Consider the following 65,306-nt stretch of genomic DNA (forward strand, 5'->3'; position numbering starts at 1 on the left):
GGTGAGCAGGGAGGAAAGTGTGCAATAATGGAAATCCAGGCTAGCTCTGGTGGCCTGGTGGCGGGGGGCTGCGCTGCAGTCTCGGAGGTGCATGGTTCGAATCCACCGGATGCTCTGCTGGAGGAGGGGGAGCAGTCTCCTCCTGTACCGGTCGGATCTGGTTTGATGGTGCACACGAAAAATAATGAAATTTTTTAAAAAGTTAAAAAAAATAATGGAAATCCAAAGTCTCTGTAAGCTTTCATTAAAAATAATTTAAAAAAATGTTGTACAAAATCAAAGCAAGTTTAAGAACCCAAGCTGAAATAGGTGTACATCAGTATTGTAGGCTTTCACATAGTTACTCAATCTGCTGAGCAAACAGTTTGAAAGTTGGACTTTATGAAGAAGGATGTGTCAGCAGGATTGGAAGAAACCTCACTAACCTGCAATATGCAGATGACACGTGAGCTTGCTTGCTGACAGAGCACATGAAGCATTTACGGATATAGATCAAAGACTAGAATCTTCAGTAAGGATGACACCTCAACATAAAAACACAAAGCAGTCCTCACAACTCGACCCACATGATAAACGACATCATGATAAATGGAGAAAAGATTGTGGCGGGTTTAATTTTACTTGGATCCACAATCCACACTCATAGAAGCAGCGGTCAAAAGATCAAATGACACACTGGCCCAGGCAAATCTGCTGCCAAAAAATCTCTTTCAAGTGCTAAAGAGCAAGGATGTCACTTTGAAGACTAAGGTGCGCCAGCCTCAAGCCATGGTATTTTTCAATTTCTTCATATTCACGTGGAAGTTGGACAATGAATAAAGGAGAGTGGAACAGAATTGAAGCCTTTGAATTACAGTGCTGGCCAAAGGATATTAAATCGACCACGGGCGGCCAGAAAAACAAGTAACTCTGCCTTGGAAGAAGGGTAGGCAGAATGCTTCTTAAAAGAGAGAATGAGGAGCCATCTGAGGTCCTTTGGAGGTCAGAATCAGGGGGTCCTCAGTCCCCTGAAGGAGGACATCAAGTTTGATAGAGGTTCAAGGAGACGAACTGGCAGTGGTTACCACTATGGGCTCAAACATAGCAACGGATTACTGCCGATGGCCAGGACCGGGCACTGTGCGCTGTGCTGCTTCGTTCTGTTGTTCAGGGTTGCTATGAATGAGGGCGCCTAACAACAATCTTTAGGAAGCAACAAGCCTCCAAAGTGAGCTTGAACTAGCAGACTTTCAGTTTAGCAGTTGCGCGGATTTTCTTCCAGCAATAATCTTTATTAGTCGCCGGTCCCAGATCCACCACCCCTGATGTTCCCTCGTGTTTTATGCAGTCTTGTTCCCTAGTGTCATCCGTAAACAGCCAGTCCTCACGGAGTCCTGCGGACAGCCAGGCACCCAGCCGGCCCGCCGGCTCCCACGCCCGGCTCGGGTTCCCAGGCCCCCCCCCCCTTTCCCTCGCAGTGGCCCAGAGACCCAGTTTGCGGCGGCAAAACATTGGTCTCCTGGCAACAGGCCCCGCCCCGGCTCGGCGCCCGGGCCCGCGGCCACGAGGGGGCAGGGCGGGCGCTGGCAGCCGGGCCGACCGCGCGCCCAGCCAGGCCCGCCGCCCTGCGCGAACTTGGCCTTCGCCGCCTGCGAGGGCGCGGGCATCCCGAGCAACAGGGAAACACAGAGAACCAGCGCCCGGGGCGAGAAACCTGGACATGCTCGCGGAAGCTGAAGCCGAGCTGGAGAGTTTAGGGGACTCCGAAACAGAGGGAGATCAGGAGACAAAACCAGCCTTCTGGAGGCCCAGAAGTGAACAGAGACAGTGAAATTAAACACACACAAACTCGAGTCCCTGGGGACAGCCCTGCCGGCATAATCATCCACCTTCATCGATGTAGGGGGCCTCTCCCTGACACAGGGACTTCCCCCTCCTGATTCTCAGTTTCCGTATCTGTAAAATGGGGGCATTCTTACTAGCTGTCACGGAGTGGGCTCTGATTCACAGCAAACCCTGTCTGTGTAACAGCAGAAAGAAATCTTGCTTAGCGTCACAGTCTTGAACCCAGTGCTGCAGTCACTGTGTGTCCATCTCGTTCTTCCTTAGCTTTTTTGCGTTTCGGCCTGTTGTGATAATCAGTGATTTTGGACACCCGGAACTCATGGGTTAAATGGCCTTTTTTTAAAAAAACTTTAATTAATTTAAATGAAAGTTCACAGAGACTTACGGTTCCCAGTCATTCATTTTTGCGTGGGTTATATGGTTTTATTCACCGCACAGATATTTATTGAGATCTACCACATGTTAGGTACTGTGCTAAGTCCAGGGCCAACAGCAGCAAACAAGACCCCCATTTCTTTCCTGAAGTTAACACCTGAAGGTGGGAGAGAGGCAATAAATATAAAACCCACACCTTTTCAATCTATATGCAGAACAGATCATTTGGAAGGCTGAGTGTAGCATCAGGATTGGAGGAAGAGGACTTAACAACCTGCAATATGCAGGTAACACAACCTTGCTTGCAGAAAATGAGGAAGACCTGAAGCGCTTGCTGTAAAAGGTCAAGGACTGCAATTTTTAGTATTGATTGACACTCAACATCAAGAAGACAAAGATTCTCACCACTAGGTCAATTGGCAGCACCATGAGAGATGGAGAAGAGACTGAGGTTGTTAGCAATTTTAGCTTGCTTGGTTCCACAATCAGCACTCTTAGCACCAGCAGTCAAGAAATCAAAAGATGAATTGCTCTGGGGAAGGCTGCTTTCAGGAACCTCTCAAAAGTGTTGAAGAACAACAATATCAGTCTGGAGACTAAGGTACACCTGACTCAGACCATGGTCTTCACAATTACTTACTATGCATCAGAGAGCTGGACAATGACAAAAAATGACAAGAAGACTTTGTTTGAGCTGTGGTGCTGGAGAAGAGTACTGAACATGACACCAGGGACTGCCAGGAGAACAAACAGGTTTATCCTGGAGAGGGTGAAACCAGTTTGCTCCCTGGAGGCAAGGTTTTTTGAAGCTCTGTCTCACATTCTTTCCTATCTTGTGCTGTCCAAAGTATGCCAGAAGAAACTTCAGAATCCTTGCCTCCAGGGAGCAGCCGGGTCTCACCCTCTCTAGGATGAGGAAAACTCTTGATGATATGGATAGATTCAGTGACTAGGGTATTGAGGGTAGGGTGTATCAGAGACAGTAAGATTGGCACAGGATAAAGCAGTTCAGGGCTGTTGTACATAGGGTCGCTATGAGTCGCAGGGGACTCGAAGGCACATAACAACAAACAACAACTCCTCACATACTTTGGGCATGCGTCCAGGAGGGACCAGTCCTTGGAGAGGGACATCATGATTAGAGTGGTGTAGGGACAGCCCAGGAGAGGAAGATCCTGGATGAGATGGATTGATAAAGTAACTGGGATAATGGAGGTAGGTGTGTTGGAGACTGACTGCCCAGGATAGAGCAGAGTTCAGAGCTGTTGTATACAGGGTTTCATGAGTTGCAGGCAACTCAATGGCACATAGCAACAACAACTGCATGGAGTCCTATCACTCACAGTGACCCTACAAGACAAAACAGAACCACCCCTAGGGTTTCCCAAGGCTGAAATCTGTGCCACAACAGGCTGCCTTCTCTTGCTTGGGGAAGAGCTGGTGGATTCCAACCTCTGAGCTTTGGGTATTAAGCCTGATGCTTAATGCAGTGTTCCACAAGTGCTCCTGAAATAAACCTAAATGGACACATTTAGCAAGTTACACATATGTGGAAGGAGTTGGGGTGCCACAAAATGGTTGCGAGTTGGCCTACAATTGAAAGGTTGGCAGTTTGACTCCATCCACAGGCACCTTAGAAGAAAGACCTGGTGATCTACTTCAGAAAATCTCAGCCGCTGGGGCATCAGTTCAAACTCATGGAGACTCCAGGTTGGGCTTCTGAGGTTCTACATCTTTTTTTTAATTGACACTTTTTGAAAAAAACAAAAACAACACTATGATATGAGTGAAAGTTTACAAGCTAATTGGCGTTCCATTCAACCATTCCTATTTTTTGTTAATAATTAATGATAATACCCATAATGTAACCACACTCTTCCCACTTCCTCCTTGTGATTCTCCTTTCCATTAACCCGTCTATCCTGCCTTTTTTGCTTTATCCTAGGGCAAATCCCACCCTTTTGACCATATATGTTGGTTGCTCTAAGGAGTGAGTGTCTCCCTATTGTTACTGGTCTCCTTACACACACACACACACACACACACACACACACACACACACGTACATGCACACGCTCATTGATTGTAATGGAGTCAGAACTAACTCATTACTGACCCTTCAGTGAGTTTTCAGATGCTATAAATCAGAAGGGAAGAAACTGCCCTTCTTTCTCCCTCAGAGTAGTTTGTAGATTCAAATTGTCCACCTTTGGATTGGCTGCACAACTTCCTACTCACTAAGCCATCAGAACTCCCCCTTTTAGGCCTTTCTATTGTTTGGCTGAAAGTTCTGGGTTTGGAGGAGAAGCAATAAGTCTCAAGGTTAGGAGACTGGCCTTATGTTTCTTCCAAGAACAACTGGTGGGTTAGAATATCAACCTTTTAACTAGCAGGCCAACATTTAACTTACAAGGTTACCAAAGCTCCTTTTCTGAACAACCTACAATTGAAAAAAATCCTAGTTCTACTTTGGAATACATGGGTTCTCCAGGATCCAGAATCCTCTTGGCGAGGAACAAGTCTGGTTTGTATAGCACATTGTTGTAGTCAGGTAGGTGCCCAGTTGACACCAACTTGTAGTAATCCTATGATACCAACTTGTAGTGATCCTATGTACAACAGAAGGAAAACTCAGCCATCCCCCAATCTCCGTAGATCTTCATAGCACACTGGAAGAGGAGAGGGGGTGTTGGAAGGGCCACCAGAGAAGACAATTATTTGCACAGCAAATATTGACAGTTGGTAAGGGTGCAGCCGGAAGTTGGTGAGGGTCCAGCCGGAAGTTGGTATGGGTGAAGCTATGCAGATGTCTAGATAAGGGCATCCCAAGCCCAGCAGGAAGAACAAATGCAAAGGTCTCAAGGTGGAAATATGTCTGGCATGTTGGGAGGAACAGAGAGACGGCCCCATGTGGTCGGGCACCGGGAACATGGGGTGGAGTGGCAAGAAATGAGGTCATGGCCAGCTCGGATCTCACAGTTTCTCATAACCAAAACACCAAACCCTCTGCGGTAGGGTTGGGTCTGACTCACAGCAACCCTCTAAGCAGAGCAAATCCATTTGAGGGTTTCTGAGGCTGTAAATCATTATGAGAGCAGACTGCTTCATCTTTTCCCATGTGGAGGGCCTGGTCAGTTCAAACCACCAACTATTCAGTCAGCAGGCCCAACACAAAACCCGCCATGCCACCAGGTGTGTAAGAAGCCCCTGCACAGTGCAAGCAGCTAAGGGCTTGCCTATTAACTTAAAGGTTGCTTGTTTCAACACACACAGGGGTACCTTAGAAGAAAGGCCTGGCAATCTCTTCCCATATGGTCACAGCCTTGAAAACTCTATTAAGCAGTTTTTTACTCTGTACACGTGGAATTGCTGTGAGTCAAAATTGATTTGATGGCAACTGGTTTTTGCTCTTACTTTGGTTGTTCTGTTGTGTCGAATAGGCCGGGTACGTGTTGGGCTGATAAATGAAAGGTCAGAGGTTTGAATCCACTGGCATTAAGAACAACAGGCTCAAAGTCATGTCAGCATCAACAACTAGACTGCTGTGGACTTGGGTTTGAGATTCAGTTGTTGACTCCTTTAATCAGTGAGAGTTTCTGTTCTGTTAATTTGCACCACATAGTAGCTATCATCACCCCTATTTTACAGATGCAGAAACTGAGGCCCAGAGGAGCTAGACCACACAGGTCAATCTGGTTGCCTTTCCCTTAGCACTGCTGTTTCCTGGTCCACCTGCCCAGACAGAAGCCCTTCAGTGTGGGTCCCCAGGACCGCTGAAACGGTATCTTCCTCATCCACACCTAGTGGGTGTTGGAAGTGATAACATGACAGGGATAATGCTGCCTGACAGGTTGGCAAGCCTGCTGTCACTCTACGGGACCAGGACACACGCTCTGAGGCAGGCAGGCACACGCAGTCGCGGTCCGCCCAGCTCAGCCTCCCACAGTAGCCAGAGGTGGGGGCACACCCCGGCACAGCAGTGGCCCTGGCACACCCCAGTGGTGCCTGCAGCAACCTGTTAGACACAGAAACACACACGCACACAGACAGGGGCATGGCCTTCCTGGCTGTGGGGTTGCATTTTCAAGAGATGCTCAGAAAACACCTTTTGTCTCTCTCTTATATCTGTTTCATCTCTATCTCTGCCTCGCTAACTTTCTCTCTCTGACCCCACCTTCACCCCAGCCCTGTTTCTTTCCCTCCTCCACACACACACACAAGTTCCCCTATTCATAGTAAAATGACACTCTCATCCCTGGCCAGGTGTCTCCCTTAATCCGTATCTATTAGGTGACATTAGAAGCTGGCACTGGGACAAGTGAGTGGAGGCCCCGGGGCCAGCAGCCCTGGTGAGCTTTTCTGAGATACCCAGGGAATCGCACAGCCTCTTAGTGATATCCCTTGTCCTTTGAGTAAAACTGACAGTACCCTAAGCCCTTGAACCTTAGGAGGAAGAGAAAGACTTGCCATTGAGGTCGAGGTCAGCTCAAGGTTGACTCCTGACTTAGAGGTCAGACATACCACCTTTCTCCTATTTTTTTACCATCTTGATCCCAACTGTGCCCCTTACCTCCACTCTACCCCCTACTCAAGGCACACTCTATGCATGCTAGGTTGGATAATTCATTGCAGTGACTAAGCAGAACTTACAGACAGTACTTCACTGTGAACTGGTGTATTAAAGAAGTATAACTCTCCTAAAACTCATTGTCATCTGTCAGGGCTGCGGAGTTGCTCTCCTTTCCCAGAACAGACACAGGAACGTTCAAAGAAGCAGCTGCAACTCTGCTTATCTCTGTTAGAGATGCAAAATTATCCACGACCCCCAATCTGCTCTCTTATATTGTACCAAGCAGCTGCGAACATCCTAACTCCCAATTTCCTTGTAAAGCAATATAAAACTCCACTTTAAGTAGCAGCTGGTCTCTACTCTAGAGCCAGGCCTGTCAGTTTCTCCTCAATAAACTGTCTTTTTTTGGCCTGAACTGGGTTCCGTCCTTCCTCGGTGACCTTACACCGTCGAGTTGGCATTGACTCATCACGTACCCTCCATCGGGTCTCTGGGGCTGTACACCACAAGGGAGGAAGGAGACTGCCTGTTTTGCTCACTAGTGGATTTGAAAAGCGGAGAGGCACTGCCTTTGGGCTGCCAGTGCAACTCCCTAAGGAGCTCCATTCAAGCAGGAAGTAAAGGGGTGCGGCTTGGGATCAGGATGAGGAAGCAAGTCTGGAAGGAGAGGAGAATGCGCTCCTTCTTCAGTGTAAGGTGGTTCTCTGTTCCTCTTGGCTGTGCAAGCAAGCAGGCCCTCCCCTCTGCATAACACACCCCATCTCAGCTTAGCAGGCCTCCCGATGGCCTCCTCAGGACAAGGCTCCATCCTGAAAAGTTCCCTGGGTGATCGGACCCCCATCTGCTTGTTTGCACTGGTGCATCCACTTACATTTTTTTTTTAAATTGTGATTTGAGTGAAAGTTGAAAAAGTAAGAGGGTTTGCCATTGCATCATTGGTACACATTTTATTTTAGAACAGTAATTACAATACCTATAATATAACTAATATAAATTAAAAGACATATTGTGATGGGAAAGTCTGCTATTAGGGACCTCTCCAAAGTACTGAAGAGCAAAGGTGTCTCTCTGGAGACTAAGGTGTGTCTGATACAGGCCATGGTCTTTGCAATCACTTGTTATGTGTCAGAGAGTTGGACAATGACTAGGAAGGATAGAAGAATTGATGCCTTTGAGTTGTGGTGCTGGAGAAGAGTATTGAGAGTACCATGGACTGCTAAGAAAACAAACAGATTCATCCTGGAGAGGGTTAAACCAGGTGGCTCCTTGGAGGCAAAGATTCTGAGGCTTTGTCTGACATACTTTGAACATGTTGTAAGGAGGGACCGGTCCTTGGAGAGGGACATCATGCTCAGGAGGGTGGAGGGACAGCGCAGGAGGGGAAGACCCTCTATGAGGTGGATTGATTCAGTGACTGGGGTAATCGGAATGGGGGTATTAGAGACAGTGTGATTGGCACAGGATAGGGCAGAGTTTAGGGCGGTTGTACACAGGGTCGCTATGAGTCGCAAGCAACTCGACGGCACATAACAACAACAACATAATATAACTTCACTTTTTCCGCATCCTCCCTGATTTCCACTGAATTTGGTAGACGAGGAGAGAAGAACAGTGGACCAGAGAGCCGGAAGGTCATGCCAATGCCACACAGCAGTCAGCTGTCAGCCAGGGGCAAGGTGCTGTCCAGAGCCTCCTTGGAAGAGTCCCTTTGGGAGAGAGTCCTAATCCTGCACCAGCCTCACAATCTCTGCTGTGCTCTGGCCCACTGGTGTAGCTTCTGTGCCAGTACATCTCACTGACCGTCCTCTTCTTCCTTACTGACCCCTCCACTTCTCTTAGCATAATGTCCTTTTCTAGCATCAGGCCTTTTTGGTAACATGCCTGGAGTATGTGAGAAGCAGAGAGTGAAAGAATCCGGTTAGAAGAGGCCAAATATTATATGCTGCCACTGAAATAAAATTTAGAGGAGGCAAATATACAGAGACATTTATTAGTGGTCATCAGGGGTGAGAGGAAAGAAGGAAAAAAAGGAGAATTAACCACTTTGGGAACATTGAACTTCCTTTAGATTAAACTAACTCAGCTTATTGCCATGAAGTAGGAACCGACTCATAGCTGGCCCTCCATTGGTCTTCCAGAAAGACTGACTGCTGGTAGACTTGAACTGGAAAATTTTGGTTATGGATAAAAGTGATAAAAAGCATAATGTCACAAAAGTTTACACATGAAGCTTGTTGAAACAGCCAGTGTTGAGTTGCATATATGTGCATCACAGATGGTGAAAACGAGCTAAAGGATCAGGTACTACAAGCCTAAAGGTTCAGAGTTCAAACCCTCTCAGAGGCACCTCGGAAGACAGGCCTAGTGACCTGCTTCCATAATCATCGCAAATCTAGAAAACCCTGTGGAGCAATTCTATCCTGTAACACTTGGGGTGACCATGCATTGGAATCCACTTGAAAGCAACGTTTCGTTCTGTTTAGCACATTTTTAGAAAGGGAAGGAAACATCCAGAAATTGAATGATCTGAAAATGGACAGAAACAGGAAAAAGAAAGAAAATAATTTAGGGGAGCAAAAGTGGCAGAACCAGAGTCAGAAATGGAGAGGTATGGAGCAGAAAGATGTAGGGACCCATAGAGATACATTACAAGCCAGTGATTTCAAGATCTCATCAGCCAGAGATACAAAGAAACTCCCAAGAAGGTGCATTTTCTTTTGAATGAGACAGTAGATTGGATACTCATGGGCCACACTTGACAAACCCTACTTTCTAGAAACAGTTTGGCAACGATGTGCTTACCAAGGTAGGTCCCCTCCCTAGCTCGATATATCGGATACACATTTATATAACCTGCCCTCTCGTGCAGGATCTAGGAGCTTTACATAACCTAGTTCCATGAGTCATGCTCCAGGCACGGGGCACTGACCCGACAAGCCCAGCAAGTGGGGGCCAACCCCTCCCACGTCCCCGCCCAGGAAGCTCTACCTGCAAGTGACCCCGTGAGATGCAAGGCCTCTTGCATGTCACTGAGGTTTAAAGGAGCCAAGTTGTTTCTCCCGGGTCACCCAGGCAGCGGGCAGCAGACCCAGGATTCCGACCGCAGCTTCCTGATCCCAGGCCATCAAGAAAGTGTCCTTTGCGCGCCGCCTTCTGTCACGTGCTCCCTCGCTCCCAGGGGAAGAAAGACAACAAGCCGCGGGAACGCTGCAACAGCCTCCAGGAGGCAATGAGTTGCGGAGACTTTACAAACTGTATCTTGGTTCATCCTAAGCCCAGTGGGGTAGGAGCAGAGCTGATGATTAAATAATTTAATGAAACCGGTTATATTCGGAGTGCTTACTCGGTACTCAGGACTTTAGAGGATTTCTTTGCAGTCATGGCTCTGGAGATGGGTGGATGATGTGATCGCTTCCATTTCACAAAGGAAACAGACTCAGAAAGGAAGTCAAGGGGCAAGGTCACTGAGCGGGTACTAGAACTCCATCTAGCAGGGCCCCATCCGCAGCGTGCCCAAGCACACGTGCAATGAATAGAGCAATGAATCTTTTTTTTTCTCAGCCCCAGAGGATCCAGTACAACCCTCAGCTTTCCGAATCTCCCCAATCCCCGGAGAACGACCCTTTCCTCGCCCTCAGAGTGTTGGTTTCGTGACAAAGTCCAGTCCGCTCAAGTAAAAGGCTCCTGTCCCTTTAAGAGAGCGAACAGTCGGTCCGCGTTGCCCGGCAGCGCCGCGGTCGTTGCCAGGCAACGTCAACAAACGACGCGGCGGCCGTCTCAGTGCGCTCCCCCGACCCCGCCCGCGCAGACGCGCTGACGCGACAGGCTGTGGAACGCCGTCGCCTAGCAACGCGAGGTTGTTTGTCCCCGGCCAGGCGGCGCGGCCGCACAGGACGCAACAGGGACCGGCCCGGGCGGACAGACTAGACTGGCCGCGCGGGAGCCCGCGGGGGTGGGGGGAGAGGGGGCTGCGGTGATGGGGGCGGGGGAGAAGCGGGTCCCCAAATTACCGGTTTCCCTTTAGACAGCCACCACCGTCTGCTTGTCGCCCGCTCCTCCTGTCTGACCAGGGACGCCTCCGCTCGGGGATCTGTCTGTCTGCGCCCCCTCCTCCCCGGCAGGTCTGTCCGCCCTGCGCCTCCCGCGCTGTGACTGTCTCATACCCCCCAAACAATAAACCCCAAACCCACTGCCATCGAGTCGAATCTGACTCACGGCCGCCCTATAGGACAGAGTAGAACTGCCCCACGGGAGGTCCACGCTGTGATCGTTATGGAAGCCGCGTGTCTCATCGTTCCCTCACAGGTTCAAACCACGTACCTTTGGGTTAGGAGAGCGCTCGCCAGGGCTCCATCCCCCAGACAACCACAAATAAACAACAAGCGCACATCTCTGGCCTGTCCCTTGTCTCTTACTCCCAGCTATCTGAGTGGACAGCTGTCTCCAGCTAGTGAGACAGACAGGCAGAGAAGAATCTGTACACACAAATACACACAGAACAGCCCCAGATCCCCCCCCACGTCCCTCCCCCACCCCCACGGTGCCTCTTGCCTGTCTTTCTTAACCTCTTCCTTCGGACAGGAGCCCTGAGGCCCTTCCTGTTCTGTGTCCAGGAAGCTGTCCATGGCTGGGAGGTTCTAATACCTCCTCCCCAACACACACCCCCAACACCCCCCAGCCAGGAGCTTCATGTGACCAGGGCTGGGGCGAATCTCAGAGCGGAGAAAGGAAATGGGGTGTGTGGCAGTGTGAGTGGACTTTGCTGGTGACAGTGTTCACATCTGGTATTTCCTATATGAGAAAAAGAATTGTGGGCAGAAGGACACCGAGGCTGGGCTGAGTGCTAGTGTGGCTGAGCTACTTGACTGGTCAGAGATGGCAGAAGTAGAAGAGACCATGAAGCGACTGCAGAGCCAGAAGGGCGTGCAGGGAATCATTGTGGTGAACACAGAAGGCATTCCCATCAAAAGCACCATGGACAATTCCACGACCACACAGTACGCCAATCTCATGCACAACTTCATCCTGAAGGCACAGAGCACTGTGCGAGAAATCGACCCCCAAAATGACCTTACCTTCCTTCAAATTCGCTCCAAGAAAAATGAAATTATGGTTGCACCAGATAAAGACTATTTCCTGATTGTGATTCAGAATCCAACTGAATAACCTTCTCTCTAGGGTCCCTGTGTTATTCTTTAATGCCACCCAAGAAGACGAAGTAATCATGCCAACCCACTGCAAGTGGAAATCACCCAATGACCCACCCACTCATTCCAGTCTCCTGATCATGGGCAGGCTGGTCAGTCCAGCCACCCCACCAGCGGAATCCCTCTGTTGCATCAAATGCTCCAAGTCCCCAGGCTGAGGGCCTTCTCTGACCACCTCTGGGGTTTGGAGCTTGAGCTGCTGAGCACCCAACCCACCTTCTTTCTGACCTTCAATTCACTCGTCCTCCTTGGAAACGCTGTTTTTCTTTCACTAAAAATAACCAAGATGCTTAAAAAAAAAAAGAATTGTGAAGGCTTCTCCTGCATGTATGTGTGTGTGTGTGTGTATACAATTGTTGACTGAGCAAATGGTCTCAGCAGTTGAGAGTTGTATGTCTGACTGTATGTACATATGATCATGGTCATCCATATAAACAATTAGTGTGTAAGTACCTATGGATATGGATACATTTTTGGGCTGTGTGTGTGTGTGTGTGGTTCTGGGTCTCTGCAGCATAATAATTTACGTAAAAACATGAGACTGTGACTGTCTCTGGCTACATAAGCGGTTTATGCTTTTGTGCTCGACTAATTAAAGGTGCGTTGTCTAACATGTTGGGCTTCTAACCAAGCCGCAGATCCACCTGCTTACTCCATAGGAGACTGTCAGGCTGTCTCTTCTCCACATAAAGATTTACAGCCTTGGAAACCAGATGGAGGGTTGCTTTGAGTAGGAATGAACCAATTCCATGGTGTTGGGTTTGGCTTTGAGTACTAACCTAAAGCTTGGTTGTTTGAATCCACCCGGTAGTGCCAAGGTAGAAAGAACTGGCAACCTGCTTCTGTAAACATCACAACCAAGAAAGCCGTATGGAATTCTGGTCTGTAACATGAAGTGGCCACGAATCAGAATCAACTCCATGCCAGTGGGTTTATGCTTGTTTATGAGGGTGTGAGTACCTGTGAACGTGTGTGACTGTGCCTCTGGTGTATGTGGGACTCTCTGTATGTTTCGGGATCTCCCCATCCGGTCATCCATTGTAACCATGCAGGTGCCTGTGTTTGCATATTGATTCTCCCTCAGAGTCTTCTCCCCGGCCATTAATCACTGATTCCTGATTCTACATTTGTTGGTCTATTTCTTGTCCATCTCCCTCCATGGGGCTGTGAGCCCCATGAGGGCAGGGCCCTGGACTGTCCAGTTCATCATTGGGCCCCCAGCACTGGCCAACATACCAAATCAAAACGAAGCCCACCATCTTCGAGCTGATTTTAACCCATGCTGATTCTCCATCAGATTTCCGAGACGGTAATTTTTTTTATGAGAAGAGACTGCCTGTCTGCCTCCTGTGTAGCAGCTGATGGATTCGAACCTCCAAACTTTCAGTCAGCAGCCCAACATATAACCCCTACACCACTAGGGTTCCTTCAATATGAAATACATTTTTTGTTGCCAATGAATCAATAACTTTTTTTAACCAATAACTTTTTTATTAGTGCATGGCGAGCATACATGTTTGGATAATTATGAGTGGTTCTGGGTGATGTCCCCCGCCCCCTGACAGCCGGGTGGGCCAGAGCCTAGGAGGACATTCCTAGCTGTCTCTGCAGAGCTCCAATCTTCAATGCCACCTCAGTGCGTGGTGAGGAGCGAGGCCTCAATCTTTGTGAACTTGAACCCTGTGAGTCTCTGGATTAATGTTCACGCCTCTCTGAACCTTGGTTTTCTCATCTCTACAATGGGCATCCTGATTGTGTTCAGGAGTCAGGCTCTGGTGTGGAGTAAATGAATTCATGTGGGAATTCTTTGAGAACAGAGCCAGCCACAGATAAACATTTTCAAAATATTCATTTAGAGGTTCAAATCCACCTGATGCTCCATTGAAGGAGGGGCAATCTCCTCCTGTGCCTGTTGGATCCTATTCGATGGGAAAAAAAAAAACCAAAACCCCAAACAAACCCCATTTAGAGAGACCTCATCATTATTGCACTGAAGCCTGTGAGAGCTGGAATGCTTTTCCACCTTTGACAGGGTGCCATCAGTATCACTAGTTAGTGGCAAACATTTATCTTTTCACTTTCTGGTAGGTTCCTTCCTCACACAGGTCCCAGCCTCCATGGTTTTACTGTACCTCCCAAATACCTGTGGCTGTTTGCTTTTGTCTAAAATCCAGATTATTGGCTCAGACTTTGGCTCTCATCTTGAGATAGCGGCTGTGCTTTCTAAGCTCCCTATGAAAAGGGCATGAAAAATAGGGGCCACAGAATCGTGTCCTTAGTCTGGGAGCCTACGGAGACAATGAGCGTCAAGTGTCTACGAGGAGACAGCATCATTCTCACCAGCCGTGGAAGTTCAGATCCTCTGAGGGCAGCCGAGGGGTGACTTGGTGAGGTGGGACCAACATCACTCGACCGGACAGAGAATGTCACAAAGTAGGAAGAAAGAGTTCCTGTTGATGTGAGCGAGCTGAAGGTCAGACTCTAGACAGGACTTCCCCAAGGGCGGTTTGGGGCCTGGAGATAAAAGGAAGCTGGAGCTGTTTGGAGAACTGCGTGGAGGAACAGAAAGCGGCGTGCGTCTTTCAGGCTGGTTGAACATCATCAATAATAACACCCAATGTGTAGATTGGGATAGGAATTTTGCAGGGGAATTTGGTCTTTACGACTCTGTGAGCAGAGCCTAGAATGTCCGGCACAGCGAGGGCACTAGGGACCCAGGTTTGCTGGCTGAGTAAAAGAATAAACACTTGAATGAATGAATGAATGCTCTCCCACAAGCTCTGAGTCCTGGGGAAGGCCTGGTGGGCTGCCAGGGTGGGAGTGGCGCCCTAGCCTCCGGAACCCACCTCCAGGCTGTCCCCCAGCGCCTGCCCGCTGTTCCCACAGCCCTGGCTGCGGAGGGTGTGGAAGAGGCTAGGAAGTCAGCGTCAGGCGGCTCGCCGGCGGCCCTGGACAGATGCCCAGAGTGTCTGCAGGAGTGAGAGGGCCTGAGTCACCTCGGAGAAACCCCGGCTGCATACCTGGCCCCTGACATCACCCGGTCAGGGCACCCCTGGGCGGCCCAGACAAGCGGACTGAATCACAGGCGGAATTCAGCCACATCGGTCGCGGGCACGTGGCCCACAGTTACCCCCACGACACCCCCGCGTGGCCGTCTGGCTTCAGGGGCCGGGCAGGCCGGGCAAGGGTCAGTGAGGGGGCACGAGGCTGAGTCAGGGGCTCGGTGGCTGCAGCCGGAGACCACCCCGCCAAGGGCGTGCTCGCGGTGCAGGCGGGAGAAAGTGCTAGAGGAAGCCCGCGTGGGTGTGACCGGGAGGCTGTGGGTTGTGGGCAGCGGCTGGGTGACGACGGGCTGAGGGTGGGATGAGGTCTGAGTGTCTGCGCAGGGCACCTCGGGGTGCAAGACTGTGGGTCAGAGAACAATGGAAAGGCCACACGAAGCGTACACAGCACGCAAGCAAGGCGTAGGCAGGCGCCCAGCGCACGCGCGCAGGACTTCTGCGGGGGAGCCCCGGCTCCGACCACCCAGGACTGGGGAGCCTCATGCGTGGGTGGCTGCCTGGTCTCTTCTCTCAAGTAGAGCAGCTTCCCATGTCTAGGCAGGTTCCCCAAGGGCTCTAGGCCTTGGTTTTCACATCTGCTCGGTGTGATAATAGTAACTTTGTCATTAAGGAACCCCCTGGTGGCGTGGTCCCTGACCTCTCCAGAGTGCTGAAGTGTACCGATGTCAGTCTCAGAGACTAAGGTGCGCCTGATCTAGGCCACGGTCTTCACAATTACTTGCTGTGCATCAGAGAGCTGGACAATGAGTAAGGATAACAGAAGAAGAATTGATGCCTTTGAGTTGTGGTGCTGGAGAAGAGTCTCGAACATACCATAGACCGCCAAGAGAATAAACAGGTCTGTTCTGGAAAGGGTGAAACCAACTTGCTCCCTGAGGCAAGGATTTTGAAGCTCTGTTTCTCATACTTTGGGCATGTGGCCAGAAGGGGGAAGGACACCATGCTTGGATGGGTGGGGGGCCAGAGCAGAAGAGAAAGAACCCGGATGAGATGGACTGACAAGTGACTGGGGCAATAGGGGCAGGTGTGTCAGAGACAGTGAGATCGTCTCAGGATAGGACAGCATTCAGAGATATTGTGCATAGGGTTGCTACAGGTCACAGGCAATCTATCGACACATAACAACAACAAAACCTCAAAACCTCGTGACATGGTGGTTAAGCACTTGGTTGCTGATAGAAGGGTTGGCAGTTCAAGCCCACCCAGTGGCTCCATGGAAGGCATGCCTGGCTACTTGCTTCTGTAGAGACTGCAGCCTGGGAAGCTGTGCAATTGAGTCCAAGCACAGCTAACAACACTATTACTATTGCGGTGATAGGAGTCCCACACATTATATACTGAGTTGTTAAGGACTGAAAAGGTCAGTGATTCAAATGCACCAGCAGCTCCATGGGAGAAAGACAGGCAGCCTCTTCCTGGAGAGATTTAGTCTCAGAAGCCTGTGTCACAGTGAGTCGGAAATCAACTCCACCATGGTGGGTTGGGTTTGATTTGGTTTGTGGATGGTGCAAATGGACAGCTCACCAAAAAGTTGGTAGTTGGAACCTCTATGAAGAGGTGCCTCAGAAAACAGGCCTGGACATCTGCTTCCTGAAAGTCCCAGCTTTGAAACCCCCTGCAGAGCAGTTCTGTCTGCACATGTGGGGTCACCAGGCAGGGGCATTCAAGGAGATACAAGCTAAAAAGATTGCTGCCGTACCGTCTGCCAGGCACTCACTGTTCTTGGCCTCAAACTATCCCAGGAGACGGGTACTACCATCATTCCCATCTTACAGATGGAGAAGCTGAGCTTCAGACTTCAACAGCCACAAGAACGAAACTCATGGTGTGATATTTGTCACTACCGGTTAATTTTTAAATGACTGTCAACTGCTATTCTTACTGTCCTTAGTTATGATTGTTTTGTTCCAAGTCATGGCAACCCCATGCTTGCAGGGCAGAACTGCCCAGTATTGTTTTCAAGGTTGTGACCTTTCAGAAGCGCACTACCAGGTCTATCTGCAGAGGTGACTGTGGGGGATTTGAGCCATCAACCTTTCAGTTAGTAGTCAGGTTCTTAATGGTTTGCACCATCTAGGATTTCCTTTATAAATACTTCCACTATGATGATTATTGTCATCTTAAACCCAGCTAGTAAGATCTACACTGGAGTCATGCCACAAAATTTCGGTCTGGTCCTTCCTCTTAGCTCCTCACAGTACATGCCGCTTCCTCCTCTATGGCCCAGAATGTCTACATTAGGGAAAGCGCACTCCTGGAGCTTTCTTCTTTACCCAAATCTTCTCAGGATTTGACCAGGTGGTAGTGAGATGCGCTGCCACCTGGAAGCCCTCCTTGCTTGCTCCAACCTCACTGAGCACTCCAACTGCATCCCAATGTCTCGAGTCACATGGGGTCACTCAATGAGTCTGGGCCAGAGATGAATGAGAGACTGGTTCTCACAATGTGAGGCTCCTTAAGACTCTAGACCCAAAAAAAAAAAAAGACTCTAGACCCAGAGCCAGGAATAAGCATCAATTGGACAATTGGAGAGGATCCTCTGCTTAGCTCTGGTTATGTGTGTGTGTGTTTGTGTACATCTGAGCATGTCTGCTTCTCTGAGTCCTTGCATATGTGAAGCTGTGTGTGATTGATAGAAAGGGGGGGCAGGTTCTGAGAGTGTGTGGGAGAAAGACTTCACAGTGGTTGAGGCACTTCTGGGATTCTGCGTCTCTGGGTGCATACCACGCTGCCTTGTTCTGGAGGTTTTTATGCAACTCAGCACATCTGTGATCTGGAGGCGTTTTGTGCCCCTGTGACTGTGGGGACCTTGTGAGGATGGGGAGAAATTCTGAGAAGCTATAGGACTGGGGGTGGGGCATCAATCTGTGGGCACTGGACTGCTGGGCTCAGCCAGTGTGTGTAGAGTTGTGTATCTCAGAAGACAGAAGAAGGTGTGAGTCACTCAGTCAGTCCCTGTGATTTGGTGTGTGCTGTGTGTATACCCTGCTTGTGTCTGTTCTGTGTACACTTCATTATCTGTGTACTCACACAGTGTCTCTGATCTGGGCGGTGTGTGTGCATCTCTGCATCTCTGCAGTGTGCATGTTCAATTTCACACATAGCTCTGTTGTTGTTAATTATTGTTAGATCTTCCTGACACCCCGTGCGTGTCACAGTGGAAATGTGCTCCTGAGGGTTTTCATGGCTGTGACATTTTGGAAGCAGATCACCAGACCTTTCCTCTGAGGTGATTCTGGGTGTATTTGAACCACTGACCTTTCAGGCAATCATTTAACTGTGTCACTGACGGCCTCTTTATATATGTTGCTCCATGTGTGTGACTGGTGTTTGCATGGTCAGGTGTGTATGCCAGTATGATATAGTTAATAGCGTGTGTCAACATGGCCATGATTTTCAGCATGATGTAACTATCTTATGTGTTGTGAATTCCACAGAGTGCTCCTTGGAGGTTAGGATGCTGGAACTTCAACTCACATAGTCTGGACATGTTGTCAGGAGGGAGCAGTCTTTGGGAGAAGACATCATGCTGGGAAAGATGGGGGGTGGTCAGAGAAACAAAGGAAGACCCTCAACAAGATGGATTGACACAGTGACTGTAGCAACGGGCCCCCGCATATCAGAGATTGTGTGGATGGTGCAGTATTTATTGTTCACAGGATCATTACGAGTGTTAGTCAGCAGGACCTAACAACAAAACCAACAGGATGTCAATGAGGCAGGATTAGAGGTGGTTCTGCAAAGACATGATTGGCCTGATTGGATGATGAAGGCCTAGTCTCCTCAAGGAAGCTTTTTGCCACATCCTGCAACTGGTCTATGACCTCTGAACTTGACTCTGCAGCATTTGATCTTAAAACCTCGACCTTGGATCCATCGGACTCTAAAACCTGCAATCTGAGCTATCTCTTGGACTCTACTCCCTGACAACATCTGGACATATCAGCCTCTGAAGCCAGCAGTCTGAGGCCCTGCCTGTCTACAATTTGGACTCGTTAACCTTCTCAGATGCTTCTCTCCTGAGATCTGATTTACAGACCTGGAACTTGCCAGTCTCTACAAGGACGTGAGGCACTACCTTCAAATAAAGAAGTCTAAAAAAAAAAAAAGAAAGAAAGAAATCTCTCTTATGTAAAGATCTATCTATCTATCTATCTATCTATCTATCTATCTATCTATCTAATCTATCTATATCTTGATTTTATTTCTCTAGAGAACTCAGCCTCAAACTTAGACTGTGAAAAGAGTGTCAACTGTGAACACGGTCTCCTCAGGATCTGTATGTGTGCTCTACCTGCATGTGTGTGTGTTATGTCTGTTTCCACAGTTGGGGTCCCATAAAAGAGACCTCCATAAGAGAGCTCTGGTGGTCTAGAGGCAAGAAGCAGCACTGCAATCCCAGAGGTATGCAGTTCGAATCCACCAGATGCTCTGCTGGAGAAGGAGTGGCAATCTCCTCCTGTACCTGTCAGATCCGATTTGATGGTACACGCACAAAGTAATAAAATAAAACAAAAAAAAAGAGAGAGACCCCCCCCTGCCTCCCACTCCTGACACACCTGTCTGCACCCCAAGAATACCCACTGCCATTAACTGAGTCTAATCCGAGGCCTCCCTGGGACCAGACAGATGGCTCATCAGCATTTAGACACAGCCTCTACCTGTCAGCCAGGGTGTCTGTAACATCTTCCACCATCCACCACCCAAAGACAAAGGAACAGAAGTTTAGCTGGTTTTTTTTGCCCTAGATGTCCCATCTGTGTTCCGGAGGATAGTTGTTCAAACTCATTGCCGTCGAGTAAGAACCAATTTGTAGCCGACCCTCTCTAGTGAGTTTCAGAGGCTGTAAACTGCATGGAAGGAGATTACCCATCTTTCCCCCGCTCAGCGCGGGCGGCCTGGGGCCTCTACAGAGGCTCTGCCTTTGGTTAGCAGCACCATTCCCTAAGGGCGACCCCACTAGCACTCCCTGAGGATCTATTAACTCAGTAAGTATTATTAAACTCCTTTTTAAGGTAAAAAGGTAGGTGAGCTCTGGTGGCCTAGTGGCAAGAAGCTGCAACTGCAATCTCAGAGATGCATGGTTCAAATCCACCAGATGCTCTGCTGAAGAAGGAGGAACAATCTCATCCTGTACCAGTCAGATCTGATTTGATGGTACACACAAAAAATAATGAAATAAAATATATTTTTAAAAGTAAAGATATAATTATTAAAAAATTACATAGACCTCCATCCTTGAAAAGAAATATGGAGGAGAGTCTTAGCAACCTCCTTCTGTGCTCCTTGGTGACTCAGTGAGTTTGCTCTTGGCTCGTAATTGAAAGGTTAGAGGTTCGAATCCAACCAGCAGCACCGTGGAAAAAGGTCTGGTGAACTTCATCCATAAAGACCATGGTCAAGGAAACCTCATAGGACAGCTCTGCTGTGTCCCATAGGCTCAGCATTAATCGGAACTGACTCAAGATCGGTGGCTTCTGTGTGCCAGGTGCTGGGGACACGATGGTGACATGGGCAACCCCAGTCCACTTTGCACGGAACTCATAGCCTAGCAGGGGAAACAGACCTGTCCCCCAAAAGTGATGACCCAGGATAGACGAGGCTGAGATGAGCGATCCTGTGGGTAAAGGGAATTGACCCAACCTGCAGGTCAAGGAGGGCTTCCTGGAGGAAGGGATGCTGAGAGTATAAGCCTAAGAAGGGTGGGGAAGAGGACTCCACACAAAGAGAAAAATAGTGCGGAAGCTTGAAGGCAAGAGAGAGCAGCTGGGTTGATAGAGTGGAGGGAGAGGAGACTGGAATGGATGATGATGATGATGATGAGTTTGGATGTGGAACTCTATGGAGGGCCAGGTTGAGAGCCGCTGGTCTGGACCACTCTGTTCTGAAACTCCAGGAACACCTCCTCCATTTGGCCTCCTGGGTTTCTCAGCTAGGAGTTCATCTGTCCATCGAGTCACACTCACTGAAGACCCTCAATGCCATCAATGGCTGTTGTTAGATGCCATGAAGTTGGTTCCAGTTAAACGTGCCTCTCTGTACACCAGACGGGAACCTGCCCAGTCCTGTGCCAGCCTCAGTCCTGTTGTTTCGCTTGAACCCATGGGTGCAGCCACTGGGTCACCCCACCTCGCGGAGGACCTCCCTTTTCACCACTGACACTTTGCTTCCCTGAGCTTGACGCCCTTCTCCAGGGACTGGCCTCTCCTGACAGCTCGTCCAAGTGGCCGCCGGATGATTGGATTAACAAAATGTGGTACATATACTGTGTGACATTGACGAACCTTGAAAATATGATGCTGAGTGAGGTACATCAGTCACAAAAGGACAAAGACTCTATTTAGATGAAATACCTAAAAATGGCAAATAGATACAGACCAAAGTTGACTCATGGTTGCCAGACGCAGGACCAAGCCCCCACTGCTGTCAATACACTCAAAAGGACCCTGTAGGATGGAGTAGAATTGTCCCCATAGGGTGTCTGAGGAAGTAAAGCTCTACTGGAGGACCCTTGCCTAGCTTTCTCCCACAAGATGCTCGTGGATTCAAACCGCCGACCTTTCAGTTGGCCACTGATAGTTACCAGGGCTCCTTACGCCGCCGATTGGTTCATGCAAGAAAAATTGAAATATGACAATTGTGTTGCTTTCGATATTTTCCACAATAAAGAGAGAGGTCACAGGTCAAGGGGACACAGGCACGCTCATGTACGTGCACATGGCCCACCGACCACCCACATTCCCTGAAGCGCTCACAGCCTCTTCTCCTCCCAGGATGGTCCAGGCAGCCCCAGCCTGGGTGTCTAGGGAACTTGCTACAAACACAGGCACTGGAAGTTACATTATCGTGCACTGGAAGACGCATTTTCGCTGGGCGAGTCCTGTACTGGTTGATAGCCTTGGAAGCACTGTTCTCAGGCTTACCTCTTGTGCCTCTGTCTCCTTTTCTGTACAATGGGTCTATTCCATAACGCACTAGGGGCTGTCCCAGAACCCACTTATGAACCTGATTTGAGGAGTAAGGGAGATAATAAACATAAAGTCTTTGGGACTCTGTGCAGCACATAAAAAATGCTTAATAAATATTTGTTTCCAATTGCTCCCTCCTTCTCCTCCTTTTTATTGTTACTCTTCCTTTTTTATTATTATTTACTCCTTTTTATTATTATCTCAGAGCTTCCTTGGGAACTTCTGGAAGGGCCATCATCCAATCTTCCTTTTCTACAGATGGGGAAACTGAGGAAGAGAGCAGCAGGGAATTTGCCAAGGGAAGGGTGGGTCGGCATGATGAGGCCTGCTTTCGGCAGCACCTGCCTGAGGCTGTTACCAGAATGTTCTGAGAGAGTACAGCTGAACCCAGCACCCGTTACCCCACCCACTGTGCGCAGCCTGTGGGGGCAGGAGATGAGCCCTTCCCAGGGCAGAGCCGTGGCCTGGGGAGCCAGGGTAATGGGTACTGCCTTCTTCCTTCACTGAAGTCTTCTTCCTCCTGCAAGGTCTGCTGGCCGAGCTCCACTGAGACAGATTTGCCTTGTCCATGGCCTATGGGCATAAGGGAGCTTGTGAGGGTGAGACAGGGTGTGTGCAAGTGTCCAGGAGTATCCTCCAGTGGGCCTCAGGGAGATAGGGCGTGTGTGCGCGCTAGTGCATGTGAGCATCTTCATGTGCCTTTAAGGGAGAGAAATCCTGGCATAGTGTGTTAGATTACTAACCGAAAGTGCAGTAGTTCAAATCCATCCTCTGCTCCTCAGGGAAGAGATAGGCAGTCTCCTCCCATAACGATTTATAGCCTCAGAAACTCAATGGAGGGTTGCCGCGGCCCAGAACCCACTGAGGTGGCGGTGGACTGGGTTTTATTTTGAAGGCGTATGTGTAAGCATCTCTCTGTGTGCATCTGAGACTGTGAGTGTAATGTGAAAAGTGTGTATGTGTGTGAATGGAGACTGTGAGTTTGTGTGAACAAGTGAGTGTGTGAGTGTGTGTGTATGTGTGTGCATTTGACAGACCCCGTGTGTCTCTGCACAGGCAAAAGGTGGACATAAGACCTTCAACAAGATGTAACACTGGGCTGGAGCATAACAGAGATCATGAGGCTAGAACAAGGTACGTCTGATACGACTTGGAGAAGGTGTAGCCAGAGTGCTCTTTAAAGCAAGATGGGTAAAGCTTTGTCCCACATATTTTGGGAATGTTGTTAGGAGAGGTTCTTCCTTGGAGAAAGATATCATGCTTGGAGACATGGAGGGTCAGCAAAAGTGAGGAAGACCCTCAATGAGATGGGTGAACACGGAGACTAAAACGGTGGTGAGAATGGCACAGCATAGGACAGGGTTCCGATCTGTTGTTCATAGGGTCGCTATGAGTTGTACTCAATTCGACACCACCCAACAACAACAAACGGCATGAGTTGTAGTAGACTTAATGGCACCTAACAACAATACGTATGTGTGTGAGCGTATATGAATGTGTGTATGCATTTGATGGATAATGTGTGTGTGTGTGTGTGTGTGTGTGTGTGTGTGTGTGCACATGAGTGGGCATGAACGAAGACATATGTGTGTCTTACACACGTGAGAGATATGTTGGTAACTGTGTGAGGACTCAGGCCTCTACATGTGTCTGTGAAGTTGTTCCTCTCTATGACCAGGCGTGTTGAGTATATTGAGTAGATGGGGCTGTCTGAATGCCTGGGTGTGTGGCCAGTGGCCTGTGAGCATATGCTGGTGGTGGTGTGGATGGATGTGTCATCTGTGTAGGGGTGTGAAGGTCTTTGGGTAGCCAGGTAGGTGTCTGGATTTCTCTGACTCCCAAGGCAGAGTGGGAGCAGAGATGAGGGGCTTAGAGGAGGCTGGAGGATTAGGGGGTCACTCCCTGTCTGATGCTGGGGCCGAGTCACTGCCCACAGGTGTCTGCTGTGTCATCCTCTAGTCCCTGTCCCTTCCTCCCTGCAAGTGGTCAGCAGAGTGAGAGGGAGGAGAAAGGCGGAGGGCTACTTTTCATCTGGAAACCTCAACCATTCTCAAATCCTTCAGCCTTTTATTCTGTTCTCCCCATACTCCCTAATATGCTGGGAACTGGACCCCTGGAAACCAGCCACCACTCTTTTTTCACATTCTGCTACTGGTCTGTGTGTCAGGTGTCCCTCAGCCAAGCTTTATCCCTTTCTGGGATGCAATAATTTTAATGTGTTGGGGGCTATGCCTGACTCAGTGTTGAGGGGGAAAGTTCTAAAAGCACCCTTTCCAGAGGCAGATTCTAAATTCAGGATTATTGTGGCCTCAGTGAGCTAGACTTTTGAATCCCATACTCTCCTTGGGTGGCTTCAAATAAGCTGCCTTCCCTCCCACAGAGCCCCAATATACATGCTGTGAACGTGTGGGCCAGTGCGAGTTTTTATTATTTAAACAATCCCAGGCTCAGGTTTTACAGTAAGTGTCAGTGGATCATGAAATGCTCAAGGATCCAAGGTTAAGAAGAGCTCTGAGGTTTAACTATTCTGGATTTGAACTTTTCGCACAGGCTTGTGGGTAAATCATTTAACTCCCCTCCACCTACGGACAATTTCCCCCTTAACCTTCCAAATCTGTTTTAAGAATTATAAAGTTTGTCCTGGAAGTCTAAAACATGAGAAAACTCTCTCATTTCCAATCGAGTCGGAACTGATTCACAACTGACCCTTCCTCAGATTTTCAGAGACTATAAATAGCAGAGCAGAGATTGCACATATTTCTCCGGCTCGTGGATTCGAACCTTCAACAGACCACGCTACTAGTGACACAGCAACAATTACTATTACAGGGAAAACTGTGAAAGCCTGAGCTCCACATGACTACCTTGTTTAGCAGGATCTCCCAGGGTCACCTGACTGACAGGCATATGCCATTTGCCTCTTTTTAGTAGAAAATAACTACTTTTTTTTTTTTTTTCTACCTCTGACAGGTTTCCACTTTACACGAGTTCTGGCTTTTGGAGGGTTTTTTTAAACTGTATTAATTTTTAATTGCCTCTACATTCCTCCCTTCCCCGTCTCCAGAATGGATTATAAAGCGCGAAGGCGCGGTCCTAGAACTGTCAGCAGGGACGTTTCACCCCAAAGATCCCCCTTCCATTTGCCTTAAATCTCCTGCTTCGGAGAGGCGCACGGAGTTAGAAACACAAGCTCTTTGTCCAATTGAGCAAACTGACGCTCAGCAAACTGAGAAGCGAAACATTGCCTAAACCCTCCAGATGTTTCAAGGCAAAAGGTGGTACGACCCTCTCACTTAGATCCGGACTCAGTTTCCCCGCTTAAGTGTACACATTTCGTGTGTGTGTCTTTGTGGAGACTTGCCCTTCCTCTCCAGCGGAGGGCACTGCACTAACCGAGAGAATAGGGAGGAGGGCCCTCCCTCAGACGTACAGGAGACCCTTCTGTTAGGGTCTTCCCCGCCTGGGTCATTCGGGTCTTCCCCCGACAAGCTTAAGCACCTATTAATACCAGCCCCAGGGCGGCGTGGCACTGCGCAGGCGCGGGCGGGTTCCGCAGGCGCAAGGGGTGCGCGAGCGAGCGAGGGATTCCCTCTGACGTCATTGCTAGGATACCAAACAAACACTCAGCCTGCCCGGCCGAGCTCCTTATATGGCTAATTGCGTCACAGGAACTCCGGGGAGACGAGTCGGAATCCCCTCCCGCCGTGCGCCCCCCAGAGCAGCCCCTGAGACCCCTAAGGCAACAAAAATCATTCAGATGACCAGATTGAGGTTAGAAAAGACCTTTGGCCGGGAGTTAAGGGGCTCAATTCAATGAAACCGGAGATTTTGGGAAGTTTGCGGAAGGCGGTGCGAGTGACGTAAGCAAGGAGGCGGGTCCCTGGCATATAAATACAGGCTTGCGGCACTGGGCTTCATTCATAAGACTGAGAACTACGGCCACGAAGGGGACACGAGGAACCGGGTTTGGGGACTTGATTGTTGTGGTTCTTCTTCTCGGGAGCTGTGATATCCGGTTGATTATTCTTTTTTCCGGAAAGAAAGTTTTTGGAGAAGGATTCTTTTAGAAAATTCTTCGTTTTGTTTTGAAGGAGCGAATTACTTTCTCTTTATTGACCCCAAGCCTCCGTGGAACTCGGCGGACGCGTGGAGGAGACCGCACCTGAAGCGGATTCTGCAAAGCGGGACAGCACTTTCCGCTGCTGGGGGAGCGGCCCCCCGCACTTTTGAGTGTTCCAGAGCCTGGATTTTCAGGAGCACAGCAGAATCTTGGTGAGACCTGGACATCGCGGACGAGCTACACAGAACTTTGGTGGAACCCCCTCAGCAAGTATCCCCGGACAGCGGACTTTGGGGACGCGCTGGGCTCACCCCGGACTCGTATCTTTCTTTTCCCACCCGGCTATAGCCTTGGCTTCCCGACGACCCCAGCGTGGTCACAGGGCTCCCCCTGTGCCCAGGGAAATGTTTCAAGCTTTCCCTGGAGACTACGACTCCGGATCCCGGTGCAGCTCCTCGCCCTCCGCCGAGTCTCAGTATCTGTCATCGGTGGACTCCTTCGGCAGTCCACCCACCGCCGCCTCCTCCCAGGTAAGTTCCAGAGAGTTTAAGATGCTGTTTTGTGGGCTTTGGGGGTTAAGTCAAGAGTAGAGCGAGACCTGCTCCCCGCGAAAAAGAAAAAAATAAAACCCCGCCAAAATCCACGACCTTAAAGGCAATCGGCTCACAGCATTCTTTGCAAACTACTAAGAGTCAAAACATGTGCTTGCAATTAATTGGTCGTGTTTGTGGAGCGCTGGGAGGGAATGTAGCCAAGCGAGGTTGAGGAGGGGGAGGAAGAATGCGCCTCTCAGTGCAATGTGTATGCTGTATAAGGTCTGAGAACTTTTAGGCTCCGAGACTGTCCTCAGCTCAGGTCCCCAACCCGAAGTTAGCGTGGTTAGGTTGGTAAAGGCAGTCTTGAGAAAGCTTCCTGCAGTCTCCAGTGCTTTCTTCCTCCGTCAGAGTGCCGACTCCGGCGCTCCGTTGCCTTCCACTCAGCGGGAGAACGGGCTTCGAACCCTCCGCCACACTGCCTCCGCCTCCTGCGCGGAGACGTAACGGGGGGACCCGTGCGTAACGGCTGACGCGCTGGAATCCTCCGTCTGACGCGGGGCACGCACGGCGCCCCCTTCGTCCGCCCCGCCCCTGACGTCCCGGGAACGTTCTATTTTGGAACGCCGTGGCCACGTTGCTAAGGGAGGGGGCAGTCCGGCGTTCTGATTGGACGCTGTGGCTCCAGTCTTGGCCAATCAGGTTCCCCTTCCTATTTGTAGGGCGCAGTTTCCTTCCCCCGCTCTGTCGTCCGGCCCGTGTTTCCGCGGTGCTGGAATCTTTTTACAGGCCTCTCGAGGCAGAGCAAAGGGGTTCCTGTCGCGACAGGCACGACCTTTTGAGACCCGATGGGTCCACGAGGACCGTGCGGGGATTCAATCCCCTTTACTTTTACTGGTAGGGGGTGTCTGTGTGTGTGGCGGAGTTTCTTCTGGAGACATGGAAACTGTCAGCCACGTCTCCAGGCACACCCAGACACACACGCACTCCCTCTGGTCTGGACACCCCGTCCCTCGGGTGTGTCTGAAGCTAGGACTAACCCAAGGGGCAACCAACCAGGTGGTCTCCGGGAGCCCCGCCTCTTCTGGGTTCCCAGGACGCTGATTGGCCGGTGAGCCAGCCCGTCCCTCACCACGCCCCCCGGGAGAGTAGTTAAGCCTTTGGGTACAGGTTTAGGATTCTATTTCCAGGTGCAGAGGGCCAGATAAGTCCCGGTTGAGACTGGAGGGCTCTCGACCTACAGACATTCTCCCTCCCTGAGAGTCTGAACAAGCTCCGGGGACCATCACTTTACCTGTCGGTCCATTCTAACCTGTCACTTGTCAGTCTAACTCTGGGGAGAGACAGTTACTTGAAATGTTCTCAACTCCTAGACCTGTCCCCCAACAACATTTTAGCTAGGACCCCCAACCCTGCACGGGGGTCTCTTGGGCCCTCTCAACCAGCCTTTAGCTCCTGCACACAGGAGTGTGTATGTATGTATGTATACAGAAAGGCTTGGCCTCAGGCCTCTCCCCCTCCCTCCCCTTGCCTCTGGGGTGGGGGTGGGGTGTTGTGGCTGTGTGTGGCTGTGGCTCCTTCCCGGGGATTCTGTCACCCGGCTGTGTCCAGCCTCCTCCCACCCCCCCACCTAAGAGTCACCAACCCGGGGTGTGATTCACCACCCGCTGGAACCGGGCAACCTTTCCCCGAGGAAGGAGGAGGAGGAGGGAGAAGCCAGTTGAGCAGAAATCCTCATTAACCACTGCGTCACGGTGTAGTGGAAGGGTGGGTGTTGTGGCTTTTTGCCTGTGACACACACATCCACACCCGCTCGCCCTGTGCTAACTCACGGGGTCGGTGTGTGTATGTGTGTTGGGCGTGTGTGTGTCGGTGTCTCTGTTTGTGTGTCTACGCCTGTGTGTGTATGTGTCACCCCGTAGGAGTGCGCCGGTCTCGGGGAAATGCCCGGTTCCTTCGTGCCCACGGTCACCGCGATCACAACCAGCCAGGACCTCCAGTGGCTCGTGCAACCCACCCTCATCTCTTCCATGGCCCAGTCCCAGGGGCAGCCACTGGCCTCCCAGCCCGTCGACCCCTATGACATGCCGGGGACCAGCTACTCCACACCGGGCATGAGTGGCTACAGCAGTGGTGGAACAAGTGGCAGTGGTGGGCCTTCGACCAGTGGAGCAGCCAGCGGACCTAGGCCTGTCCGCCCAACTCGAGCCCGGCCCAGGAGAGCCCCGGAGGAGACGGTGAGCAAGGGCCACTACAACTTAGTCTGAGGGCAGGAAACAAGAGTGGCAGGAACTTTCTCACTTTTGGGATGGGGTGGGCACTGAGGTTTCAAGGCTGCAGAAACCATAGCATTCTTATATAGCCGGTGGGGACTACAGACCCTTTTCTGGCTTCTGAAGGTGCTAGAAGAAGAGGAAGAGGTTAGGGTGGGGGGAAGAGGTGCACTCTGTCCCCAAACCTCATGGCCTCTATCTCCCCTACTCAGCTCACGCCTGAGGAAGAGGAGAAGCGAAGGGTTCGCCGGGAACGAAACAAGCTGGCAGCAGCCAAGTGCAGGAACCGCCGACGGGAGCTGACGGACCGGCTGCAGGCGGTGAGGACGGACCCCAGGGTGGACTGAGGGGCAGCTGAAGTGGGGCCTAGTTCCCTTTCTCTCTTCCCTCACCAGGGTTGAGAACATGAGGTGCCGTATGTGGAATTAGGTGCAGATGTAGCCCGAGGGGGTAACCCTGTGCCATAGAGGGGCCCCCACATACTTATGTGGACCCTTGACCGTGCCCTGCCTGGGCCTACACCTCCTACCTCAGGCCACTCTCCCGGCTTTTACTTCATTTGCAGGAGCATATGGGGGTCCCTCAACAGAAAGGGTACGATGAGGGTTTCACCCTTTTGGTCTTGGGCAAGCACTGAGTCCTTGTGGCCTCAGTTTCTCCACATCTTCAGTCCCTTCTCAACGACCACCCCTCTTCCCAGGCTCCATTCTACTACATTCTTTCCAATTCCTTTTCCCTTTGTATCAATTCCTTGTCATCTGTCCCCAGCCACTCATCATTTTCAGACCTTAGATAGGGGCCACTGACTCCTAGGCCCCCTCCTTTTCCACTCTCTACCTCAGTGAACACTATACAGTGTCCTGCGGGGTGACCCTTGAGGAGACTAAGGACTCCTCCCCTTTACCTTCAGCCTGATAGACTTCCCCTAGGAGGGTGAGAGAATGAGGAAAGAGGGGAACAGTTCACATGAAATGACATAGTCATTCAGCCACTCGTCAGACCTCAGAATGCCTCCTGCGCATGCGCGCACTTAACCACCCACTTGTCGGATGGGGAAAACTGAGACTCTGAGCAGGCAAAAAGGCTCGCACCAACACCATAGCCTGCCAGGCCCCTCTGAGGGAACAGGTTGGTTTTCCTCTGAGCCTAGAGAAGGTTTCAGGAGTACGCCGCTTGCTCTGGTTGCTGACGGCCTTTTTCTCCTTCCTCCTCCTCCTCTTCAACGTGGCTTCGCTTGGGGGGCTCTTCAGGAAACAGATCAGCTGGAGGAAGAAAAAGCCGAGCTGGAGTCTGAGATCGCAGAGCTCCAAAAGGAGAAGGAACGTCTGGAGTTTGTGCTGGTGGCGCACAAACCGGGTTGCAAGATCCCCTTCGAAGAGGGGCCGGGGCCTGGCCCGCTGGCGGAGGTGAGAGATTTGCCGGGGTCCGCATCCGCTAAGGAAGATGGTTTCGGCTGGCTGCTGCCGCCCCCGCCACCACCGCCCCTGCCCTTCCAGACCAGCCAAGACGCAGCCCCCAACCTGACAGCTTCTCTCTTTACACACAGTGAAGTTCAAGTCCTCGGCGACCCCTTCCCTGTTGTTAACCCTTCGTACACTTCCTCGTTTGTCCTCACCTGCCCGGAGGTCTCCGCGTTCGCCGGCGCCCAACGCACCAGCGGCAGTGACCAGCCTTGCGACCCCCTGAACTCGCCCTCTCTTCTTGCTCTGTGAACCCTTTAGACATACAAAACTTAACAAACACACGAGGGAGAGAGGTTTGAGAGTGGAGGAAGAGAGAGACAGAGCGCGAGGGGAAGAGATACGTGGGTGAGCGGCCTTCCTGCCTCCCCCGTCTGACCCTCTGCTGCCGCTGCCATCGGACAGGACCTCCTTGTGTTTTGTGCCACTTCTTGTTTCGGTGCCCCGGCGAGACTGGAGAGCTGGTGACTTTGGGGGCAAGTGGGGGGTGGGGTGGGGAGGGGAAAGACAGCCCTGGCCACTTACTGGCCAGCACACCTCAACTCGATCTCTGGAGACAGGAGGTGGGTGGGGGCGATGCTGCCCAGAGGCAGTGCTGTGTGGGGCTGGGGGGGAAGGGGTGCGGCGATGGGGGGACGGGTGCACTGGAGTCGCCTCCAGAGAGGCCCAAGGAGGAAGCGCCATGCCCCTTTGGCATCTCTCATGCCTACCCTTCTAGGGGGTGCCTAGCCTGGGTCACCCCTACTCCCTGACTTTACCTTATTTATCCCCCATTTCGATGGAACTGCACCCTCCTTTGTACTGAGTGGCAGCATTGAGCCACCTTCTACATCCCTTTGAGGGGCATGTCTGTCCTCTCTGACAATCCCCCCAATTTACTCTGAAATGTGAACCGCCCTCACTGATTATCCAGCTGCGCCCTCCCTACAAAACTGGCTCTGATCTGAACTTCTTCCCTTCAGAGGAGCTCCCCTCAAATTCAGCAGCCCCCTGCCCTCCTTTCTGATTACAGTATTATTCCAAGCCCCCTAGTCCCCATCCAACACGCCCACCGTCCAGCCGCCCCACGTGGCCTTCCTTGCTGGGCCTTTCTGATTTCAGGCAGTAGGGGACGCTGTGATGCTTGCCCTGCTGGAGTGTTTTATACTGTGAACCGAGTCGGTCAGCTTGTGGGGTGGAACCCGGGTGGGACCGAGCCCCCCTTCGGAGGGACTGTGGCCCCTGACTCCCCAGACCTTCTTGGTCTCTCCCCCTCTCCGTCCCCATCTGTCTCCTTTCCTCCTCTGCAACAGTTGAATTCGATGCAAGGGGGTGACAGAATTGAGGGGAAGGTGACTACGTGGCCTCTCTCCTCAGGACCCCAGCCCAGAGCCCTGGCCTTTGTCTTTAAGGCGCCTCCCCAGCCCTAGCCCACCCCCACCCCAGCCTAGGACGCCAACTTCTCCCTCCCCTTTCCACCCCCACGTCCCCTCTAGAAGGGGGCCAAGGAGAGGCTTGATATTTTCAGGAGATTTAAAGGCTGAGGCTTTGCCCTTCCCCAGCCCAGCCCCGCAATATTTCTTGGACTGGCAAACTCAAAGAGGCTGGGCTCCCACCATCCCAACTTCCTCCCCCCCAAAACGCCTTCAAATCCCCAAATCTTGGGTTTTGGCTCCTCCCCCCAGCCCCCCCAGCCTTCCCTGTGCTTCACCTCGTGAGAATCCGATCATGAGGCAGATTTATATTTTTTAATATCGGGGGTAGGCACGCCACCTTCTTGTGCTGCATGGAAGACATTCCACGTGCCCCCCCTCTCCCCATCCCCTGCCCGGGTGGAAACCCCTAGACTCCCCATAGCTATTTATCCTTGTCCTGGTTTCCGAAAGGCACTTATATCTATTATGTATAAATAAATATATTATATATTGGGTGTGTGTGTGCGCGTGCGCGTGAGTGTGTGAGTGCGTCCACAAAGCCTCTGCCTAAGTCACGCTGGCCCTTACAAGCGTGTCCTCAAATTGGGAATATTGCTCTGAAACTCTCAATCAGCCTGTCTGTTGAAGTTGGTTGCCTGGGGGGCACTTGTGCGCCTTGGTGACCCCCTGTGTGTAAAGCAGAACTGCGTTCATTGGGTTTTCTAGACTGGGACCTTTTGGAAGCCGATTGCCAGGCCTTTCAAAGAGCCTCTGGGTAGATTCGAACTGATAACCTTTTGGTTAGTAGTTGAGTGTTTAGCTGTTTGCAGCACCCAGGGATTCTAGACTATAGTGATTCTGATGGTCTCTCCCCTAATGGTTGTTTCTGACAGCCTGTTACCTGTCTGAGTGTTTCTCACCCTCTGTTTCTCTGCCTGTTTTTTCTCTGGCTCTTTCTGCCTGTATCCTTTCTGACTGGCCCTCACCTACACCTTTCTGCTGACTCTTTCTGGGCCTGTTGGGGACATGAGATTTTGTTTTTTGTAAATGAAACCTGAGGCATCATAGACTTTGACCGTCTGTATCTTTGAGGAATGTGGGTGCGCTGTGTGAGACTGTGAGCAGGGGGGCCTGCCCCTGCTGACCACAAGGTATAGACTCCCCAAATCCTTCTCCCCCCTTATGCTGTATTTGTGATTCTATTTTTGTATTTTGCACCTGACCCGGAGGCTGGGACAGACTGGCACTGAGCCTCTGTCCTCCCTCCAAGGTTCTGCACTGTCGCCATGTTCCAACCCTCCAATAAAAAGTGCTTAAAACGCACCCACCAAGCGTCTGTGTCTCTTTTCTCCTGACGCCTAGGACCTGGCTTCCTTTCAGCATGAGGGAGTGAAGTTAGGCTGCTGGGGGGTACTGTATGTTGGCACATAGACTCCCTGGAACTCCTACTAGTGAAGCTGCTACAGCAGGCTGGAGGGAGGTTAGACTGTGAGGAGGACTTCCCAGACACACACAGCCTGGGCCTCCTACTAGAAAAGGTGCCCACTCATGGGGACCTTACTCCATTTCCAAAGCTGTAAAATCTTTGAGAAAAGACTGCCTGTCTAGATGAGCAGCTGGTGGATTCGAACTGTTGACCTTTCAGACTGGAGCCTAACATATAGTGTACTATACCCCTAGGGTGTGTTCCTGAGAAAATAAGGTGGCAGATAATGAAAGGTGGTTTATGAATGCGTTGGGAGTCTCTCTGTGATGCAAATGGTCAAGAACTCAAGTACTAGTGGAAAGGTTATCAGTTTGACTTCACCTAGAGGTGCTTTTCATGGCAGGCGTGGCCGTCGACATCCTAAAAATCAGCAATGAAAACCCTATTGGAGTCCCTTAGTCACCCTTCAAATCTGGAACTGAAATAACATGACTCAATTTTCAAACTGTAGACCATAAGGCGATCGATAACACCAGGGAGGAATGAACTCCATTAAAACAAGCAAGCCAACCAACAAGATCAAAAGGGCAGCATTTGCCCAGAGATAAAACTCAGAAGGCAGGAAGAGGTAAGAAAAAAGGATGCATGGAAATAGGAAACACAGGGAGGAACTGGGGAGAGTGCTGTTACATTGTGAGGATTGTCAGCAATGTCACAAAACAAAATGTGTTTGAATTGCTGAATAGAAAAGCAATTTGTCCTTAAACTTTCACTCAAAGTGCCATAAAAATAACCAACCAACCAACCATCCCAACCCAATGGACTGCAGTTCTATTCGGACACACATGGCTTGCCATGCACTGGAACAGACTCAAAAGGAACTAATAATAGTAGGGATGTGTTGAAGTACTAAAGAAATTTTGAAGGAATAGCTTGAGCAAAAAATATCAAAAGTGGAATTTATGTCAAGTTTGTAGTAGAGACTAAAATCCTATTAGTTCCTGAAGCCAAAAGGAGGGGGGGTTATGAAATATACATGCTTGTTACCTTTTTTAACAGGACTATTTGTTGTAGCTCAGGGCTATATGAATCACAAGAATAGTGATCACATTACACTGACATTCTATTTCTCACCTATTTTTTTAAAATAATGCGGCCATTTCCACATTATAAACATACTGAAGCATATCTAACCATAAACAAAATGTGTTGCCATTTTGTCCACCCAAAAGTACAGCTGAGTCACCCCATTGCAAAAATCCAAGTTCTCCCTTATTTGCATACCAGCAAGCACTCTGGGAATAGAAGTGTGGGTTCAGAGAATAGTCAGACACCTTCATGAATTAATAAACTGGGAAAGTTGTTGCTGGGTGGAATCCATTCATTTCTTAACCTCAGAGGCAACCCACACTTACTGAATTGGTCCCAAGTCTTAATGACCTATAAGACAGAGTAGAAGAACCCCTTGGGGTTTCCAAGGTTATAAATCTTTATGAAAGCAGACTGCCTCGCCCTTCTCCTGCAAAGTCATTGGTGGATTTGAACCTCTGATGTTTCTGTTAGTTTAACCCACCACTTAATTGCTTAACTCAACAAAATTTTCTAAATACCTACTGTGCACCCAGGGAGCCCTGGGCAGTGCCTTCTAGAGTTCACAGCCCAGTGGGGGACACAAAGCAATCCCCAGCCATAGGACAAACAAGCCCAGAAGGGGGTACTGATCTGGCCTAGGAATCCAGGGAGGCTTCCTGGAGTCAAGGACAGGTGATCACGATTCTATTGCCATCAAGTCTACTCCGACTCATAACAACCCTGGAAGACGGAGCAGAATTTCCCATAAGGTTTCTAAGATGGTAAATCTTTACAGAAGCAAACTGTCTTCCAAGATGTAGTTGGTGGGTTCAAACCACTAACCTTTAGGTTAACAGCCAGATTCTTTAAGTGCTGTGCTACCAAATCTCCTTAGAGGAGAACTAGATAGTATAAAGGGAATAAAAAGAATGTGAGATGCATCAAAGGCCAAGAAACTAGTAAAGATTTATTTGTAGGCAGAGTGTTGCAGGAACTGAGAAAGCCAGAAGTTCATAGTGGCTAGAACAAAAAGATGTGGAGTCAGCAGGGCCAGATTCTACAAGCACTTGAACTCCAGATTACAGGGGCTAGATCTCCTGTCAAGGACACTAGGGAGACATAGCTGATTTGAGCAGTAGAGGAGCAGATACAGATTTGTGCTTTAGGAAGACCCCTTCAGCTGCAGAATTGAAGGTGGCTGGGAGGGAAAAGGTGGAGACTGGGGCAGGGATCCTAGTTTGTGAAGAGGGGGCTGGACAAGAGTTGGAGCTGTTGAGGCGCAGAGGAAGGAAAGGAGGCAACACAAACATGTGTCCACAATATATAAAGAGTTATTGCTATTCAATAACAAAAAGTCAAGCAACCCTGTATGGTTTTTAGTTCGTTTTATTTTGGGCATAGAGAACATGTTTATTTAGAGATAAGATAGGAAAGGTGTCGTGACAGCTGACGAGGCTTTCAGCAAAATCTCACACAGGAAAAGGTAGGGTGGGGTTCTGGCCCAGGGCCCTCAGCACGTGCCCACACTGGCTGGACCAGCTCTTGCCATGGCCTGTTCAGTCAGACAGCTGGAAGGCCTCCTGAAATTGCGGCCCGCTCCTGGGTGAAGTCACACATCTTGAGCAATTAGATAGCGGAACCTTTTCCTGCAGTCCTGGCCAAGCAACCCTGTTTTAAAATGGGCAGAGAACTTGAACAGACAAGGAAGATCTACAAAGAAGCACATGAAAAGATGCTCAATATCATTCATCACTAAGGAAATACGAATAAAAACCACAAAGAGATGCTGCACCCACTAAGAAAGATGATTGTTATGTATTTAAAAAAAACTTAATGGAAAATAATAAGTGGGATTTGTTTGGGTTTTTTTTGTTTTTACAGTCCCGTCCCACCCCCGGACCACTTTACTATGCAGCTCTTATTCTGGACTCCTGTCATGCCAATAATATCTAATCATATATTCCTTTTATACAGTTCTCTCCCTCATCTGTTTCAACGCTGTGTACATTATTTATCCCCTCTTTTCTTAGTTTGCCCCTAACTCCCATATCAGTCCTGCTTTATAACAGTGGCATAATTTTTTATGTGTGACATATTTGGTTTTTTGTGACTGAGATATTTCACTCAGCATAATGTCCTCCATGGTCACGCATTTTGTATACTGTTTCACGCGTTCCTTGTTTTTCACTGCTGCATAATATTCCATTGTGTGACTATACCACAGCTTCTCTATCCATTCGTTTGTTGGTGGGCATTTGGGCTGTTTCCAACTCTTTGCTATCGTGAGTAAAGGAGCAATAAACATGGGTGTGCGTATAATAAGTGTTATTGAGGATTTGGAGAAATTAGAATCCTGATTCACTGCTAGTGGGGATGTGAAATAAAACAGCCACTGTGGAAAATAGTAGTAGTTCTTCAGAAAGATCAAACTTAAAATTGTAAAAAAAAACAAACAAAAAACCCCCAAAACAGAATTATGTTGTTGTTAGGTACTGTCAAGTGGACTGCCAATTGTAGTGACCCTGTGAACCAGAGATCTGAACCTTGACTCTTGCCCTATGCTGTGCCATCCTCACCAGCTGTGACACCCTTGAGTCCATTGTTACAATCATTGTACCAGCCCAATGACCCTTCAACTTTCCAAACACAGAATTAGCATAACAAGAAAAAGAGCCAGGAAGTCAGTTCCAACCCAGAATTACACTCTCCCCATCATGTTCCAGGACTGTGAATTGTTTTGGAAGGAAACTCCCTATCTTTATCCTCACTCTGGATTTGAACTGGTGACCTTTCAGTTGGCAGCTCAATAGGCTATGCACTAAGCCACCAGGGCTCCCTTAGAGTTGGCGTTTGGCTCAGTAGTTCTTCACCTGAAGACGTGTTTCAAAGACTGCAAAGCAGGAATGCAAGCAGGCACAAAGACAGCAATGTTCATAGCAGTCTGCTCACAGTAGCTCAAGGGTGAAAACCACCAAAGCTCCCAACAGAATTCACCTGTTGTTCATTCAGAATAGGCAAAATAAGGTGGAGTCACATGATGGAGTATTATTCAGCCATAGAAAGGAATGACGTTCTCACACACGACAATGCATGAACTTTGAGAACATTTTGCTGGTGAAATGAGTGAGCCAGACACAAGATGACAAATACTGCACCATCCTACTTCCATAAGCTGTCTCAAACTCAAGCTCATTGTTGTGGAGGCGGAACCGACTCATGGCTGACCCTGCACTGGGTTGCCAAGGATGTGGGTGGAGAATGCCCACCATTCTCCTGCTGCTGAATTCAAACAGCCAGACAGGCGTGGTCTTTGGCTTAGCAGGGCAACCCCCTATGAACTAGATCACTTGAGCTCTCTAGAAGCATCTGTTGTTGTTAGGTGTCTTCAAGTTGGAAGCAACTCATAGCTGGCCAGCCTACAGGTTTCCAGAGGCTGTAAATCAGACAGACAGACATCATGCCTCTTTCTCTTGTGGAGCAAGTGGTAGATTTGAACCACGTGCCTTTGGGTTGGCAGCGCAGCTCCTTACCCTCTAGGGGACCAAAACTCTTAGTTCGCTAGAATAAGTTTTTCGTGAAGAGAGAAAATAGATTCCTAGCTAGGAAAAGATGGGAGGAGGGTGAGTTAGGAAGTCACTGATTAATTAGGACAGAGTTTCTCTTTGAAGAAAAATTTTTGGACGTAGACGGGGGTGATGGTTGCACAATATTGTGGATATAATTGATGATGCTGGATTACGACACTTAAAAATGGCTAAAATGGCAAAGTCTAGACTATGCATATTTACCACAATAAAGTAAAAAAAGAGAATGTCTTAAGTGTTGACTGCTGCTGTAACAGAAAGATCAAATAGAAATTAGATTGTTCATTATTTAGGAGACTGTTGTTGTTAATGTGCCGTTGAGTTGCCTGAGACTGATAGTGACCTTATGTACAACAGCTCTGAAGCGTGCCCTGTCCTGACTCAGACACAACTACCCTTATTGCCCTAGTTACTATATCAATGCATCTCATCTGGGGTCTTCCTCTCCTGCGCTGTCCTTCCACCCTTCTAAGCATGATGTCCTCCTCCAAGGACCAGTCTCTCCAGGTCACATAACCAAAGTATAAGAGACAGAGCTTCAAAATCCTAGCCTCCAAAGAGAAACTTGGTTTCACCCTCTCCAGGACAGTGCTATATGTTTTCTTGGCAGCTCATGGTATGCTCAAGACTTCTCCAGCACCACAACTCAAAAACATCGATTCTTCTTCTGTCATCCTTAGTCATTGTCCAGCTCTCTGATGCATAGCATGTAATTGCAAAGACCATGGGCTGGATCAGGTGCACCTTAGTCTCTAGACTGACATTGTTGCTTCTCAGTACTCTGGAGAGGTTCCTGACAGCTAGAGGACCAAATTCTATGCACCAGCTCTACATAAAGTCTTTCTGTGTAAGCTTGGGGCGGGGCAGGGGGATGTGGGGCTTTTTGATGATCTTCGCGTGGCATGGAATATATCTTCTTCTAACTCTGCTTGCTTCTCTGTGCATAATCTTTTACATTCCAAAAGGCATTTCAGATACATCTGGGATCAATACTTTGATGAGTATACCACAGGTTGCCAAGAGAACAAACAAATCTCTGGTAAGAGGTAGAGCAAGAACACACCTTGGAGATAGGGGTGGAAAGACATCCTCCCACATTCGCTTTGAGCATTTTATCAGGAGGGACCAGTCCTTACCAAATGGAATAATCATCCCAGAGTTGGAAGTTACAATTCATAACATCCAATCCATGATAGAGACCTTTAAGAGACATGGTGACTAAGACATGTTGATTAGCCTCCTTAGGAAGGACATTACACACATTGACTTCCAGAAATACAAGCTGGGTTTAGAAGAGGCCGTGGCACTAGCGACATCATTGTCAATGTCTGATGGATCTTGACTGAAAGCAGAGAAAGAGAGTACCAGAGGGATGTCTATCTGTGTTTTATTGACTAAGCAAAAGCATTTGCTTGTAGATCACAACAAATTGTGGCTGACCTTGAAGAGAATGGGAATCCCAGAACAGCTGATTGTGCTCATGCAAAACTTCTACTTGGACCAGGAGGCAGTCGTCAGAACAGAGCAGGGAAAAACACTGCATGGTTCAAAATCAGGAAAAGAATGTGTCAGGGATGCATCCTATCTCCCTACCTTTGCACTTCATATGAAGAACAGATCATATGAAAGGCTGGGCTTTATGAGGAGAAATGTGTCATCAGGATTGGAGGAAGACTCATCAACAACCTGTGCTATACAGATGACGCAACCTTGCTCATTGAAACTGAGGAGTACCTGAAATGAAGCATTTGCCACAGAAGGTCAAGGACTTCAGTCTTCAGTACGGATTGAAGCTCAGTATAAAAAAATAACAAAGATTCTCATCACTGGGCCAATTGGCAGAATCATGATAGATGGAGAAGAGAGTGAGATTGTTAGCAATTTCATCCTGCTCAGATCCTGGCACCAGCAGCCAGGAAATCAAAGGATGAATTGCATTAGGAAAATCAGCTGTCGGGGACCTCTCCAAAATGCTAAAGAGCAACGATATCAGTCTAGATACTAAGGTGGTCAGGTCCAGGCCATGATCTTTGCCATTACTTGCTATGCATCAGAGAGCTGGAGAATGACTAATTTTAACAGAAGAAGAATCAATGCCTTTGAGTTGTGGTGCTGGAGAAGAGTATTGAACATACCGTGGACTGCCAAGAGAACAAACAAGCCTGTCATGGTTGTTCCTTGGAGGCAAGGATCCTGAAACCCTATCTCACATACTTTGGGCACGTTGCCAGGAGAGACCAGTCCTTGGAGAAGGACATCCTGCCTGGATGGGTGGAGGACTGCGCAAGAGAGGAAGACCCCGGATGAGGTGGATTGACACAGTAACTGAGGTAATAGGGGTAGATGTGTTGGAGACAGTGAGACTCATTGAGGCTGGAGCAGGGTTCAGAGCTATTGAGCATAAGGTCGCCATGAGTTGCAGGCAACTTGACAGCACATAACAACAATATGAAAGAACTAAAGCCTGGCACCAGAAGCTTAGGAAAGAGAGATGACTTTGAACTTGTGAATTCACCTCTCTGGGCCTGTTTCCACATCTGCAGAACGTGAAAGTTGTGGAGCACCAGTGCCCAGTGTCCGTGCCAGCTCTGTGAAGTGAGTGAATGGTGCAGACGTACCTATACGCGTTTTCATACAGGTGCTATTATGGGGACCATTCTACTCACCTGCCTGGAACCTCCTCCATGATAAAGTTTAATATCTAAATTTATGACTACTCAGTGCCGTTGAGTGAGAACACACTCACAGCTGATCCTCCAGCAAGATTTTGGAGGCTGGAAATGGCACAGGAGGAGATTGCACGTCTTTCTCACCAGGAGCAGCTGAGGGATTCGAACCACAAGACTTTGGATTGGACGAACAACAACTTTCCACAAAATCTAAACAGGAATTGGTTTTGTTATGGACTATCGAGTCAGAACCAATGGAGCAGCTGCTGGATTCGAACCGCTTGGCTTTGGATCAGCGCAACTCCTTCCCAATAAGCCACCAGAGCTCCCCAATTTCTTAATTAAGCACCATGAAAGATTAACTACAATAACCAGTAAAACCCCTGAACAGTTGTTTAAGTGAAACGGAGTTACTTGGACATAAAGGCAGCGATACCGTGAGAGTCCGTCCGGTCTCTGGGAGGGCGCCCAGGTGACTAAAGGGTAGCGGAGACACCGCACAAAGGAGTGATTCACTTCCCGGGCAGAGCGGAGCGGAGCTGTGAGAGATTTCATTGCATTACTCAGAACAGAGCGCAATTGAAAAACTTTTGAATTGTTTATTTCTGGAATTTTCCATGTAACATTTTCAGACAGGAACTGACTGTGGGTCCCTGAAACCGCCTCGGACACGGTAGGAACTACAGTCGGTACTTCATGGGGCACCGGTGGTGCAGTATGTAATGTGTCAGGCTGCTAACAGTTAAGTCGCAGGTTCGAATCCTGTAGCCACTCGGCAGGAACAAGATGGGCAGTCTCCATGACAGGCCACCAGGAATCAGAAGTTAACAGTAGGGCGCGGGGTTACACGGTATTCTGATGGTGAAATGACTAGAGTGCTTAGTTGCCCACCAGAAGGTCAAAGGTTTGAATTTATCCCACACTGTGAGAGAAAAGTATGGCAGCAAACTTAACATCCATAAATATTGCCTTGGAAACTTTTTTGTGACAGCTCTACCTTGTCACATTGAGGTCACTGTGAGTCAGAATAGACCTGATGGCAAGTGGGTACAGTCCTTCTTGAAATAATGGGCAAATGAGTGGATTAAGAAATGCACGGGCAAGTAATGAAAGTATTAATGAGTAACTAATATATGCATAAGCAAATGAATGAATGAATGAGCAAGCAAATTAAAGCTATCCAAGACAGCTCCCAAACTTTATATGTCATGAGTCTAAAAACATAGATGTTCTTAAGGAAATGTTTGCAGCCTGTTACAACTGATACCATTTCTTGTGTTGGTGGTATTGTTTGAAGCTCTTGTTTAAAAGCTTACCCTGTGCTGAATAAAATTACTTGAGAGTCAAAAAACAAAACAAAATAGGAACCATAGATGTGTTTTTTGTTAATAATCTTTTAAGTAATATTTAATAATCTTCAGAAAAAGGATAGGCTGCATGGTAATAAAAATGTATGCATGCAGCGACCTCTTCTGGAGCATTCTTTTGGACAGTCCTCACTCCAAAAAAAAAAAAGAAGGAGTAACACCGCCCGAAAGGTGGAATTGAACCACTCTGTCGCTAGACAGCTACAGGTTTGAAGCCTGCACCCCAGACCACTGAGGATCATCCGGGCAAGACAACCGGCTCCCATCGCAGGTATATAAAGCACAAAACTTTGTATCCTTTTACAACTATGGTAAAAATTCTTTTGCATATTAATGTTATTGATTCAAATACTTATAAAATTCTCTCCATTTGCGTATCACCCGTAAATGTTATTTAAAAGTCTTATCTCTCTTAGGCAAGAAGGTTCTCTCCCACTGTTACTAGCCTCATTTGCATACCGCCTAGTATTCTGGGAAGTGGTTTCTCAGTTCTTGGACCATTTGATTCTTTCTAACTTTTAAAAAGATTCAGGAGCTTCCTTTTTACAGTAAAGTTTATTTATTAGAATAGAGTCGTAATATGACACTCAAAAGGTCCTTTCTTGAAAACATGAATTCTGTTGCAGAAGAATAAGCGGATTTCTGTTAAGATCTGATTTTGCGAGGCCGGGTTAAGTGGTGATGGAGCTGGTGCGACTCTTGCTGGCCTTTTGTGGAACTGCAGAGACCTGTAGTGCTTTGTTAGAACTCCGAAGTTTGTGACGTGCCAGTCACTGAAGACGGACAGTGGACAAAATGCCAGAAATTTGTTGAGGTGACACATGTTCCTAGGTCCCATAGGGTCGGCTCAGACGCACAGCAATCCTTTCCCCCCCTTTATTATTATTATTATTAATTTTAATGAAAATTTAGAGACTTTGGACTTCCATTCATTCATTGTTGCACTTTTCTCCCTGCCCACTCCTCACAGTTCATTCTGTTCTTTGAAAAGTAAAAGAAAAAGGATTTCATTGTTTTACAATCCCTCCCCCCCAGGTCCACTCCACTGTGCAGCCTTCGTTCTGGACTCCTGTCATGACAATAATACCTAATCATATATCCCGTTTAAGCAGCTCTCTCCCTCATCTGTTTCAACACAGTATACATTATTTATCCCATCTTTCTCAGTGTCCCCCAAACCCCGATGTCAGTCTTGTTTTACAACAGTGGCACTATGCAGTATTTGTCCTTTTGTGACTGGGATATTTCACTCAGTATAAGGTCCTCCAGGGTCACCCATTTTGAACAATACTGCATGAGTTCCTTGGTTTTCAATGCAGCATAGTATTCCATTGTGTGAATATACCACAGCTTCTCTATCCATTCGTTTGTTGATGGGCACTTAGGTTGTTTCCAAACCCCTTGCTATTGTGAACAAAACCATGATAAACAAGGGTGTGCATATATCTGCTTGGGTGGCAGTTCTGGTTTCTTTAGAGTATATTCCCAGTAGTGGAATTGCTGGGTCAGATGGTATTTATATTTGCAACTTTTTTAGAAAGCACACAGCAATCCTTTGTACAACAGATTGAACTCGACCCAATCCTGCTTCGTCCTTATGGTTTCTGCTGGACCCCTTGTTGTCAATCTATCTTCTTGGGTGGGGGGGAGAGTCTTTTTCATTAATTTCACTGAGCATGACGTCTTTCTAGAATGACTGGCCTCTCCTGATAACATGCCCAAAGTATGTGAGAAGAAGTGTCACCAGCCTTTCTTCTGAGGAGAATTCTGGTCTCGCTTCTTCCAAGCCTCCCACTGAGGCTGCTTAACAAGGAGAGAGAAAAGGAGAAGGAGGGAGGAGAGGAGGAAGAAGAGGAGGAGGAGAAGGAGGAGGAAGAAGAAGAAAAAGGAGAAAGAAGAAGGAGCAGAAGGAGGGAGGGAGGGAAGGAGAGAGAAAGAGAGAAAAAAAAAATACTCTCACAGCCAAAAGCGTTATGAGAAGGATTTTATTTGATTAGAGGACCTTTCTTCTCTCAAAGTTGGTTAAAATAGACTGGAACCAACTAGGACAGGACAAGTAGTGTTTGCTCCAACTTAACATATTAGACATTGTTGATCAGCTTTGTCTTAACACCACCTCTTTTCCAGCTCCAGAAAAGGTGCTAAAGTCAAAAAAGAAAAAGCCCAAGCAGAGCAGGAGGAAGGCAGTGTCTCTGCCTGCAGTCTGCCCTGGGCCTAATAAGAGAATGGTCATTTTATGTGACATCTCTGGCCTCAGGATCAACTGGAAGGAAGACCAAGGATGGGGTGTTCAAGGGGACACTTGATGATGACACGGTCTTGGTGGCTTGTTCGGCAGGAAGGCTGACAAATGAGGTGAAGGTCTGTTCACGTCCCTCTTGGCATGTTTTGTTGTTGTGGTGGTGGTGTACCGTCTGGGAACCCACCCGTAGCTGACTCTCCAGGGGGTTTTCAGAGGCCGTAAATCACGCAGGCGGAGATGGCCCATCTTTCTCCCACAGAGCAGCTGGCAGGGGAAGAAAAAGGTTGAAGTTCTCCATAAACTTCCCAGGGAATGGGGGGAGCCCCATTGACTGAGAATGAGGCTCTGATGGCTGCCTCGCCTTGCCCCCTCCTGCCTGGGGGGCATGATGGAAGCAGTGACATCAGAACGAGAGCCAGACCAGACACAGCTGAAGTCCCCAAACTTGATTCAAGTACAAGCTGGGAGCAAGAGAGCGAGGGCTCAGCTTCCTGGGGTTTGGTCTCTGCTCCTCGCATGGTACTCAGGGGGTGCCCCAGAAACTTGGAGAGGGCAATTTCCACTGAGGGGAGTCCTCACAAGAGTAGATAGATGGGGGAGGCAACCTGGGAGGTCGCTAATCTGCACGCCACTGTCTCGACTTCTGAACTGTGCGCTTGGACGAGTCACAGCCTCGCCTCTTAGCCCTGAGGTGGAAGCGCTCTTCCTTTCTATTTTTGGCACCTCTCACTTGAGGAAACTCTGGTGGTCAGGGGAGACAGGAGTTGTGGTGTCAACCCAAATGCACAGGATTTATTCCACCCTTTGCTCCATGCAATCTCTCCGCCGCCCCTTTATTTTATTCCATTATTCTGTACTGTCAAGTCGGAACCAAGCCATAGCTGACCCTCCAGCGGATTTGCAGAGACAGTTAATCAATCACTTGGGAGGAGATTGTTCATCCGTCTTCCGCGAAACAGCTGGTGGATTCGAACCGCGTGCCTTTGGGATTGCAGCTCAGCTTCTCATCACTAGGCAACCAGAACTCCAATGAGCAATCTCTTATCATGCAATTTACAGCCTCTGAATAAACATTGGCAGGTCAGCTATGAGTGGGTTATGGCTCAGTGGCACATAACAACCACCACCCTACCCGGTTGCATAATTCAAGCCTTGCTCACCACCCAGTAACTGCTGAAGAATGTCGTATGATGCGAGAGCAAGTCTAAAAGAAAATAGACTCCACTTTCTTGACTTCAATAATGAAAGCAAATCCCCAAAATTAAAGCTATTCCCACCTACAAGTGTAGATGGAATCCCAAAAAAGAATTTGGGACAGTAAGACTTCACCTGTATGTTGTTATTATGTGCTGTTGAGTCACCTGTGACTCATAGCGACCCCATGTACAACAGCCCTAAACCCAGCTCTATCCTGTGTCAACCTTATTGTCTCCAACACACCTACCCCCATTACCCCAGTCACTGAATCAATCCATCTCATTGAAGGTCTTCCTGTCCTGTGCTGTCCCTCCACCCTCCCAAGCATGACGTCCCTCTACAAGGACTGGTCCTGCCCTGCAACATGCCCAGAGTAGGTCAGATGAAGCTTGAGAATCCTTGCCTCCACGGAGCAGCCTGGTTTCACACTCTCCAGGGCAAATCTGTTTGTTCTCTTAGCAGTCCGTGGTTCATTGAATACTCTTCTCCAGCACCACAGCTCAAAGGCATCAATTCTCCTCCTATCATCCCTAGTCATTGTCCAGCTTTTCGATGCATAGCATGATTGCAAAGACTATAGCCTGGATCAGGCGCACCTTAGTCTCCAGACTGACATCGTTATACTTCAATACTTTGGAGAGGTCTCTGACAGCCGACTTTCTCTATGCAATTTGTCTTTTTATGCCCTGGCTGCTGGTACCAAGAGTGTTGACTGTGACCAAGAAAAGAACATTATATACCAAATATATAGGCTGCATCACTCTCCCCTGAGTAACTATTCCGTTGTACAAATGGAGGAGAAGAGGCCCTAAGTCACAAGAAATCAATCCTGGAGCAGAAGGTCAAGGTAAAGGACTTCCCTTCAGAACCATCTGAGATAGAAAGCCTTCCCTGATACTAGTACCTGTTATTTGGACTTACTGTCTCTTAAACTCAAGATATACTGTCCTTAGCAGAAGAAACTGGCAGCATTATGAGGTGTTCGGAATCACAGAAGCCAGAAAGATTGAGATATGAAGCCAGAAAGATTGAGATATGAATCAAGGGCTGGATGGGGGAGACAGGTGTTGAATGGAGTAGGTGGAAGTAGAAGTGAATGCTGGTGGAGCAGGGAAAGGGGTGGGTCAAGACACATGTGCCAAGGGCGGGGACAACACTGAATCTAATCTATTGGTTATTTTTATAATTGGGAAATATCTTTAATCTTTTCCACCTATATAGGATTATCTAATATTGTTGTTCATTACTGTGGAGTTAGAACTAATTTATAGCTGACAATCAAGTTTGGAGGTTTTTTTTTTAAAAAAAAAAAGAAATTATTTGTGTGTGTGTGTGTGTGATAAAATCAAATCTGACTGGTACAGGAGGAGATCATCCCTTCTTCTCCAGCAGAGGATCTGGTGGATTCAAACCACACACCTCTGGGATGACAGTGCAGCTTCTTGCCACTAGGCCACCAAAGCTCCCTACAAGTTCAGATGTTGTAAATCTCATGGGAGGAGACAGCATCTGTCTCCTTCAGAGCAATTTTTGGATTCGAACCATCTACCTTTGGGTTGGCAGCACAATTCCCTACCAACTAGACCCCTGGAGCATGGGATTGCCTAATAACAAAGCTAAATACTGGGGAGCCCAAACTGTGGCCTTGGCAAAGTCTAGAAAGTAACTCAAGAGAAATAGAAAACTCATCTGCTGCCCTATAAAAAGTAATGATTACCTATCGCCAAGGCCTAGGGCTTAGAGTTGAAAGCAGGAGTGACATCCACTTCCTAAATAACATGCTTCCGGAAACTCTGTGAACTTTGATTTGATACATGTCGACAGTTGTAAAGGGGCTTCAGGCCCTCATAGGGTCGCTATGAGTCGTGCTCGACTCAACGGCAATCAACAACAGCACAGTACTTAAAGGGATTTGTAGCCAAGTTCAAATCCACTCCTGAGAAAGATCAGCCTCTCGTGCAACTTATATATAACTCTAGTAAAAAAAAAAAACAAAACCACACACCAAAAAAACCCCAAAACCTGGAAGGTCAGCTATGATGGTTTGAGTTGAGTTTGAAGGCCAATATGCCGATTTTGAATCAGGTGACCCAGGAAATGTACACACGGTTAATGCTTTTAATTTACGATATGGCTGGTGGCCTAGTGGCAAGAAGCTGCACTGCAATCCCAGAGCTAGATGGTTCGTTCGTATCCCCCAGATGATCTTCTGGAAAAGCGGGGGCAATCTCCTCCTGTACCAGTCAGATCCAATTTGATGGTACACACACACACACACACACACAAAATTTAAAAAAAAATAATTTACGATATGAAAAAGAAACCGTAGATGCTAGAAGGAGGATTGGGTATGCCTGGTGGATTCGAACCGCCTACCTTTGGCACAATTGCCTACCAGCTAGAGGACCGGAGCATGGGATTGGCTAAACACTGGGGACCCAAAACAGTGGGGTTGGCACAGGGCAGCTTCTAGGGAACACACGGGCTTCAAGGGCTGACACACATTGAGCCTCGGGCTGCTTTTACCCAAGTATACATTTTTTTAAAAGTACATTTGCTACTAAAAAAAATGGGTTTTGCAGCAGGGTGGAGGGAGAAAGGGAGAATTCCCCGTTACAGCATCTCAAACCTATCAAGAAGATTTGAATCAAGCAGATGACTTGACCGGGCCTGGGGGTCCAAGGGTCCCTAGCAGAGTGACCATCTCCCACCTGGAGCCCCAGGTAAAATTAAAGATGGGAATGCACCACGTTAATGTCACTGTCGATTCCAGATATCTACAATCTCTGTCGACCCCAGGACAGCCCCAGAAGCAGCAAGTGGGATTTTGAGGAAACTCTCCATTCCTCTAACCTTTAAATTGTGAGATTGGAAAGCAATTATTGTATCATGAGCTCCTTTATACGCCTGGATGCCAAATGCCCCTCTTCTCTAAGCTGCTGGTCCAAGTGACTTTAAAAAAATATATATATTTTCATATAATATTCCTTTACGTTATGTTTCATTCATATACATTGCGTTTTATACAATTTTTCATTTACATTGTTTCATGCAATCATTTCTATTTTCCATTATTATTGTTTATTGGTTTGCTTACAAAGCTCTGCGTTTCACACTACTTCCCATTCATTTTGTTTCACCCAATCACTCAACATACGCTAAGCTTAGCTCGAAGGCTGGCCCAAAGCGCATGCGCCGCTTTGTTACACATGGAAATGCTGACCTCTAGTGGTAGTCCTCTGCACATACAGCTGGGAGTCCCTCCTTTCATGTGGGCACTTGACAGGCCAGTTCCCATCAGTCTATAACATGAAGCCCCCCCCCAGAGAGAATCAGAGACTATTGTGAAGCATAAGAAAGGATCGCCCCCTTGATTTGCTGATACCTAGAAATCGGACTTCTAAAACCATACCAATCTCTGTACAACAAACCAAACTCGCTAGGTTTTTTTTGTTTTGTTTTTTAAATGTCACCTGATCCATTTTAATTGATAAAGATATTCATGTGTAAATTTGTCATTTATTTTAATGCTGAGAATACTATAATTTCTTTTTATTATTATTAATTTTAATAGACATTTGCAGAAGTTTTGGGAAACTCGCTAGGTTGTTTTTTTTTTGAAACTCGCTAGTTTTAAATAACCTGTTTGTATAGGACCTAATCCACAGAGCTAAGAGCAGCTCTGGTGGCCTAGTGGCAAGAAGCTGTGCCACAATTCCGAAGACATGCAGTTCGAGGCCACCAGCTGCTCCATGAGAGAAGGATGGACAATCTCCTGACTTCAACTCTACAATACACAACAACAGGACCTAAAGATGATTAGCCGGATATTCATCCAGTTGTTGCTAATCTCTGTACTCTGCTGGTGACCATCCCCAGAGGATGTGCTCTTGGACTTGAATGTTGTGTCCGCTCAACCTGAAGACACCCACATGGTGAGCATAAAAACCATGAGGCATGCTTGACAGCTCTGTACTCTGTGAGGTCCTAGAAATATTTCTTGGTGTTTCCTGTCTAGGAGATTGACCCTCTTTTCTCCGCGGGGGCAGACCCAAGTTTAGGGGTGGCTGGATATGGCCTGCATAAAAAAAATTTGATTCCATGTCCATCTTGATGAGAGAGAGTCCTTCTAGGGCCCCTCCCTGAAACCCAGAGGTGATTTGCCTCCTTCTTCTGAGGTTTTATGAGTTCCTCCAACAAGGCACTTCCTCTTCAAGTCTCAGACATTCTCCTGTAGAGAGGAGGGTCCTTGAATGTCTCCTCTGGCAAGTCCACCATTCTCTTGTCTACTTGTCAAAGCAAGATTGCCAAACTGCTGTTGTTTGTTTGTTGGGTTGGTGTTTGTTTTTTTTTCAATGTGTACTGTTGAATTGGATCCGTCTGGCATAGGAGGAGATTGCCCCTCCTTCTCCGGCAGAGCATCTGGTGGATTTGAACCACACGCCTTCTGGTTGCTGCTGTCTTTAGTTTCCCTTCCTCTTGTTTGTGTGGAAGAATCTTCTGGAGTCTGGACTGGGCTTCCCTGTTCTCCCCTGCTGGAGTCCCAATGACAGATGGAAAGGGAGCAGATGCTATGTGGGGATGGCTGAGTCTGACTTCTACCTGCTTCATGTAGGGGAACTGTCCCTATCAATAACATCCGTAATACCAAATAAATGGCTATGTGATCAGACATGCCACCCTAAATGCTCTTACATCTATTTCATTGAGCTTAGTATTCGCTGCAACTTGACTCACAGACTGTACTCACAGTTGTGAAGTTTATTAGAGAAATGGGTTTGGGAGTAAGTGAGGCAAAGACTATCACACCAATGCAAGTCCAGATTTAGTCCAGGAGTTCCAAGCCAGATTAACATAGCACATTTCCTCAATTAGTGAAAGTTCAGGTTCAGTTCAATGGGACAAATGCAACTCTGGCTTTCTCAATCATCCAGCAAACTTTATCTCAGAGCAGTTACAAGCTAGCTTTTCCTTCAATCATCCAGCAATAAAAACCTTTACCTGTGACTACATCTCCAGAGTTCCTCTGGTTACACCTTGCCACAGTCTCTTCACAGTGGTCTCTTCACCACCATTTTTCAAAGCATGGAAAGTGCTCTTTTATCTTGGTCCCACAGCCATTGATGATTTGCAAGACCATGTGTCCACAGTTAAGATTTCTGGAGTCCATGCCCCCAACAGGGGCTAACACAATGGGTAGAAAAGCCAATTTTCAACGTTTCTGACACCACACAACTTTTTAGAGAGGTGGACAAGTAAAGAGCTGGTCCTGATGTTGAGTTTAGTAGAGCAGAAGGAACATAGGTGATTATCACAGGAATCCAACAGCCTGACCATATGCCAGGTAGGTGGGATTGGTCACCCAACAGACTAGTCACAATGACTCAAACTATGGCTACTGGAGTTAATTTAAGCAACTGCTGGGTACATCATAACCCATATTTGATTACCATGAGAATATCCTCAATTTCATTCTGGTTCACAATGCTCTGAAGTTACTAATTCATGCTTGGTTGGTACAATACATGTTTCTAACACCTTGGCTTTTCTCTTTCCTCTTTGTATGACCAGGGAGCTCTGGTGACCAAGGGGTAACAAGTTGTGCTCTCAATCCAAAGGCACACAGTTCAGATCCATTAGTTGCTCTGTGGGAGAATGATGGGAAATCTCCTCTTGTGTGTTTACAGTCTCTGAAAACCCGCTGAAGGATTAGCTGTGAGTTGGTTCTGATTGGATGGCCCATAACAACAAACAACAACCACCTTGTTTAACCATACCATTGGAACCCAGCCAGAAACTTAGTCTTAACACCTTTGAACTGAAGACAAACCTTGTCTAGTTGTTGTTTGTTTGTTTTGTTTTTTTTTTTAAAAAAAAAACAAGCTTCCATCTTCTCTTATTATGCAATGACTGTTTAACCAGATCCTGGATGGATCATATTTAACTAAGTATCCCTGATGGTCTAAATGAAAATCTCTCTGTGCCCTTCAAGTGAACCTTTCCCTCCCACTTTCAGTGGCCAGCCCTACTTGAGTAAAAAACCCTAGGGTAACTTCTCTATATATGAGCTTTTCAATGCTTAACAGGGATCCACTTTAGAAGGCAGAGCAAGGATGTCAGTTTAAAGACCTGATCCAAGCTATGGTCTTTTCAGTTAACTCCTATGCATCTGAAAATTGAACAATGAATAAGGATGACAGAAAAAGAATTTTAAATTATTTAAATTGTGGTGTTGGTGAATAGTACTGAATATGCCCTGGACTGTCAAAAGAACAAGCCTGTCTTAGAGAAAGAGCAACCAGGGTGCTTCTCAGAGGCCAATGTGGTGTGAAATTTTCTCTCACATACTTTGGGTATGTTGTCAGGTGGGGCCAGTCCTCGGAAAAGGAAATTATGCTGGGGAAAGTGGAGGGTCAGAGAAAGAGAGGAAGACCCCTAACAAGTTGAAATGACACAAGGACTTGACTGTGGCCATGAACAGATCAGCAATGGTGAGGACGGCACAGGACGGGGCAAGGTTCAAATCTGTGAGTTGTAGGCAATTCAGTGGCACCTAACAAAACAACAGCAAGGCACTTTTAGGGTTCTGACCATTCCCCACAAAGTGCATAACTTACTCTGAGTATTCACCCCTTCCCCTCACATACTGTTCTCTGGCACATAGATGCCCTGTTGAAAGCACCAGGCATATGCCCCCCTCTCCGCCCCTGGGCAGATCCCCCTGCCTGACTCTCTCTTCCCTGTATGTTGACATGACTCCCTGTCTCCCTCCGCTCTGGCCTCTCCTCAAATATCACCCTCCTGGTTTAAAATAGCAAACCCTGTCACTCTATCCCCTTCCCCTGCTGGACTCTCCCCGCGCACTGGCTGCCACCTGGCCTGCTCTGTGTCTCTTTCCTTATTACACCTCTGCTCACACTCGGATATCAGCTCCAGGGAAACTAAGGCTTTTGTTTTTGCCCATTGCTGCATTCTTCATACCTGAAGAGTTCCTAGGGAGCTCTCAGGACCGATTTGCAGGGAATTACGCCGCTAACCAAAAGGTACGCCCCTAACCAAAAGGTTATGTCTCTGGAGGTTCGAATCCATCAGCTGCTCTGCCGGACAACAGGCTTCTGTTTTACGGCTTCAGAAACCCGAGGGAGGGTGGCTTTGATCCAGGACCAGCGGGTTTGAGTTTTGAGCTCTAAGAGCTTTCTATTTCTGTGTTATAGCTGCTGCTAGACCCTGTCTGTGTACAAAATCTGGGGCCGTAACTAACTACTACTTAAAACATCATCCTCTAGTTCCTACGATGGTGAGGCTGCCGCAGGATTGGGTGGCATTTCATCCTGTTGTACGCGGTGAGCTGGAGCCAGCTCGATCGCATCTAACAGCACGACGTGCCATGCGTCTTGGGGGCGAGCGAGTTAATTTTAGGTGATGCACAAACAAGCATTAAAAATGGTAATCATTTTGTGTTTGTTTTGACTGTTATCTTCTATTTCTGGCAAACAATCCTGGTTTCCTTTTAAGGTCATGAATTAGCAGTTCTCTTTAAAAGTTATTCCTGTAAATTGTAGGAATCTAAAGAAGACTATTAGGTCAGGAGCTTTGGTAGCCTAGTGGTGAGAAGATGTGCTGCGATCCCCAAGGCATACGGTTCGAATCCACCAGGTGCTCCGTGGGAGAAGGATGGGCAGTCTCCTCTTCTGCGATTAACAGACCGCAAAAACCTGCTGGAGGCTCAGCTAGGAGTCAGTTCCAACTTGACAACGCACAAAGAGCGAAACAGGTGGTGTAAAAATCATGAATAAGATGAGGCATACCTGAAATGTGGAGAATAATGTCACAGCTAAGGAAAGTCGCTTCTACTTCAAAGCAAAGCCACTGTTATGTGGTGAAGCTGACCCATGTGGAAATTATAGACAGAGTAGAATTGCCCCATGGGGTTTCGAAGGCTGTAACCTTCCAGGAGATTGTCCTGCCTTTTCCCCCATTGAGTTGCTGGGTTCAATCTGCCAACCTTTTGGTTAGCAGCCATGCGTTTAACCACTGAACCAATGAGGCTTCTTAACATCTGTTTACTGGCTCTTTGTTAGATGCCAGGCTCCATGCCAAGGGGTTACATGAAGGTACATGTAATAGTAATGGTGACAGTTTTCATGATGAAAAAACAGGTTATGAGAGGTGAAGTCGCTTACTCAGGGTCGCAGAGCCAACAAGTGGCAGAATAGGATTCTAGGGAGCACTGGTGGTCTAGTGGCAAGAAGCTGTACTGCAGTCCTAGAGGTACGCAGTTCGAGTCCACCAGATGCTCCGCTGGAGACGGAGGGACAATCTCCTCCTGCACCAGTCAGATCTGACGGAATAATAATAATAATATTCCTGTACCAGTCAGATCTGACAGAATAATAATAATAATATTAAAAATACTAATACTACTAATAATAATAAAGCAAGAAAGAAACGTGGCAAGAACCTGCACTGCAATCCCAGAGGATTCTAATGCAATTTATGGGCCTTGACATTTATCTTCTACCTCATTCTGGTTGACAGCTTTGGAAACTGAGGCCTAGAAAACCCATGACAGCCGATACGTGGTCCCTGGGGCAAATGGAATGGGGTGGAGACACATCTGGGAGGGAGCATGGACAGGGCTGGGTGTTTATAAAGGATGAAGGATAGACGGAGTTCATGGCCATGCCCAGCTCTTTGTTCCTATGACAAAGTGTGCAGCTGAGACATCCTTGCGCTGAAGATCATGAGAATTGAATATGACGGGGAAATCATTTGTCCAGGAGATCCTTGGACACGCTGGTCTGCAGCTCAGGTAAGAGGCTTGAGCAGCAGACAGAATGCAGAGACTGATTAGTAATGTCTGCTTTGAGCACAGGCAGCAACAATGGATGCCAAGGTCAAGTTTGACAAGCCCTGGGGGTGGATGATCTCTCAACATCCTTCCTCCAAACATTCCCTCAATCTTTCCATAATTTAAACAGACGGCAAAGGGGGCTTCACCCGCAAAGGAGGATGAAGTTTCTCCCTGAATTAGCACTCTTCAGGGCAGGAAAGTCAATGTTGGAGAAGACTAGAAGCACAGGAGGCCTTGAGTTTTCCACAGGAGTCTTTATTACAGTGTAAATCCAAGCTCAGGCCTCCCCTGGGCCCCATGCAAAGCCTGGGGGCTGGGACTTGCGGTGTCCCAGAGACACTAATCATTCACAGCGCCTCCAGTGGCGGGGTCACGGAAGTGCAGGGCGAGCGCCCTGTCTAGGCAACTACAAGTCCTAGTAGGCCCCGAGGCCACGGTGCCTCGTCTTTCCTGGACTCTTAGAGCAGAGCCTCTTGGGAAATGTAGTCCTGGCCGCTCAGGCTATTTGCCCTAACTCCCCTGGTGTGAGTGATTCTGACACCCACAGGGAAATGGCTTGGGCCAGGCGGGGAGACAGGTGGATATGGAAGGGAGATGGAAGGGAACAAAGGGCGGCTGGGGTGGGGGCAGGTGTCCCACGGGCAGAGACACCCCTCTCATTCGGCTTTGGCTTTGGATCCGGAGGCTGCAGCTGCTGCCGAGGTAAGGGCTCCGGTCCCTGGGATCTTAGCTCGAATCCTGCAGGCAAAATGGGTGAGGTCATACAGTGTAGCCAGAAAGGGGTTTGAGAACTAAGGGTAAAGCTGAATAAGAGAAAACTATCTCAATGCTCAAAGCCAGCCCGGTACCACCCTCCAATGACTCCTAAGAAGGGAGTCTCTGAGAAAGGGGCATTCTGGGAGAGGGCAGAGTGCGGGGATAGATTAGTGATGTCTGTCTTGTGCACAGGCAGGAAACATGGTTCAGTTAGCACTTGGATCCAATGGGCCAGTGAATGTATAAAAACAATCTCCTAACTTCCCCCTCCCTCCCTCCCTCTCCAGTCCCGTGTCCTTACTTAGCTTTGAGGTGGCTCAACTGATTTGTCACCAACCCCACATACTGGTCGATCTGGACCTGGAGAGACCAAAAGGGGTTGGTTGAGGAAGGAGGAATGGGAAGGGGTTCTTTTCTTGAATTCATCTGCGAGTCTGCTTTCCTCCCACCTCCTGGACCCACAACACACTTTCAATTTTAAATTTTAATAGATACATCTTGGAAGTCCAAGGCAATGGATCTGAGATTTGTTTCCTTGCAAAGTTTTTTAATACTTTTAGTGTTAATTGTCCCAAGGTCTGTTAGGGAGCAAAGATTCTCAGGCTGCCTCCCTCTGGCTGGAATGTGACAGGCAGACAATCTTGGACCCATGGCCAGGTAAGGTAAGTGGGCCAGTTAGTAAATCAGTCTGGGTCTGGGGGTACCAGTCATCCTGCCTCTGTCAGAGACTCCAATGTGAATGTCTACCCCTGGCTGTTAGAATTTATTTGCTAGACTGGAGCTCTTTAAAAGGGAGCTTGGGTGGTCCTGTGGGTATGGAGTTGCACTGCCAACTCAGAGGTACGCAGTTTGAGTTCACCAGCTGCTCCACAGGAGAAAGATGGGCAGTCTCCTCCCATGTGAAGTACAGCTTCTGAAAAACGGTTAGCTATGAGTTAGTTCCAACTCAGTGGCACATAACACCACCACCACCACCACCACCACCACCACCACCACCACTACATGTGGAAGATGGAAAAGGAATAAGGAAGACATCAAGAAAGATGCCTTTGAAATATGATCTTGGCAAAGAACAAGGACTCCAGACAAATGAATGAAAAAGGACAGCCAGAATGTTCCTGAAAAGGAATGAGGATGATTTTTCATCTCATTTCCTTTGGGCATGTTATCAGTAGGGGCCTGGTAACGTAGTCCCTAGAGAAGAATGCTTAGTAGAAGGTCAGTGAGGAAAGAGGAAGACCCTCCGAGAGATGGACTGACCCAGCGGCTCCAACAGTGGGCTGGTACACAGCAATGATGTAAGAGTGGGCAGGGGTTTTTGTTGCACTCGGGGTTGGTGTGGATTAGAGCCTGCTCAACTACCCCTCGCAACTACTACCAGCTAAAAGGTGGCATTTGAAACCACCCGGTGGTTCTGAAAGGAAAGACAGTGCCATATGCTTCCCTGATGATTGGTGTTAGGTGCCTTCGAGGCATTTTCAGCTCATGTCAACCTTACGCAGCACAGAACCAAACACTGCCCGTCCTGTGCCAGCCTCTCACCCGGTGCCACGTCCGAGGTCACTGCCGCAGCCGCTGGGTCATTCCACCCAGTGGAGGGCCTTCTTTTCACATAAGCCTTTGTTAAGATTACAGCTAAGAGTGCCTAAACCAGGTGGCCTAGTGGCAAGAAGCTGCACTACAATCCCAGAGGTAAGTGGTTCGAATCCACCAGATGCTCTGCTGGAGAAGGAGGGACAATTTCCTCCTATACCAGTCAGATTTGATTTGACGGTACATGCAAAAGATAATAAAATAAAGTTTAAAAAAGAAAAGAGTGCCTGAACCAGCCAACACAGAATGGATAAACACCCTACTCTTCTTTGTTCAGGGCTGAAGCCAACTGAGTCTCAGTTTGCTTTCACCAAAGCGCATATTTTAAATAAAACATATTTGCTATTTAAAAAAAAAAAGACTACAGCCAAAACAACCCTATGGAAGAGTAGCACCTAGGGTCGTCATGGCAACGAAAAACCTATTGAGGTGGGCAGCCATCAGGCCATGTGTGTCTGGGTGACATGCTTGCAGCTGGCTCTGCCAGGGCCGGGCATCAGTCAGTCCTCTCGTTTCTGGCAGGGACGTCAGCCGATGGGGCCCTGGCTGTGGGGTGAGGGGCAGTCAGCCCACCTACATTTCGCTGCCTGTCTGATAGAGAGGTTGCCTGGCACTCACCTGGTGTTGCCGGTATAGCAGAGGGAAGGTGAATAAGCCGATCACTCCTGTGGGCACAGAGCAGGGGTGAGACCAGGAGAGTAAGCAGTTCTATGCCCAGGCCTGCTCCCCATCAGACCCCAAGCACCCATCTCCCAGCCCCGCTCCCCAACACACAGCTGTCCCAGCTCACCCAGAATGAGAAGAGTCAAACCATTGAAGACGGCGCCCACAAAGGTCAAGATGTAGAAGAGGAAGGCCAACTGGGGGTGAAGGTCAGAGTCAGCAGAGTGTCCAGGGCACTCCACAGCCTGTGAGCTTACCCAGTGGCGGCCCCCTTCCACCTCCAGGGACGTGGTGCTGAGCGCTGGGAGGGTGTGGAGGTTTGGGGGGTACCTTAAGGGAGTCCACGAGGTCTTCTACTAGAAAGAAATGTCGCAGCTGTGTGAATGCAGAGACCACTCGGGAGGCAATCTGCTTGGACAATCGCTCTGTCTGCTCCTGGGTCAAGGTCAAGTCCACATCCAGGTAGGCCCTGAGGCGGCAAAACACAATGGGGTGACTCTGGGGACACAGGGCTCTGGCTGAAGTGTGTGGATGGGAAAAGGGTAAGAAATGGGGGTCAGGGGGAGGATGAGGGTCAGGACTGGGGGATAAGTCAAAGGAACCAGATGTAAAGGAGCTAGGGTCAAGATCAAGGGTTAAGGGTAAGTGGTTAGGATAAGAGGTTAGGCATGGAGGCCATAGCCCAGTATAAGGTCAGGCTCAAAATTAAGCTGACTGATAGGTTCAAATTAAGGTCCAAAATCAAGTTAACATGCTGCGTAGTCACTTCCAAGGCTGAGAACTTTATGGGAGCCACATTTTTCTCCAGTTGAGCAGCTGGTGGATTTAAACTGCCAACCTCGTGAAGAAGCAGCAGCCTAGCACTTAGCTAATGTGTCATCCAGGCTCCAGTCACGGTTTAAAAACAACAAACCAAATCTATTCGAATTCACTGGGACAGAGTCGAGCAGCTTCCTAGGACTTCCAAGGTTATAAATCCTAGCGGGATGTGACTGGCTCTTCCCCCCACTCCTTGGAAGGGCTGGTGGATTCGAACCACCGACCTTGTGATTAGCACCTCAGCCACCAGGGTGGACCCAGAAAGTACAGACTAGGATTACGGTGAGAGCTGGTGTTAGGGATCACGGCTTCTGGTCACTGTCCATGGCTTTGGGGTGTGGGCTGGGGGTAGGGTCAGGGGTCCCGGGTGCTCACTGGAAAGGGTTGGCACCGTCCCCCCGGTGCACGGCCTGCAGCACTTTGCGGTAAACCCTGAGAGAGATGGTGCCGCAGAGCAGCAGCAGAGCCACGTGGGCGACCACGGACACGATGCTAAAGTGCAGGAGGCAGAGCAGGGAGACCATGAGGCCCGTGAAGACGGCTCCTGAAGTCCGCGTGTCCTTCCAGTACAGCAGGTCCGCTACTGTGGAGGGGGCAGGCGTCAGGTGGGTGCCCTCAGCTGGCTGACCACCGTTTCCTGTCCCAGTGCTGACTTCTAACCCCCTCACCCTCCTGTCTGACCCTGCCATCAAGTCCCAGATCTTTAGTATCTTCTTCCCCGCGCACCCCGTTTCTATCTTCTCCCTCCAAAAACCGAAGAGCAAACAAGCGAACCTCTAGCAAGTCTCCTTCATCTTGTTAAGTGCTGTGAAGGTGATTTCAATTCATCGCCTTCCCATATGACGGAGCTGAACTGTCCCACAGAATTTCCTGAGTAGATAGCCAGGTCTTTTTCCTGCAGAACCACTGAGGGGATTTGAACCAGGGACCTTTCTCTTACTAGCATGGTTATTACCTCTGTGCCACCAGGACACATTTCTTTAAACTTACTCATACAATTACAGGTGCCTTTTGGTCCTTAGGCATGAAAACTGGAAACGTATACTGTTGACCTTGAACAAGATGGGGTTAGAGACAAGATGCTGACCCTCTTCGAAGTTGATAATCGATGCATAAGTCACCGAGACATGATTAGCATCACACAGCATTTTAAAAGGATACTTAATAGTACCTGAGCTCACCGGAAATAAAATCATAAATGAACCCACTTATAAAATCACTTATAAGTGAACCCACACATTTCAAGGTTATGTTAAGGGTCAGCTGTCTGCACTTTTCTGCATCACGCTTATTCCCCTCCACTGTGCCCTAGAGAAATAGCTTTTAGTCAGCTGGAATCCAGCAAAAGCTCTTGATGCATTCTCTTTAAGGTCGACAAGCAGCCCTTCACTTGCAATGTATTCAAGTTACAACAGAACTGCACTTAGGACCATCTATTTATGATGTGTGTTTTTTAAGTGTGTGTACTAAAACATATTTGAAAAACTAGATGGTGCTGAGCTACCACGACTGACCACCCTGAAAGGGATCACATACGAGGTTTAGGACAGAATGGAAGAAAAATACGAAATGAAATAAAGGAAAAAAAGAAAGAAATAAAAATGCCCAGGGACTGGTCTGTTACAGACTGGTGGATCCCCTGAGACTAGACAGGACCTGCAGTCACTCTCTGAGCTTGGAATAAAACTCATCCTATGTTCAACTTTCACCCCAACAATGGACAGAGAGGTCAATAAGGTGAGGTTAACACCAGCAAGATAATAAGTCCTTAGAACAATCAACCAAACAAGATCAAAAGGGCAGCGTTTGCAAAGGGATAAGGTTAAGAGAGCAGAAAGTTAGGATGGAAGAATTAGTGAAAACAAGAATCACAGGGATGAAGTGGGAAGAGTGTAGTCACATTACGGGTCTTGTAATTAATGTCCTAAAACTAATGTGTATGGACAGTTGAATGGAAAACCTATTTCTAAACTTTCACTCAAGTCACAGGGAGAATAAAATAAACCTGCAGACTTCTTTATAATATTTATAACTCTCAAAGATAAATGAACATTGAATGTAGAAAGGTACCGATAATAAAAGACAATGAAAATGAAAACCTTTTAAAAAAATATTCTATTTATATCTGAATGGGCCCACATCAGAGTTCTCAGAAAGTAACCCCATCAGAAGTCGACACTATCTGTACATGATACTGAAGGATGTGGCTGTATTATCATTTATTCAACCATTCACACACCTCTCCTGTCTACTTTCTGTTTTCACCACCACAAACAGTGCTGCAAGCAACAGTTTTACAACCTTACCTCCTGGAGCTTCTATTTCTGAGACAGAGTCCCTGGGGTGGAATCACGGAGTGAGCCAGTTATAAACATTGGCATGTTGCTAGCTAGCAAGAACTTAAAACTTCTCATTTCCACCAGCATCATGTTAAAAATGCTCTTTTCCCAGCAGCCTGCCCAGCAACACATGTTATTGCTTTTAATTTTTTTTGTCATCTTTTTTGCCAACCTATTAGATATATAGTGGTTTCTCTTCCACATTCCCTCCCAACACCGCTTCCTGAATCCTGAAGGGTTAGTGACACCACACTCCTCTCAGAGCCCTGACTCAAGTTTCTGAGCCCTTGCTGTGATCCTAAACTCTCTCAACCCCATTCTCATCTCATCCTGCTAAATTTTAATAGCCTTCCCATGAGATCCCTGAACCCTTCACCTATACTAGCTCCCTCCTCCCATCCTCACGCCAATCAAACTCTAGTCCATCCTGATTGGTCCACTCAGAATCTGCCCTCTCTCACTTCTGTATCCTTCTTTTACACAACCATCCATTTCTAAGTAGAGCCTAGTCCCCCTAAACGAAGGGCATTCCCCACAGCCTCCCCGAAGCTGAAGCCGATGCCAGAAGGTGGGGGAAGGGCTGGGTCGCCTGAGGCGGGGGCTAAGTTTAGGTACTTTGGGGGGAGGGGATCTCCCCGCAGCTGTGCTGGCCTGTCCAGCCTCAGAGTGACAGCACCGCCTGGGCCTAAGGCTGGGGGGAGGGGACCTTCCTGTTTCTGGGCCCTAAGGCTTCAACTCAGAAGAGAGGGGACCCTAGGCTCCCTTGACACCCTCCCTACACAGACATTTAGCATCCCCACCCCCAGCCTGCAGTTCTAGGAAATCCAGAGACCCCCTAGGAGACATGCCACAGATTTGGGGGAGATGATGATGAACCCAGACCCCTTTCCTCTGTTATCCAGCACCCTTCTCCCAGTCCGCCCCGAAAGCCCACCTTTACTCCCCATCTTCGCTGATAGTCAGAGGCTGCGGACGCCACGGCACCTCGGGGATTTTTGCCCACTTCAGTGGAAGCCGGAGGGAGGGAGTAGGGGGGCGGGGTCCCTGCGCACCCAGCCAATGACTGGCCACCGATGTGGGGATGATGCCAACCGGGGCAGGGCTCTCTTTTGTAAACAGAAAAAAAGCTGTGCTGTCTATAACCTAGGCTGTCTATAACCCTAGGCTATTCCTGGAGGCGGAGCATCGTAAAGTGAGGTGGTGTCAGTTGAAGTGAGGTACGAGAATTTTAAAAAGACATGTATAAATATTGAATAGCCATACACAGAATTGTTACACGCACACACACTGCACGATCCTCAACTGCCAAAATTAATCCTGGGGGTGGGGGGATGTTTAGCAATCAGCCAATCCTAATGCTTGCAAGAAGGCTTACCCTCAAATGGGAGGGGAAATCACAGATACACAGCCAATGGCGACAGTAAATGATTTGGGACAAATACCTTATGGGCAGGAATTTATAGTGTCTAGCCAATCGCATCATCTCTTCCCTTCTACAATCCACCCTTGAAAAGGTTGGGCTGTCTAAATCCGCCCCTTGCCTCCCTGTAACCCAATGGAGAACCTTCACTCACCTAGAAGGTGTGGTTCCAGCCTGAATTCTGATTGGTCTGTGCTATCGAGGCACTGCCCCTCAATTGGCTCCCGTTCGGGCTGCCTCCACAGCTCTCCCTCCTTCTCGTCCAGCGAGGGCTCATCTGGCCAAGAGTTCGAATCCCGAGATCGGGAAGAGGATGGAGATGGAGTATGAGCCTTGGGAGTCCCAGAAACCGGGCTAGGTTGGGGAGTCAAGGTCTCCGGCGGCAAAGATTGGGCAAGCCGGACTTGCAGTTCCAATTCTAGGGAGAAGAGGGATGAGCAGGAGAAAAGGCGGTAAGCTTTCCCCTGGGGAGAAATCACCTCTCTCTTGCCATTTCCTGACCAGTCTTCCCCCCCTCCCCCGACTTCTCACCTTCCCCGGCCTCTCCCGCCTCTGGCCTGTCGGGCTCCTCGTCTTCCAGCGGAGTGGAGCTGCTGGTGGAGGAGTCCTCCCCAGACCCTGCTCCTCGGGCCCAGCCCAGCTGGTCCAGCCGGAGCCGCAGATCCTCCAGGGGGCGCTCGGCCGGAGAGGCGGCGTCGGGGGCCCCGCGGCGCCCGGGCTCGGGGGACTGGCTCAGGCTGGGGATGCTCTCCAGGCTGTCGCCCAGGCCCGGCTGAGGGGGCGGATCTCGCGATTCTGAGATCGAGCGGCCCTGGGGCCGGGGCCGGCGGGCAGCCGAGTCGCGGCGGCTCCCAGAGCTCACCACGCCGTCGAAGGCGATGTAGGAGAAGGTCAGCTCCCGAGGGGTGCCCCAGTCCTGCGACGTGGTCTCCTCCTCCTCGTCCTCCGAGAATTCCCGCGCGGTGTGCAGCTCCCGGAAATCTGAGTCGTCGTTCCCTCCTGCAGCGGGGGAAGGAGAGCTGTGGACTGTCCTCGACCCCCCTACCCACCCAGCAGTGGTGGCCCTATGAGCCTGCCACCACTGCCCTCCTCTCCCCCCACTTACCTTCTGTGGAATCAGGGGTAGAGGAGGCTGTCGAAGGTGCTTCTTCTGTGAGAGCGAAAGAATCGAAGACTCTTAGAAGCTTGGACTGGCCAAACCACAGATGTGTGTTGTTACCTGCCCTGGAATCTCATGATGGCCTGCATTAAAGAAGCTTAGAATGTGTGAATTACTGATCCCTGAGAACTGCGTCTGATCCCTGACAACATTGTTGTTGTTGTTAAGTTCCATCGCGTCCTAGGAGACTCATAGCGACCCTGTAAAACGAAAGTCCTAGACACCTGCGTGACTTTCATCCTTTCTCCAGGTTCATAGAGTCTGCATTACAGACTGGAAAAATCTTAATATGACAGCCATCAGACTCTCAGAAGTTCAAATCCCCAAAATTTCAGTTCAGAGTCTTCAAATTAGGAATAGAAGCCCTCTTCTCACCATCTCACGAACAATTAAAAGTCCCCACCAGGGCTGCCGGGTCGATTCAAGCTCGTAGCTACTAGTACAAAAGTAGGATTTCCAAGGAATTCACTCTTTTGTTTACCTTTTATTAAGCACCAGCTTACTATGTGCCAGGTGCATAGGGAGCTCTGTTGACCTAGGAGTTGCCCCAAAGGCTGGTGGTAAGAACCCATCAGATCCTCTACTGGAAAAAGATGGGCAAACTCCTCCCATGGGCTCTATTGTTGTTAAGTGCCATTGAGTCGCAGGCGACTCCTAGCGACCCTATGAAGGAGAGTTCTCAACGCTTGGGTGCCTTTCATCCTCTCTCCAGACGGGCTCTATAGCCTCTGAAAAACTGCTGAAATTTCAGCTATGAGTGGTTTTGACTCGATGGCAATGAATAAATAAATATGTCAGGTAGGTAGCTCTGGTAAGGCAAAGTGTGCTGCCAACTCAAAGCCACTTGGTTCAAATCCACCAGCTTGTTCTGAGGAAGAAAGATAAGCAACCTCCTCCCATGCAATTTACTGCCTTGAATACCCACTGGAAGGTTGGCTTCGGGTCAGTTCCAACTAGCTGGCAATGTGCTAGGCACTGTTTTAGGCCCTGGGCGCAAAGCAGTGAGTAAAACAAACACAATCTCAGGTCTCAGAAAGCTTACCCACAAAGGAGACAGGAAAGCAATAAATCTATTATGCTGGGTAATAAATAAATGTATGATGTGCATGGAAAAAAACAAAATGGGATAAGGTATTAGAAGGTATGAGGCGTCGCTGATAAAGATGACATTTGAGCTGAGACTTGAATGAAGTGAGAGCATGTGAATGTGTAGGAAAGAGCATTCCAGACAGGAGGAAAAGTCAGTGCAAAGGCCCTGAGGAAGGCACTATGTGTCCTAGGGCGCCGTGACTGAGGGGGGGAGGAAGGCACTATGTCTCCTAGGGCGCTGTGACTGAGAGGGGCAGAGGTGGGAGTTGAGGCGAGTGGATGTGGGAGGAATGGGACTCCGAGGGCCTTTATAAGTCAATTTTAAGGATAAGATCTTAGGATATCACGATGGGACTGTAGAATCTTGAAATAGCAAATTATTTTGACAGCTGGACTCTCAAGACGCCTGAGCATCTCATCTGAGAGTGTTGGAACCTCTAGTTGTCAGAATGCTAAAAACACAAACTGTTCGAGCCGCGTGGATTCGACAAAGCACTTTCAATTCTGGAACCTAGTCCCTCGGAGCTGGCTCTTGCTCTCGGCTTGGCCAGAGGGAGATGCTCGGGCGCTCTCCACCCCACCTGGTTCGCTCAGCTGGGGAAAGCAGAGACCCAGACGGGCGCAGGCCTCCACACAGTTTACCACTGTTAAGTCAATAGCAAAAGGTTGCTAAGAATTCGGAGGTCCTGGCTCCAACCCAGAGCTGTTTGCTGCTGGGAGACAAGGGTTTTGGACGATTTGGCTAAGACGAGCACAGGGGAGTCTGGGCTGAAAAAGAAGTGGGATACCAAGACATATGGTGGGGTTCTGACCCTGTCCTCCATCCTGCTCTATACCTCGATTCAGCACCCTTCTCCCTTTTCAGTCGTCGGCTGTGGCCAGCACCAGGGAGAGAGGACAGCTCCTCGCACTAGCCCATCCCCGGGCGAAGCCTCGGGGCAGATCCAAGCGCCCAAGGCGGTCCCCATCCTCCGCCGGCTAGGTGGGCGCCCCCCCAGCTCGGCCCGGTCTCCCCCAGTCCTCCCGATCAGACATCCCTGTCGCCCCAAGAGCGCGGGGGGAGGGGAGCGCTTCCTTTGTCTTCTTCCCCCAGCCCGACTCTCCCGCGTACCCGCGCTCAGGGGCCATCAGAGAGGACCCTACCCCGGCCTCTCGGCCCCACACCAGGCCGCACCTCCCCCTACTCACTGCAGTGGGCGAAGACCGGCAGGACCTGCCCCATGGCCCCCCTCGGGCCTGCATCGGGACCCCCGCCCACTCCGGCCGCGCCGCCCTGGGCCCGGGGCCGCCAGCGCTCATCTCCGCCGCGCCCACGCCACCGCCGCCGCCATC

At 48.8% G+C, this 65,306-nt stretch overlaps 2 protein-coding genes, 1 non-coding gene and 1 pseudogene across 5 annotated transcripts; 2 read left to right on the forward strand and 2 right to left on the reverse strand.

Moving 5' to 3' along the window:
- Nucleotides 1-11,644: 11,644 nt before the first annotated feature.
- LOC102848650 lies at nucleotides 11,645-11,935 on the forward strand (annotated as a pseudogene).
- A 14,410-nt stretch (nucleotides 11,936-26,345) lies between these two features.
- On the forward strand, nucleotides 26,346-30,889 carry FOSB (FBJ murine osteosarcoma viral oncogene homolog B). Of its 2 annotated transcripts, XM_006901234.1 has the most exons (4): nucleotides 26,346-26,596; nucleotides 28,522-28,836; nucleotides 29,085-29,192; nucleotides 30,123-30,889. In XM_006901234.1, exons 1-4 carry the CDS (start codon nucleotides 26,471-26,473, stop codon nucleotides 30,582-30,584), a joined length of 1,011 nt encoding a protein of 336 aa, XP_006901296.1. In that variant the 5' UTR covers nucleotides 26,346-26,470; the 3' UTR covers nucleotides 30,585-30,889. The 2 variants fall into 2 exon arrangements, with proteins under 2 accessions (XP_006901296.1, XP_006901297.1); XM_006901235.1 differs by lacking the exon at nucleotides 29,085-29,192 and having other exon boundaries at nucleotides 26,471-26,596; nucleotides 30,123-30,584.
- Nucleotides 30,890-42,005: 11,116 nt separating this feature from the next.
- TRNASTOP-UCA lies at nucleotides 42,006-42,091 on the reverse strand. Its single transcript has one exon. It is a non-coding gene; the product is annotated as a tRNA-Tyr (tRNA).
- Nucleotides 42,092-54,375: 12,284 nt separating this feature from the next.
- On the reverse strand, nucleotides 54,376-65,196 carry RTN2 (reticulon 2). Of its 2 annotated transcripts, XM_006901236.1 has the most exons (10): nucleotides 65,163-65,196; nucleotides 62,832-62,876; nucleotides 62,258-62,725; nucleotides 61,881-62,144; nucleotides 58,343-58,550; nucleotides 57,479-57,617; nucleotides 57,276-57,345; nucleotides 57,104-57,150; nucleotides 55,194-55,252; nucleotides 54,793-54,874 (listed from the first exon to the last, which is right to left on the reverse strand). In XM_006901236.1, exons 1-10 carry the CDS (start codon nucleotides 65,194-65,196, stop codon nucleotides 54,793-54,795), a joined length of 1,416 nt encoding a protein of 471 aa, XP_006901298.1. The 2 variants fall into 2 exon arrangements, with proteins under 2 accessions (XP_006901299.1, XP_006901298.1); XM_006901237.1 differs by lacking the exons at nucleotides 61,881-62,144; nucleotides 62,258-62,725; nucleotides 62,832-62,876; nucleotides 65,163-65,196 and adding an exon at nucleotides 61,241-61,294 and having other exon boundaries at nucleotides 54,376-54,874.
- Nucleotides 65,197-65,306: the final 110 nt, after the last annotated feature.

Source organism: Elephantulus edwardii, unplaced genomic scaffold, assembly GCF_000299155.1.
Source record: "Elephantulus edwardii isolate Elephantulus edwardi_28Jun2011 unplaced genomic scaffold, EleEdw1.0 scaffold00315, whole genome shotgun sequence".
NCBI classification, from domain to species: domain Eukaryota; kingdom Metazoa; phylum Chordata; class Mammalia; order Macroscelidea; family Macroscelididae; genus Elephantulus; species Elephantulus edwardii.

Coding starts and splice junctions, on each gene's coding strand:
- RTN2 (XM_006901236.1), bottom strand. CDS start 65,196: ATGGGGCAGGTCCTGCCGGTCTTCGCCCACTGCA. Junction 62,145..62,257: donor GGCGGGAGAGGCCGGGGAAG/GTGAGAAGTCGG, acceptor TCTTCTCCCTAG/AATTGGAACTGCAAGTCCGG. Junction 54,875..55,193: donor TTGAGCCACCTCAAAGCTAA/GTAAGGACACGG, acceptor TTTTGCCTGCAG/GATTCGAGCTAAGATCCCAG.
- FOSB (XM_006901234.1), top strand. CDS start 26,471: ATGTTTCAAGCTTTCCCTGGAGACTACGACTCCGGATCCCGGTGCAGC. Junction 26,597..28,521: donor CCACCGCCGCCTCCTCCCAG/GTAAGTTCCAGA, acceptor GTCACCCCGTAG/GAGTGCGCCGGTCTCGGGGA. Junction 28,837..29,084: donor GGAGAGCCCCGGAGGAGACG/GTGAGCAAGGGC, acceptor TCCCCTACTCAG/CTCACGCCTGAGGAAGAGGA.